Here is a 61,917-nt window from a genome sequence, read left to right on the forward strand (position 1 = left end):
ACAGGTTCGAGCCCTTCGTCATATGAACTAAGCCTGATATTTATGTGGAGAAGGGTAGAGGAGTGGTCCATCATCCCCGAGTTTCAAAGGCAGTGCGGTTGGTCCCCTATGGATTTCTCAGTCATAAAAAAAAGTATTCCATTTGATAACCAAATTCATCAGCAATAAGAATAGAAGTAACTAAAAGCGTGAGAGAATATTTAAGGCATTTAAGAAACTGATCAGGTTCAAGTTGACTGACTACAGGCTACAACTATAATCACTCACAATATGATTATTCACTAGTCACATAGCTCTTTATAATACTCCCTCCATTCCAATTTGTTTAGCACTATTTCGTTATCAGTCCGTTCCAAAACAATAAATTTTAAACTTCCTATTGTACCTGTAATGAGGAGGGACGAAGCCAGAAATTTCGCGGATGGTGTTCAAAATTTAATATACACATATAAAAAATAATTTTTGACCTACATACACGATATAAGTTTCTATATACATAGTATACTTTTTTGATGAAGGGTGTTCGGTTGGCCATCCTTCAATGCATGTGGCTACACCACAGACCACACAAATGATATGACATGCTTAAAATCACAAGTTTCAAAAATCTTATAACCATACAAATGTTATGATATGTTCAAAACAACAATAAACCAGTGAAATCCCGCGATTGGGGTCTGGGGAGCATAAGATGTACGCAACCTTACTCCTGTTCTGGAAGGGCGGAGAGGATGTTTCCGATAGACCCTCGGCTAAAAAAAGAATAATATGACATGTTTAAAACTACAAGTTTTAAAAGCCTTCATTTTTTAAAACTTTGTGTCGAGTCAAACTAGGCCAAACAAATTGGAACAGAGGGAGCAACTCAAATCGAAAAAGAGAAAGAAAAGCACAAACTTTTCACTATGTTTAATTGAAACAGCCATCTAAAGCACAAGATTATATAGTAAAAGAAGAAGCAAAATAGGCTTGCCTTCTGCCATAGTTGTCAGCAACAAGGCCCCAAAAGTAAGCACCGATAAGCATTCCAGAAAATACAACAGTAGTAATAAGACTTTCTTGGGTAGAAGAAAGTTCCCACTGAGATTTAAGAGCTGGCCCAATAAAAGAAAGAATCATAACTTCAACAGCATCAACCATAGATCCAAGACCAGCATAAACCAACACCAAATATTGGAATTTGCCAAAACCCAATGATGTAAGTGCTTCATCCAGTGTGTATACAAGTTCATCTTCCTCCTCTTGTTGCTGTTGCTGTGCCATCGCCAAATTTGAGCCGATGAGTCAAAGGGATAAAGCAAATTGAAGGTGAAATGTTTGTTCTTTTATAAATCCATTTTATTTGGCAAAATACATAGATCCTAACTACTTAAGGAGGAAATGACAGCCAAATCAACGGTTCCTAGATTCCCGGTACTCCTCTTCGGTCAAACCCGTTGCCAAAAACTTACTCACATCACTTGTTTATACCTAAATGTATTAATTTACTATAATTAAGTAATTTTATTAGGTGAAAATATATAATTTTTTAATCATAATTAAGTGGGAGGAATTATTTGAGAATATTTGCCATGCACTTATTAGGAGGTGTGAGAGGTTGGTCACGGCGAGTTTGAGAAAGGTCGCAGGACATGGCTCTACTTCAGCTTACTAAGGACACGACCCTTGATGTTGGGGTGAAGGTCTAAGATTAGGGTAGAAGGTTAGTAGGTAGTTTCGTAGTTGCTCACCGATAGTCTTAGAGCCCGTTTGGATTGGTTTATTTTAAGTGTTTTTAAGCCAAAATAGCTTATAAGTCATTTGTAGTATTTGGATAAAGTAAAAAATGCTTTTAAGCACTTGTTTTAAAGCTAAAATGACAAAAATAAGCCAAACGCCAAAAGTAAAACTCTAGTTATTTTCTACTCTACTAGCTCTACAGGAAGTTCTCACTTTACAGGGAGGCACAAAAGTAGAAGTTAAACGTGAATTGAGAGCAAAATAGTAAGGCATTTTGCAAGCAGTTCGTGTGTGATTCAAGTGGGCAAACCTGAAGCTACATGAACCAGATAGAAGAACCAGTTCCAAGTGTCTGTCTTTTATTCTAGTTCAATTGTAGTAGGTGTTTTCATATCGTACCTTTCAGCTTTATCTAGAAGCAATTGTAATAGGTACTTTGAGTATTCAAGTTAGAGAATAACTTGAAGTTGTCGCAACAGTTAGAGGTTGGTTGTCACAACAGGATTAGAGGTAATCCTTAGGTTTACAGAGAGTTTTTTGTAAATGTTGTTTTGGCTCATTGATTTAGTAAAGTGTTGGGGAAAATCCTACTGAGTAGTAGGTCGTAGTTTTTTCACCTTTTGAGCTGGGTGTTTTCCACGTAAAAATACTTGTGTTCTTTACTTTCCGCATTTATTATTTCTGAAATAGTAGGTTAAGTAACACATAGAAGAACCAGGTCCTTCTATAATCTGTGAACGCGAAAATTGGACACCACACAAATTACCCTCCTCTTGTGTGGCATTGAAGTATAAAATATTATTTAATATATTAATGGTAATAAAAGAAAATATTAGAATAATATTAACGCTAATTTCAAAAAATTATCACGTTAAAATTTAGAATTTGAATTCCTGAATGTTGTATAAAATAATGTTATTAATAGGAACTATGTCAAATAAATGAAATGAGAGCCTTACATAAATTGAAATGAATTGACATCAAGTTAAGCGTTTCCTTTTTTTTTCGTATAGCTATAAATATTTAAACTAAATTAACATTTTAAAGTCAGTGTATAATTACAATCATGTAAAATGAACCGATTCCTGATTCATACTCGAGACAAATAAATGGTGACAAAAAGAAAGGATTGGGTGGAACGTGAGAGAGAGAGAGAGAGAGGAGATAAGAAACAAATGACATGTGTTGAAAACCACAAAAAGAATGAGGAAAAATGGAAAAGTATAATAATCTAAGTGAGGTCAAATCCGGAGTGCTGAATATTAATGGAATCTATGACACAAATAATGACAACGATTGATGCTATGAAATGTTTTATGGTTTTGCAAAAAATATGTGCAAATAAAAGAAAATTAAAACTTTATACTAGTATATATTTGGGGCAAGTTGTAAAATAATAAATGACAAAATACGAAAAAGAGATTGTTGCATATGTTGAAGGTTGTAAAAGAACAAAAGACATGTTTAAATCAAGAAATGATTTAAAAGGGAGGAGGGGGAGGAGGAGGAGGAGGGGGAGGAGGCCATGGTGGGGATGGAGCCAAAGGGGGAAATTATCGGATGATGTCAGAAGTCGTTTTGATATAAAATTTTATTTTGTTATTATTCTTAATTTTGAAGTAACTTTTTCCTTCCCTTGGTACTCTTCCCCGTCACTTAGAAAAAGAGAGCACTGATTCAAGTACAAGATACTATCAAACGGAAAAGGGATGCTTGGGATCCATGATAGCCCTATTATTTTTTGAAGATTGTATCTCTCTATAAATGAAAAAGGGGTGCTTCGCATCTAAAAATAACATATGCTTCGCATCTAAAAATAGCACATCTAATGCACCAGCAACTCGACCAATCTGACACAAGTGATTGAGAATGATACCAAACTTATTTATATTTCTTTTCCTCTCCAATGTGGAGAGAAAACTTCAATACAAGTAACATGAAATAAGTCCAAACTTTAGACAACAAGATTATCAATTAGCTCTGTTCGATCAAAAAGTGTTAGACTTTTTTATTGAACTAATTAAATAAGAAGATTTTTTAGGCAAATCCTAGCCAAAGATAATCTATCCTAGATCCGAGATAGGAGAAAAGAATGAGCCGGCATAACTGAACATAAAACTTAACTATAACAATGATTGAATCCCGTCGCATAAGAAAAGGATGATGATTTTAGTGATATTAAATGCTAACGAAGAATACATAGATAAAAAAGGGTCACCGTTCTTGAATAAGGTTGACCCTCATACATGTGATATAATGCAACTAATGATAGATACTGAGGAACTAAGCTTCCTTTCTCCTTTCTCCTTGACCAGGAGCCAGAGATGAATTATCTCTGCTTTTGTCTAAATATATGTCTACCTGTCTCTATGAGTTTTTGCCCCCCCCCCCCCCCCATAGTTACTCTCTCCTACGATATTTATACAAAAATACTTTGTTTACCCAACGGTCCTTAATCGGAGTACTTAAATTCTTGGAATCTCCTGCAGAATATTCCTCTAGAAATGTCTAAGGGTTGGACTAGCCGTTCAGGCTGAATGGAGTGCTCGACCTCGACCGCAGCCAAATCACTCGTTAGTGTATTGCTTCTCGTACGTGACCTCGGCTTGGTTAGCTCTTGGGCGTCCTCCCTTAAGTAAGGTTCTTCTGTTGAGATTTCGACCTATATAGTTAGTCCCTCCGCCCATCGAGGTTGCCTTTGGGAGAGCTCGGTGGGTGGACTACGCCAGTTACATTTTTTGAGAAATCTGAGAACATTGGTCGAAGAGTGATTCTCCTTTGTTGGCGAGGTGACGCTTCAAAAGCCGCACCTGACCGTACGTCAGTTTGAAATGACACTTTCTTCACGCGTCATTATGGCGCACATTCCCCATAAGTTACATCGTTTCCCTCGCTTCTTCCGTTTCAAAGTTAACGAGGCAGCGTTTGGGCTATCTTGATTGGGGTGTCTGTGCTCTTATAAATAGGGATAGGCACTCCAATTTTGAATTGTTGTGTTCTTAGAGCCCTTGAAGCCCAAGTTCTTTTCTTCTACGAACTTTTAGCTTCTGTGTTTTCTTCCTCTCCTTAGTGTCCTTTGCTACTATTACCTCTTTCATCTTTGTACTTCTTCTTTGCACAATCAGAAAAATGGCCAACGCTCCCTCTGATCTTGTGATGTTGGTTGCGGATGCACCTCACCATGAGGAAGGGGTGGCCATGGTGGAAGATGAAAACTTTCCCACCGTGGACGAGATAATCCCACGCTCCGGGAAAGCTAGATCTGACTTCAAAAGCCTGCCTGAGAATGAACCTGAACCTGTTATCTCCACGATGGATGCGGCGGCGATCACTGCGTTTAGAACTAAGTGGCGAATCCCGGCCCATGTTGAAATAGTTCCCACTAGTAGTGATGTAGTCCAAACACACCACCCGGGGTACTGCGCATCCTACGTGTACCCGTTTATCGTTGGCTACACGCTTCCTCTTCCCTCCTTGGCAGAGGATTTTTGCCGCTTCTACAATGTGTGCCCGGCTCAGCTCTCTCCGTACATATACAAACTCTTCCTCATGCTTATCAAATATGTGGAGTTGTCCAGCCATGGTATTTCTCTACGCCATGTGTTTCACCTCTTCGCCCCAAGCTTTCACATGGGCACGATGATTCATATGCGCCATCGGGGGACCAAAGGGTTGGTAGTGAAGATGGACGATAAAACTAATCATCGTTTTTGGGAAAATTTCTTCTACGTGAAGACGGTGCATGTGGTATCGAACCCCAGCGGATTCCCCGAGGAGTAGAATTTTGCTCGTAAGTGTTTCCCTTTTAAAGTGACCGTTGTTTCCTTTGGGGGTAATTTGATCGTTCTTTTTCTTTCTTTGCAGTCTAATGGGATCCTCCTTCGCCAGTTGTTGACATTCGCGACTGGGTGAGTTGGGTTTTGCCCCATACTATGGGGATTCGTGAGTGGTCGCATTTCAATGAGAGGTTCGGGCGTAGACCTGTGGCCGGTGAGTCATCTTCGGCTTCGATTGCTGACTTTTACACCGTTATTTCTATCCTCTTATCTCTCTTCTTTGTTTACAGGTCGGAGGGTGGCAAGGAGGGTGAGGGCTCCTACGCCCGCTTTCCGCCAGTTGGGTACCTCGGCTGAGCCCGTTCTTGTTGTGGCTGCAAGTGAACCCGCTCAAACCGCTGCTGTCTTGCAGACTTCGACTTCGTGCGGGCTTGGCCGCCCGGCTGCCTCCCCCTTGGGGGGTTCCGGCTCCCGCAGTTCATTTGATGGACGAGTCGTTGGAGGGCGAAGACGATGAGGCCCTTTTGAAGAGATGGAGGATAGTGGCTGAGACTGAGGGACCTTTGAAGGGTGAACTCGCGTTGGCGGTGTCCGAACCGAAAGGGGGTACTGGTTTGGGCATTGAGACCGTGCCTCCTGCGATCGTGGAGTTGGCTTCTTTGGAAAGGGGACAGAGCTCGGAGGCCGCTGCAATCGTTCCGAGTGGCCCGTCGACTTCACAACAAGCCCGTTCCTCCTCTTCAGCCAGCGAGAGGGCAAAGGGCGTGGTTATAGATGAATACAAGTTCGGTTCAGATATTGACCCCGAGGACATAAGAATGTTTAAAGAGGGGTTCACTCGGGTGGAAGCGGGAACGGACAGTTCCTCCCGCGTGATCGAGATTTCCCCAAACTTAGACTTGTTGGAGGACACAGTAAGTCCGGTGCCACAATTTGTCGTTCTTTGTTCCGCTACCGAAAATAGGGCCCTTCAGGAGATCAGTGATGTTAGCCTGTCACGGGGCGTAGCCGGAATGGCTTTGAGGGTGAGTTCTTTATTGCTTTCTTTGTTTCACGTCTTCTACTCTCGCTGACTTCTCTTCATCCTCTTTTCATTCTTCAGATTTTCATTTTGGTGATTGAGAGTCTCCGACGTGTGGAGAAGCAGGCTGCCGTTTTCCAGAAGGTGCTTTCAAAATACTGCTGATACCATGACAAGTTCTGCGAGATGCATGCATGACTTAGGGAGGGCGGCGATCCTCAATCCCTTAGGGAGGAGTTAGAGAGGAAGGACGAGGACCTGATGCGGTCCATGGGCAGATGCAGCGAACTTGAGGGGCTGCTTAGGGCTAAAGAAGAAGAGCTCGAGGTATGCAAGGGCGTTTCGGTTGAGTGTGCTGATGTTCAGGCGAAGGTGGTTGCCCTGCGAGTGGAGCTTGAGCAGAGTGATTCTAGGGTCGCCGGTCTAAGTGTTGAGCTGGCAGAGAAGGCGACCGAATTGGAAGGGATGGCGACCGAGTTGGAGAGAGCCAAAGGAGGCCGGATAGCAGCCTTGGCGAAGGCTACGGCATTGGAGGATTCTATCCGCGTTCTCGGGTCTGAGCGCGCAACTGAGATGAAGACGGCTACTCTGAGGGAGGCGCGGCTTTATGAGAGAATTGGAGAGCTTGAGGGAGAGGTCTCGACCCTGGGTGATCAAATCGCTGCTCTCGAGGCTGAGAGGGCTCAATTATTGGCTTCGACTCCTTCTGAGTCCACCTCTTCTGACGTTCCTCGCCATTTGTACGAGATGTGGATCCATGTTGAGGCTCGGCGGGATATATATAAGGGCGTGTTGGCAGCGGGGAATGTTTCAAAAGCCGCTTTTGAAGAAGTTCGTATGAAAGCGCGTGAGGCGCGGCTTGCCTACGGCTATGACCCCGCGACACCGGAGGCCGATGGGGAAGATGAGGCTGAGGACGGGCTTGCCTTTGATGATGACCGTTCTGATGGAGAGGGTGATGGTGGAGGTGACGTCGCCAAACCCAGCGGAGAAAGAGATGATGGCGTGGATGGGGGTGATGTTGAGTGAAACCTTTATACTTTTAACTTGTCCTTTTGTACTTAGTTTTTTTTTTTTTGTACTTAGTTGGTTGGGTGGGGGTCCCCTTTTGGCCCTTTGTAAGGCACCATCTTCTTCTTTTTTTCTTTGAATAAAACAGTCGGTTCGTCTTTGATTGTATGTCTTTGGCTCTTCCTTTTCTTTTCAGATTTCTTGGATTTTCTCGCAATAAGTCCTTGACTTTTGGTAATTGATTTGAGCGGGATCAAATTTGACCTGCTAATTCAGACGAGGTCGAACTTGACTTGTTAACTCGAGCGAGATCGCATTTGGCATGTTAATTTGAACGAGGTCCAATTTTAACTCGTCCATTCGAGCGAAGCCGAGTTTTGACTCGCTAGTTCGAGCGTGGTCGAGTTTCAACCTGTAAATTCGGGCGAGGTTGAATTTTGACTTGCCAGTTTGAGCGAGGTCAAGTTTCGACCTGTAAATTCGGGTGAGGTCGAATTTTGACTTGCCAGTATGGGCGAAATCAATTTTGACTTGTAAATTCGAGCGAAGTCGAATTTTGATTTGCCAATTTGGGCGAAGTCCATTTTGACTTGTAAATTCGAGCAAAGTCGAATTTTGATTTGCCAATTTGAGCGAAATCAATTTTGACTTGTAAATTCGAGCGAAGTCGAATTTTTATTTGCCAATTTGAGCGAAATCAATTTTGACTTGTAAATTCGAGCGAGGTCGAATTTGACCTGCTAAGGAATTCGAGTAAGGTCGGCTGTTTTTCCTGAGTTGGCGTGACGTGTAAACTTGGTGGAGTTACGTAAGAATTCCGTATGTTATTTTTCTTAATCATTTATTGGAGAAGGTTACACGTTACTGTACGATCTGTAGATACGTTCAAGGAGTCCCAGTATATCTAGTTCCTTCATCGCTCCGCCTGGAGAGGTAGTTGATAAACTGGGTGATGAATGTCACACTCAAGCCGGGATCACGTAAGGGCGAGATCAGATTTTAACTAGTTGTGTCGTCGCATAGTTGCTTTGGCGAGCGCGTGGATGGGTTTCACGCACTTGTGTTCTTTCTGAGTATTGGAGAGATTCGTACGTTCACCGAGCTGGTGATTCGGTCTCAGTCTGTTCAGAATTTTCCCTTTATGGCGTTAAGTACCAATTTGTTGGAGAGGTGGCTTCAGTCATCCGTTGCCTGCAGGATGATGTGGCGTTAAGAGTGTTGTTTTGATGGCGTTTGTTCTCTTGTTCGCGTAGTTGGGAGAGTGTTCTTATTCCTATACCACTCAAAGAAAAATAGCAAGTTAGACCCAAACTAAATTGTTTGTTACCTCGGCCTGATGGGTTGACGAGTGGAGAGGGGCGCTGTAATACGATTCGTTTTGACCCGTACTTGAATGCTGGCTTCAGATTTGATCTCGGCCCCGTGTTTGGCTTCGCCGTTAGTCGAATCTGGGCGTCTTGTGGAATGACAACTTATTTTGCCCGTTGGGATCTCGAGTTCGAGTCCCGGTCCAATCCAGTCCCGGGTGCACAAAAATAAGGGGAACATAAGTCATACCGCAAACACACGGGAAGGGTAAGCTTGCTATTTCAAATAATTACACAATAGGCTATCATTCCTTCCTAAGAGAGAAAGGGAAGTGTGCATAAAGTGTAGATTGGTATCTGACGTTAATATAGCAATAAGATGGTGGACGTTCTTAGTGCGTAGTGGCCATGCTCCTATTTTGACAACTCACGCTTACGACATACCAGGCTCACTCCTTCAGCAAGACGTGGCTTTCACGTAGATATCAAAATATCACTTTGATTTCGTACAAAGATTCGACCTCGGTTTGTTCGGCTATTTCAAGAGCTTGCCTACAAATATTTCGAGTTGGTGTTCGACTGAGAAGGCGAGGCTACGTCAAACGGGAAGTGAGACTCTAGCTGACCTTAGATCTAGAGGAAACTAAAACTTTTGGCTAGAAAGTCCTCACAGACGGCGCCAAATTATTCGACCAAAAAGTGTTAGACTTTTTTATTGAACTAATTAAATAAGAAGATTTTAGGCAAATCCTAGCCAAAGATAATCTATCCTAAATCCGAGATAGGAGATAAGAATGAGCCGGCATAACTGAACATAAAATTTAACTATAACAATGATTGAATCCCATCGCATAAGAAAAGGATGATGATTTTAATGATATTAAATGATAACGAAGAATACATAGATAAAAAAAGGGTCACCGTTCTCGAATAAGGTTGACCCTCATACATTTAGTATAATGCAACTAATGATAGATACTGAGGATCTAAGCTTCCTTTGTCCTTTCTCCTTGACCAGGAGCTAGAGATGAATTATCTCTGCTTCTCTCTCAATATATATCTACCTGTCTCTATGAGTTTTTGCCACCCCCCCCCCCCCCCCATAGTTACTCTCTCGTACGATATTTATACAAAAATACTTTCTTTACCCAACGACCTTAACCAGAGTACTTAAGTTCTTGAAATATCCTATGGAATATTCCTCTAGAAATGTATAAGGGTTGGACTAGCCGTTCAGGATGAATGGAGTGCTCGACCTCGACCGCAACCGAATCACTCGTTAGTGTATTGCTTCTCGTACGTGACCTCAGCATGGTTAGCTCTTGGTCGTCCTCCCTTAAGTAAGGTTCTTCTGTTCAAATTTCGACCTATACAAGCTCCCTACCCTTTGTCTCTAGTGGGAAGAGCAGAACGCTGGCTGCTGATAAAACAAGAACTGCTTCAAAAAATATGATTGCAACCCTTTGATGACACCCTCTTACCAATTGCACTAAAACTATAGGGGAAAGCATGGCCCCTATTCTTCCTACAGAATGTGCAACTCCAATACCGGTTAACCTCAACTTGAAACCTTTTAGACTCTAAGGTTTGTCTCCAAACCTCAAACCTTGCGTTAACCCCGCCTCACGTCTCGCCTATCAACACTATATCATCTGCAAACAACATGCACCATGATACCTCCCCTTGGATGTGCCGCATCAGCACGTCCATCACCAGTGCAAATAAGAAGGGGCTAAGAGCTGATCCCTGGTGCAGCCCCATCATAACTGGAAAATGTTCTGAGTCTCCTCCCATATAGTCCTCACTCGAGTCTTAGCACCAACGTACATATCCTTAATCATCCTAGTGTAGCCGCTAACGTCCAAGCACCTCCACAAAACCTCCCTGGTGACTTTATCGTACGCTTTTTCAAGGTCAATGAACACCATATGCAAGTCCTTCTTACTCTCTCTATACTGCTCCACTAGCCTCACCAGATGGATAGCTTCCGTCGTCGAACGGATATAGCTGCATAATAAAGCATATTAAATTGACAAACTGAAGTCTGTAGTCTGTGTACATTAAATCCTGAAGTCAACTTTAATTCTTATATATGCATGGCGGACTGAAACGTGAATGACTTTTCATGTCTAGAAGTTGCATGATGATAAGAAATGATGGTTACCTCGCGACATAGACACCCACGATTATTAAGCTTCCTGAGATGAAAGTACGAGCACCAAATAGCAAGGTAGAAGTCATAGCAGGCAGTTGAGGTGCAAGAAGTGGTAAAAGGAATAGGAAGTATAACGCATACATTAGTGTCATTGTGAATTTCCGACCAGCTTTCTCCACCATTATAGCTGATAATAGAATCCCAGGGATCTCTGAGAGATCAAATAGGATAACTTAGACTTTACAACCTGTAATTATGGTAGAAGTAAAGGAAAAGCTTTACCTGCAAGACTATTGATGAGTAACCACCTCCAACCCAATCTTGGCATGATTATCTGCAACATAAACAATGAGAATGCCACAAGTTTTTCAATGTTCCGTTAAGCATATTTTGATAGTGGCACCAGAAGCGGAGCCAGGATTTCTATTTTATGGGTTTAGAATTCTAGAACGATGACTTCAAGTGCTAATAACTGGGTTTTAGACTTAATATTTGTACATATTTAATAAATTTCTTAATATAAATACACTGTTTGAGCAAAAGCTACTGGACGACTGAACCTATAGCCGAGCTTCTAGCTCCGCCCTGAGTGGCACACGACCTTTGATTGTACCTATTTTTCCCACAAATTACCAACTTCAGAGAGCAGAAATAAAACTAATTGACACAACCAAAGGACATCTAGGAAATTAAATTAGTAAAGATTAAAAGATTCCTAGTGCTGCTAATCCAAGCAAACCAATTAAGGTAAGTGTGGATATAAGACATGGTTGCATTACAGGACAAATAAGCAACAGAAAGCACAAGAAAATTTCCCACTCTGACCTTAGCACTGGTCCTGTAAATGACAGAATCATAGTCTCAGCTCCTTCTGCAATAAAAGCAAGACCAGCATAACAAAACACCATATACTGGTATTTGCCAAATCCAACTACTATGAGCGTTTCGTCCAATGTGTACACAAGGCCATCCTCTTCTTCTTGCCGTGCCATCAGTGGCGGATCCAGAATTTTAAAGTCATGGGTGCTCGCCGATTAAAATTTCAAAAGAAGAGGAAAAAAGAGTTTTGTTGTGGGTGCTCACTCAATATTTATCTAAATATTTGCATAATTACCTATGTAAATTACTAAATATGATCAAAGTAATGGGTGCTTAAGCACCCATAAGTGTGTATGTAGATCCGCCAATGCGTGCCATCTCCGTCCAACAAAAGCGGACTTAATTCGTCTGCTATTTTCTTTTTCAAAATGCAACAATACGACTTCTGTTACTACTTGTTGTTGTCTTCTGTTTTGGTTTTTTGATTGCATTACCTAGTGCTAGTTTTGTATTTTCGCGTCGAATGTTAGATGGTTTGCTTGTTATTGTTAAAAATAGTAATAAACGTGTTTCCATTTGTCCACATTTGTTTAGATTTGTTTACATTAATTTAATGTTTTCATACATATAGTTAGAAAAGAGTGAGGTGTGGACATGTGTGAATTTGTGTGAACTAGTGTAGGCATGCATGGACTAGTGTGTACATGTGTAGACTTAATTAATATGTACACATGAAGATTAGGCTAGATACATGTAGGAGTTCTACTATAAATACCCATGTATTCTAGCCATTTGGAGCAAGTGAAGTTAAATAGAAATCATCCTTTCCTCCACCTCTCTAATAGTGAGTTTTGAGTGTTTGTTTAGTTGTCTTGCTCTCCCAAAATTTTCTAACATTTGGTATCAGAGCCGGTGTGTTGAGAGACAACCAAACTTGGAGAAAAGATGACAAACACTAATGGAACACCATTCCAAGTTCCTATGCTCACAAAAGAGAACTACGGGAATTGGTGTATTCGAATGAAGGTCTTGCTTGGTGCCTATGATGTTTGGGAACCGGTAGAGTCTGGAGTTGATGAAGAGGAAGATGCCGCAGCCACAAATAAAAGATCAAAAGGCACTAACTCTCATCCATCAAGGTTTGGATGACAAAATGTTCGAGAAGGTTGCAAATGCGACAACCTCCAAGCAAGCATGGGACATTCTTCAAACTTCCTTTAAAGGTTTAGACAAAGTAAAAAAGGTTCGTCTCCAGACCTTAAGAGGAGAGTTTGAATCATTGCATATGAAAGAAAATGAATCTGTTTCAGATTACATGTTTTGGCTATTGTCAATCGATGAAAAGATATGGTGAAGAGTTGAAGGATGATAGGGTCGTTGTAAAAGTACTACGATCCCTAGATTCAAAATTTGATTATATTGTTGTTGCTATTGAAGAGTCCAAAGACTTGGACACCATGACCATAGATGAACTTTCGAGTTCTTTGCAAGCCCATGAAGAAAAATTGAAGAAACCGAAAGAAGAATCGGTTGAAAAGGCGTTGCAACCAAAACTTTCCTTCAAGGAGAAAGATGAAAGGCGTGGTTCGCAGCAAAGAGGTCGTGGTAGAGGAGGAAGAGGTGGTAGTCAACCACCAAATAGAGACAATAAAAGCCAAGACTATAGTTAAAGATGAGGTCGTGAAAGAGGCAAAGGATGGAGAAAAAATCAAGGAAGGTATGACAAGTCGAACGTTGAATGTTATACTTGTCATAAATTTGGATATTTTTCCTGGGAATGTAAAGATAATTCGGAGGAGAAAAACAACTTTGTGGAGAGCAAAAAATGAAGATGAAGATGCCACTCTACTTCTTGCATGCAAAGGAGAAGAAAGTGTGGAAAAGAACAAATGGTACCTTGACTCCGGTACAAGTAGTCATATTTGTGGAAAGAAAAATTTATTTGTGGAGCTTAAGGAGTTGAATGGTGGCCCAATCACTTTTGGAGACTCTTCGCGAGTTCAAATCAAAGGAAAAGGTACGATTTTACTTCTCTTAAAAGATGGAAGTCATCAATTAATCTCCAATATTTTTTATGTGCTGGAGATGAAAAGTAATATTTTAAGTTTGGGAGAACTTTTGGAGAAAAATTATGACATTCATTTGAAAGACAAAAAGTTGTATATGAGAGATGAAAAGGGAAGATTGTTAGCCAAAGTACCTATGGCTAATAATAATATGTTCATCTTATATCTTCAAAATGATGTTCCGAGGTGCTTGCTTTCATGTGCCAAAGATTCATCTTGGCTTTGGCATATGAGATTCGGTCACTTGAATTTTGATAGCCTAAGGTTGATGAAGAAGGAAAGCATGGTGAATGGATTGCCAACAATTGATCATCCTAACCAACTTTTTGAAGGATGTCTCTTTTGAAAAAAGCAAGCAAGGAAAAGCTCTCCTATTGAGTCTTTAACAAGAGCAAGATGCCCTCTCGAGTTAATTCACATGGATGTGTGCGGACCTATCAAGCCATCTTCACTTGGTAAAAGTAATTATTTTTTACTTTATTGATGATTTTTCTCGAAAAACTTAGGTTTATTTTTTGAAGGCAAAATCCGAGGTGTTTGAAACCTCCAAAAAGTTTAAGAGCATGTGAAGAAGCAAAGTGGCTATCAAATTAAGTCACTTAGGTCCGATAATGGTGGAGAATTCACTTTAAATGAATTCAAGATTTTATGTGAGAAAAATGGAATTCGTCATTACTTGACAGTTCCGAGATTACCACAGCAAAATGGCGTCGTGGAGAGAAAGAATCGAATTGTTCTCAACATGGCGAGGAGTATGTTGAAGAGCAAAAATATGCCAAAAGAGTTATGGGCTGAAGCTGTTGCTTGTGCGGTGTACTTATCAAATCGGTGTCACACCAAAAGTGTTCGTGGAAAAACACCACAAGAGGCATGGAGCGGTTTCAAGCCAAAAGTTGCTCATTTGCGAGTTTTTGGGAGCATCGCATATGCACATGTGTCAGATGAGAAGAGGTCTAAGCTTGATGACAAAAGTGAGAGGTATGTCTTCATTGGCTATGATCAAAGTTCTAAAGGTTATAAATTGTATAACCCCAAAAATGGCAAGGTCACCATAAGTAGAGATGTTGAGTTTGATGAAGATAATGCTTGGGAGTGGAAATCTAAAGAGCAAGAATACTCTTTTAGTCCATGCTTTGAAGATGATGAAGAAGAAGATAGGGAGCAGGCTATCACACCACCTTCAACACCTCCGCCACAAGATCAAGAAGTTGGGGAATCAAGCTCAAGTTCAAGTGAAGCACCTCACAAGAGTAGAAGTCTCTGTGACTTGTATGAAAAAACGGAAGTGGTAAGAAATGACTTGTATGATTTTACTCATTTTTGTTTGCTGGTGGACAGTGAGCCTCTAAGCTTTGAAGATGCTTGCCAAAATTCCAAATGGAGGGATGCAATGGATGAAGAAATCAAAGCTATAAAAAAGAATGATACATGGGAGTTGGTCACACTTCCAAAAGGCAAAAGCACCATTGGAGTCAAATGGGTGTACAAGCTAAAGAAGAATTCCAAGGGAGAAATAGAAAGGTACAAAGCAAGATTGGTAGCTAAAGGATACAAGCAAAAGGCCGATATTGACTATGATGAAGTATTTGCGTCGGTTGCTCGTTTGGAAACAATTCGCTTTGTCATTGCTTTGGCGGCACAAAATCAATGGAAAATCCATCAAATGGATGTGAAGTCGGCTTTCTTGAATGGCCTATTGGAGGAAGAGATCTATATTGATCAACCTTCGGGATATAAGGTTAAAGGACAAGAAGATAAAGTCTTGAAATTAAAGAAGGCTTTATATGGGTTGTAGCAAGCCCCGCGAGCTTGGAATAGTAGAATTGACAAATATTTCCAAGCAAATGATTTTTCTAAGTGTCTGCATGAACTGCCCTTTATGTAAAGATTGCTAAAACTGGTGACATCTTACTTGTTTGCTTGTATGTAGATGACTTGATATTTACAGGAAATAATCCAAAGATGTTTGAAGAATTCAAGAAAGCAATGGCTAGAGAATTTGAGATGGCAGACATTGGCCTAATGTCCTACTATCTTGGAATTCAAGTAGCACAGAGGAAAGATGTCATTTTTATTTCTCAAGGAGAGTATGCAAAGGAAATTCTCAAGAAATTTGAGATGAGAATTGCAATCCCGTAAGCACCCCCGTTGAATGTGGAGTTAAAATATCCAAGCATAGAGATGGAGATAGAGTCAATCCCACATTTTTCAAGAGTCTTATTGGAAGCTTAAAATATTTGTCATGCACAAGGCCAGATATTCTTTTTGGAGTTGGACTCTTGAGTCGCTTTATGGAAACTCCTACTATCTCGCACTTAAAGGTAGCCAAAAGAATACTTCGGTACATCAAAGGTACGCTTGATTATGGAATTCTTTATTCATCTTCTAAAGAATCCAAGTCCGTGGGATATTGTGATAGTGACTGGGCTGGTGATATTTATTATCAGAAGAGTACCAATGGGTTTGTTTTCTTTCTTGGAAATTCCGCATTTACATGAAATTCTAAGAAGCAACCAATTGTGACTTTGTCAACTTGTGAAGCGGAGTACGTAGCAGCTTGTTCGTGTGTTTGCCATGCGATTTGGCTAAGGAGTTTGTTGGGAGAACTTCACCAACCAAAGAAGGATGCTACAAAGATTTTTGTTGACAACAAATCGGCTATAGATTTAGCCAAGAACCCGGTATTTCATGAAAGAAGCAAGCATATCGATACGAGATATCATTTTATTAGAGATTGCATATCTAATAAAGTTGTGGAGCTTGAGCATGTGAAGTCTGGAGATCAAATTGCGGATATTTTCACCAAGCCCTTGAAGATTGACGTTTTTCAAAAGTTAAGGATGGCGCTTGGAGTAATGAAACAAGTTTAAGGGGGATGTTAAAAATAGTAATAAACTTGTTTCCATTTGTCCACATTTGTTTAGATTTATTTACATTAATTTAATATTTTCATACATATAGTTAGAAAAGAGTGAGGTGTGGACATGTGTGAATTTGTGTGAACTAGTGTAGGCATGTATGGACTAGTGTGTACATGTGTTTACTTAATTAATATGTACACATGAAGATTAGGCTAGATACATGTAGGAGTTCTACTATAAATACCCATGTATGCTAGCCATTTGGAGCAAGTGAAGTTGAATAGAAATCATCCTTTCCTCCACCTCTCTAATAGTGAGTTTTGAGTGTTTGTTTAGTTGTCTTGCTCTCCCAAAATTTTCTAACAGTTATTGCCCCTCCCCTTTTCCGTTCCTGAGCCGAGGGTCTATCAGAAACAATCTCTCTAACTTCTTAAAGACAGGGTAAGGTCTGCATATACTATACCCTTCCTAGATCTCACTGTGGGACTACACTGGTAATGTTGTTGTTGTAAAATGCGACAATACGGATATCATTGTATTTGTATATTCCTTACATGAAAGTTAAAAGTTGCTGAATCATATGGTTTTGCGCTCTACTATAAAATAAGCTAAAAATTGTCTGATGCTCTATAAATATGCATTTAACTAATCCACTTATGAGAAACCACATGTTTAATACTATGTAAATTGAAAAGAACTCATGCACCTGCCTCAACCCTCATATAGTTCCAAATGTGTGCGTCCAATAAGGGCAGCCCGGTGCACGAAGCATCCCGCGTCTACGCAGGGTCCGGGAAAGGGCCGCACCTCAACGGGGTGTAATGTAGGCCGCCTACCGTGATGCAAGCATCAGTGGTTGATTCCATGACTCGAATAAAAAAAAAATTTATTTTGAATCAATGTCTCACGACCTTTTTAGAGAATATAAGTGAAAAGGACCAAATATGATTTTTATCTTTTATTTACACTTTGTTTCTCCTTCTCCCTGGAAAACTCACACACTAGTTTTAGATTTTCAAATCAGCAGTATAGTGTTCGTCTTATCTCAAAAAACTTGTTCTACTTTTCCTTTTTAAATTGTCTGAAATTGTTATTCAAATTTACATACCACAAAGTTAAAATATGATGCTAAATGTTTTCAACATATACTTAATCAGTATTCATATCTTTAAGTCTTGTCTTAATAATTGTATCAATTAAAGCGAACGATCATTTATTTATTGCACAAAAAATTTGGAGCTATATGAGTTTAGTGGTAAGTGGTAGGTGCAAATGTGCTTTCTTCACCCATTAAAAAGTATCTGTGCCATTATGCAACATGAATCATTCATCCAACACAAGACAAATTTTCAGCTTATTTTATGTAGCAGAAAACTATATGATTGCAGCAACTTTTAACTTTCATATATGGAATACTATATACTATAATGGAAGTTCACACGTCGCTTTGTTATTATTCTTTCCTTTTACTTAGATTTCGATTACTTCCTGATATTACTTCTGCTTCGGTGTATTATTAGATTGCTATTGTTTCTGCATATTTCCCTTCTTGTTTCCTGCATCTCTTGTTCTAAATTGTTGTACTTATACTTGCCTGAGCCGAGGGTCTATCCCAAACAGTCTCTATACCTGCACAAGGTAAGAGTAAGGTCCTTATATTTTTGTTGTGGTTGTTTGCATGTCGCTTTGTTAGTAAATATTGCTAGTAACAGAATATATGGATTCAATTTTAATATTTTTTTGACTCACTCTCAAGTAAGTAGCTTATTCGAACGTTGTGAATTCGTTCCCGCCTTTGCAATATCAGCGCATCTTGTGCCACAGAATCGGTTGTGCTCTCTATCAGAAGATTGACTTGTGTGGAAGGTTGACTCTGAACTACGTCATTACTAGACGGAAATGGCACGGCAAGAGGAGCAGGATATTGGGCTTGTATATACACTGGATGAAGCACTCACATCACTTGGTTTTGGGAAATTCCAATATTTGGTTTTGGTTTATGCTGGTCTTGGTTCTATGGCTGAAGCATTTGAAATTATGATTCTGTCATTTATAGGACCAGTGCTAAGGTCAGAGTGGGAACTTTCTCCTACTCAAGAAAGTCTTATAACAACTGTTGTTTTTGCTGGTATGCTCATTGGATGTTATTATTGGGGCTTTATCACTGATAATTATGGAAGAAGGTACACCTATTTTCCCCTTTTTCTCCTTATTTATCACTTAATGCTTCTTTTCTCAGTATATCGAAAATAGATTCTCTACCTTCTCAAGATAGAGGTAAAGTTGCGTACACTATCCTCCCGAAACCCTATTTATGGGATTATACTGGGTTTGTTGTTATTGGTCTCATTATCTGTCGTGATGAATAAACTCAAACAAGCATAATAGTGGAGAAGTTTATACTTGGTTTAGTTTATTTCTTTGGAATCTGGGAAATTTTCCAACAAAATAATCAGCTGTGGGATGGTTGAGTCTAGCAATTGCTCAGCTGAGCTAACATAAGTTCATGTTTTAGGGTGTATTTGGTATGAAGGAAAGAAAATATTTTTCGCAAAGATAATTGATTTTCTTATTTATTTTCTTATGTTTGGTAAGTAAGCAGAAAGTAATTCAAAAAATATTTATATATAATTTAGACAAGCACTATGGGTGTCGGTGGGGTGGGGTGGGCTGGGGGTGGAGGTGAGGGCGGTAGGAGTGGGACAGGGGTAAGGAGGTGGGGTATGGCCATATGGGTGAGTCGGGGTTCCACGTGGGGGTGGGAGTGAGGTGAGGAGACAATCAGCTTGGAATGTGTCCTCATTTTTAAGCTAGAGAAAAATATTTTGACCAACCAAACATGAAAAAATTGAAAACACACCCTTAGTGATAATTTAAGGGTATTAATCAACAAATTAAGGATGTAGAGGAGAAGATAACAAAGTCATTATCTTTGGTTTAATTTGTCACACATCACTTCATTTTGAATGACTATCTATTTTCATTTTCCATTACCAGGAATGGTCTTCTGAGTGTTGCAATAGTGACTGCTGCACCTGCAGCACTGACTACTTTTTGTCCAAATTATATTTGGTTTCTTGCTCTACGTATGATGGTTGGATTTGGCGTAGGCGGAGGTTATGTATACGGATCTTGGCTTCTAGAATTTATTCCTCCACAAAACAGAGGCATGTGGATGATTATTTATTACGCGTTTTGGACAATTGGAACAATACTTGAGGCTTTATTAGCAATGGTACATCCGCAGCTTGTGCTCCCCTTAATCTGTACTCACATAATAGATAGTGCTAACACTTCGTTAGATAAATACTTACCTGCACCTGGTGTTTACACCAGATGAAGCAATTCAAGGCATTTCGTTGATGTAACGCTTGAAAAAACTTAAGGCATTCTCTATTGGTTTCTGTTGCAGGTGATTATGCCAACATTAGGTTGGAGATGGTTACTGGCTTTATCATCTATACCATCATTTGCAGCACTTTTCTTGTATGTATTTACAGTAGAATCTCCAAGATATCTATGTGCCAAAGGTAGAATAAACGACGCGTATGATATTTTGAGGAAAATAGCTGAGGTCAATAAGACAGAACTTCCCCCTGGAATCCTTGTTACTGATCAAGTGACTGACCTGAATGAGGAATTGCTTTCCCCTGGAGAAAACAAAACCTCAAGTTTTAAATCAGGCTTCTCATCGCTACTGATGCTTCTATCCCCTTCGCTACGAAGAAATACCCTCCTCATATGGGTAGTTTTTATTGGAAATGCTTTCTCATACTATGGCATTATATTGCTAACCTCACAGTTTAGCAGTGGACAAAGTAGACATTCATCAGTTGCTTTGTATGTGAACAATGATCAGAGCCTCTATAGAGATGTGCTCACCACTAGTCTTGCAGGTAAAAACAATGTTGTTTTTCCTTCATTTCATCTAAGTTGCTTAGACATGGCAGTTTAGGTGCCGCACCCGTGTCGACACGACTCTAGTATGGGTATGGGATCCGTACCGGATTTGGTCAAACAGTTTTGGGTACTTTGACCACGAAGGACGGAAAAATTCGAGACGAGATACAATTTGATTCCCGATTTCAGAACCAAAACTAGGGTAAATTTGAAGAAAATAGCATGCTTTATCTAGGAAATCAATCCTTTACCTATCTACAACTTGAAAATGAAAAAGAAATCCACACTTTACAAGATATACGCAAGTATTCCACAATTTTCTCATATTTTGGATTTTTTTTTATTTTTTTTTTTTTGAATTACTTTTAGCCGGATTCCCGGAGTCGAATTCGTATTAGGATCCATATTCCCGAATCTTAGAATTTAATCTGACCTCTAGATCCGCACCCGTGTCCGAGCAACTTAGCATTTCATGCATACAACTAATCTTTCAGTTATTTGCTTCTTTTTTTGTCTTTTTTTCTTTTTGTACTTTCAGAGATTCCTGGCCTTCTTATATCAGCTATAATGGTGGAGAAAGGTGGTCGAAAATTTACTATGGCACTTATGTATATCTTAGTCATCCTCTTCCTTTTACCACTTCTTATGCCTCGGCTTCATGAGGCTTTAACTACTACTTTACTATTCGGGGCACGTATGTTAATCACAGCAAACTTCGACATCTCAAATGTATATTGTCGAGAGGTAACCCTCGCCCCTTAGCTTAATGCAATTCTGCACACTTTTTACTGTGTATATATTAAGATGTCGACTGAAGGGGAGTCTTGGAGCAACAGTAAAGTTGTCTCCGTGTGACCTATAGGTCACGAGTTTGAACCGTGGAAGTAGCTACTAATGCTTGCATTAGGGTAGGCTGTCTACATCACACCCGCTAGGGGTGTGGCGCTTCCCCGGACTCTGCGTCAATACAGGATGCTTTGTGCACCGGGTTGCCTAACTATAAGAATGTAAGCTTTTGAAACGTCTGTTTAGAGAAATCAGTTTGACAATAGAATATGCTTTATTATGCAGATATATCCAACGAGTGTAAGGTCAACTGGTATTGGAACAGCAAGTTCTGTGGGAAGAATAGGAGCCATGATTTCTCCAATCATTGCAGTGCAATTAGTAAGGGATTCTCATCAAGTGGCTGCAATCATATTTTTTGAAGCAGTTCTTGTTTTATCAGCAACATGTGTTATGCTCTTCCCAATAGAGACCAAGGGAAGGAAACTGATTGATACTCTTGTTGTCTAAAGTTTGGACTCGATCTATCTTATTTGAATTGAAGTTTGCTCTACATTGGAGAAGGAAGCAGAGAAAATAGGTTACTTGTGTAAATATTTTACTTCATGAAACTCCTCTTGGTCTGATCATGAAATAAAAGTTCTTATTTTTGGGTATAACCATGTGATATCCGATACTCATTGGCTCGACTAATTCAGAACTCGGGTGGCTTTTCCCGTATGACCTTTAGAAAAACTACGACCAATCAGGAAAAAAAAAACTGAAGAGTAAAGTTCCTGTAATGCATAAATACATGTCAACTCATATAAACTACTGCTTATCACCATCTTATAAGATTTGAACAGTTTCAGTATAACATTATAGTAGCAGAACCGCTAAGGTGCAAGTTCAATCCAAGCTTATTAAGCTTAGTTACTTTACTAAGAACCCCTAAAGCTAATCAGGTTATGTAGTTTCTATTAATTTGGTGTTTAGTGTGGCTTTTTAGGTGCAATTTATGCTATTTTTGGGTCTGGTGCCATTTATTGTGTTGCAATTTATTGTGCAACTGATAAACGATCAACCAAAGATCACTTAGGCGATTTCTAGCTAACACATAGACGATCTATGATTTCACCACGATCTCTCACTCATAAAAAAATAATCCTAGTAATAACTGTAAACAATCAACAAGAGATCACATAGGCACACCTATTCCTCCCTCGTCACCCTCACACCCCAAATAAGAATATTTTACGTAGAGTTCCTGATATCAAGACTCGCAAGTCACAACCATCGATTGGAGTCTCACAATCCCCCTTTATCCAAAATAAAAAATAAAAAAATCACGTGTTTGCAAATGAAAAAAGATCAGGCTCACACATGAGAGACTGTAGTAAAGTTATAATTAAAGTGATTACACAAATTTTATAAATTTAAATAATAACAAACCAAAAACAAAGTGGGATTACACAAATTCAACAATTTTGGCATTCAGGTGAGACGGTTCAGTTGTTATTAGTCTTTTCTCAAGTCTTAAACATTTTGTTGCTCAAGAATTATTCATCCAACATTTCTCAAAAAAAAAGAAAATTCATCCAATGTAAAAAAAATAAAAATAAAATAAAAAAACATTGCCTTCCCGAGATGGCTATACAGACTAAAACATTGCCTTCCCGAGATGGCTATACAGACTCAATTACAGAATTCTGCAGTCTCTTCGATCCAAAGTCATATGACAGCTTCTCAAAATTTCTGCTCTTTCTACTCAAATAGAAGTTTGAGATCAACAACCAAAATCTGTATATTCCATGTTTTAGGCATATGACAAAAATCAAAGGAATCTCATACTGCTATGGTATTTAGTACTTCGCTTGACATATTATAAGAGCTGCCACAGTTTAGCACCCGCAATGACTTTTGCATGCGGCCTTCATAAGACTGGTGCCAAAGGAACAATCATTTACCAAATCCTAATATCTCTGCTTTTCGAAATACACGGCATCTTCTCTTTATAACTTTCCATAAGCAAACTACAATGCAACACAGGCTACAGACAAAAGAATATCCACATATAAACTTAAAATGGAAAGCTGTAGCTTCAAGAATAGGACAACTGACTTGAAATTAGAATTACGCACCTAATGCATCGTCTACGTAACTTGAAGCAGTCACATCTTACAAGAAGCTATTCTGAAATCTCCCCTACTTTTTCTCGTTAGCCTTCTTCTTGAGTGACCCACTCAGTGCTGCTTTTGTTTTTGTCCACTCTTTCATTGAAGCAGCACTCCTCATGAAAGAACAAGTATCACTGAAGCTAGTATCTCCTACAAATGCTTGTTTTGGTGCAGATAGGTGTTTCTTTTCAGGAGTTGGAGCCAAGGCTTCATTCATTACTTCTCCTTTCTGCTGATAATTGTCCAGCTGCGGAATCTCTTTACTGAGATGAACATTCTTCTGCTCCTCTACTATGGTACCCCCACTGCTAGTTCCAGGGACACTGAGAGCATCAGCTTTGGTCCCTTCCTCAGATGTAGAAGTATCTTGGAAATCGCTTTTACCCGTGCTGCTACATTTTTGAACCTTTACAGTCTCTCCCATCACTGCCAACTCTGGTTTTGGATAACTTAGACCAGGCAAAACCTGTGAAATGCTAAATGAACTGGTGGTATCACGAACTAACTGTGTCCACGATAATTTTTGTCGCCATGCAGCACCTCTGGCATAAAGATCCACAGGGCCATCAACATTGTCAGTTGAATCTTCAGCAACTTTACCCAGCTCTTCATGCTGATCGGATACTTTCTCATCTTTCTCGCCAACACATTCAGAGCCAGACTGCATCTCATTACCAGGAATAGCACTTGGCAGAACATCTGATACACTGAACATAGCACCACTACTTACACTAACGAGATCTTTTTTGTCACGCTGATCTGATACTTTCTCATCTTTTTTGTCAGAGAAGGACACACTAACACCTTCAGAGCCAGACTGCATCTCTTTACCAGGAATAGCACTTGGCAGAGTACCTGATACACTGAATGTAGAACCACTAATCGCGCTAATGTGATCTTTTTTGTCATGCTGATCTGATACTTTCTCATCTTTTTTGTCAGAGAAGGACACGCTAACACCTTCAGAGCCAGACCGCATCTCTTTACCAGGAATAGCACTTGGCAGAATATCCGATACACTGAACGTAGCACCACTACTTGCACTAACGAGATCTTTCCATGGAGACTTCTTCGGCAATGTGGCTCTACTATTTTCTGAAGGTGCTTTTCTCTTTGCTTCAGGTTTAGATGGCAAAGTATGTCCCTCGCCATCTTCATCTTCTGCAGGTGCTTTTCTCTTTGAAGACATCTTCCTTCCTTGCCTTTGTTTATCTGTAGCAAGTCGTGATTCCTTGGATAGCGAATTCTGGGGTCAAACATGCACGCACAAAAGGAACAAGAAAACTGAGATACTAATACCTTGTTTAGAAAGTGTAGGGAAAGCAAATGTAGAACATAACAGAATATGAACCTGAATAGCTGCGATTGCTTCCTGGGTTGGATCTTTGAACATAGTGGTTTTATCATTTGCACCAGCCACTACATTTATAATAAGGTTATCATCATCTTCGTCCATTTCTTGGTCGACAAAATTATCATTAGCTGTCATTGCTTCCTGTGTTGGATCTTTTAACACAGTGGTTCTATCATTTGCACCAGCCACCACATTGAGAATGAGGTTATCATCATCTTCCATTTCTTGGTTGACTAGATTCTTATCATTCTTCAAATGATCAACTGTAACTTTTGAGCCTCGAACTACCTTAGATGATTTAAAACCCCTAGGAGCCTGCTCAGAGTAGTTCTCTCGCTCAAAAATTTTGTTCAACACTGAGTTCATAATGTTCAATTCTTTCTCATCGATTCCAACATTCTTTGAGTCATAATCAACAAATGATTTTTGCTTTGTTGTATCAGGAGGACCAGAGTGCTCTTCGCAATCACAAAAATGGATAGGTAATGAAGGAATGTCCACTCGCTGAAAACTGTATTTGTGCTTGCCAGTTCCTCTAAAAGGCACTGATTTTAACTGTACAAAGAGATTCCAGAAGCATGATTTTTGACATAAAAGAGGCATAGCCTTACTAAATGAGAGAGCATTCAAATGTAAAGCATGAATATCCAAGTCATCTTTCCCACCATATGTAATTCAAGAATAATTGCATCCAGGGAAGCATGTCATAACCAAGCACAGGGAAATAAGGATTTACCTTTCCTAACTTAGGGAAGTAAATCCGAAGCTGCATTTCATCCATCTTGGACCCTTTCTTCTGATATTTAAGGGAGTTTTTCATTTCGGCTGCAGCAGTGGCAAGATGGGCATCTTCTTCTGTATTGGGAAGATGGGCAGAAGTAGTGGCAAGTGCAGCATCTTCTTCCCATTCACGTTTCAAACGTAGGAAAAAATGCTCCTTTGCCTTCTCTATTCTAAGTCTCCCACCTTTCCACATGCATCCATTATACTGCAGATCAAATTGGATTAATGCCAATAAGCATCGAGGTAATACGATTATGTAGAGAGTTGATTATTGCTGCAAGTTCAACGTGATTATATGAATTACACATCCGAAGTCCCTTATACAATAGACAACAGTAAGCACTAAAAAATCGCAGACCCCACTTGTGGGATTACACTGGGCTTGTTATTATTGTTGCTATCTTGCATTGCACCTATTTATCTAAGAATTGAAGTTATATACATGGACATTGTAACTAACTTTTTACACTAGCAGTGTAATTTAACCTATTATAGCAAGTTATTTGCCCCTTATTCTAGGCTACCAATCAATATAGACTACCGTGCAGTTATCTTTGAAATGACCTCTGTAAAATATTTTTCATAGAACTTAAACTCTTTATCTAATGAAAGCAAGCAATTTAACATATACCTTAGAGCACAGCAAAAAGTTAGCTGAGTTACTACGAAAAAAACAGCTAAAATAAAGAGTAAAATCGAGAGATATTTATACCGTGCTGAAAAGCTTGGCTAAGGATTTATCGGAAGAAGGAAGTAAATCCAAGTAAGCAAAGCTGCGGCCTTTGGTTCGAACGATGTCCATAGATTCCACTTTTCCGAGTTGTGGTGTTGAGAATGTCTTCTTCAAATCCTCCGCCGTCACACTTTCGCCTAAACCTCCTACATATATCCTTGTAGTTGATGTATCGCCGCTTTCGGCCTTCGCCATCTCTGCCGGTACCGCCATGTCCAACGCAACAAGCCTTGGTCGAAAACCTAGTGCGTCTTTGTTGACGAAAAAGAAAGAGTAAATTACACTTTCCACACTAGAGTTTGTCAGCTGAATCATACCCACCCCCACCCCCACCCCACCCCCTCCTACCCCCACCATTTGAAGTTTTGAACTCCTTCATTTTCTTCGTTTTTTTAATTATTAAAGAAGAAAAAATAATCTAACCAACTAAACTATGCTATACAAATGTTTAATTAATTTATTTCATGAAATTGGAATTAGACATTCTTTAATTATATTGATTATTTTTATTTTTCCTTGATCTAAATTCTATTTAATTAACTTTCAATGCATTTCAAAAGACGCATAAAATTGCTAATTTTATACTAAGATATATCATTTGTCATTAGAGGTGTGTTTGTTACCAAGTAAAATAATTTTTTTTTAACATGCTTAATTGGTTTAAATACTTAATTCTATGACAGGACCCATGAAGCAGACGTAGAGGTAAAGCTTGATGCTCAAGTTATCCCCAAGAGAGCGAGTTTCAAGTATCTCGGGTCTATTATCCAAGGTAACGGGGAGACTGACGAAGATATCGCACACCGCATCGGAGCGGGATGGATGAAGTGGAGGCTCGCTTCCGGTGTTTTATGTGATAAGAACGTGCCGCCAAGACTTAAGGGCAAGTTTTATAAAGTGGTGGTTCGACCAGCTATGTTGTATGGGGCTGAGTGATGGCCAGTCAAGAACTCCCACGTGCAGAAGATGAAAGTAGCAGAGATGAGGATGTTGAGATGGATGTGTGGGTGTACCAGGAGAGATAAGATTAAGAATGAAGTTATCCGACACAGAGTGAGAGTAGCCTCCGTGGAGGACAAGATGCAGGAGTCGAGGCTGAGATGGTTCAGACATGTTAAGAGAAGAAGCATTAATGCCCATGTTAGGAGGTATGAGAGGTTGGCCATGGCGAGTTTGAGAAGAGGTCGAGGTAGGCCTAAGAAGTACTGGGGAGAGGTGATTAGACAGGACATGGCGCTGCTTCAGCTTACTGAGGACATGACCCTTGATAGGAGGCTGTGGAGGTCGAGAATTAAGGTAGAAGGTTAGTGGGTAGTTTTTAGTTGATCACCGATAGTCTTAATAGCACGCATGTCCCTTCATATTCTTAGATTTTATTACGTTATGTGGTTTTGTTCGCTTCAGGTATTGTATTCCTTGTTGCTAGTATTTGGTACTACTTATCCTTTATCTCTCCCTTTTTCTTTTCTCTTCCCTCTTTCTTCCTTTCTTGCTATCCACTTCTTCTCGTTACCCTTCTTAAGCAGAGGGTTTATTGGAAACAACCTCTCTACCTGTTAGGTAGGGATAAGATTTGCGTACAGACTATTCTCCCCAGACCCCACCTGTTGAGAACATACTGGGTTTGTTTATGTTTATGTAATTGGTTTAAATACTTAGAAAAATATTTTCATAATTTAAAAAAAATAATAACTTTCCTACCAAGAGCAGGAAATCTTTCAACCTTCGCAATTTCCTTTAAAGTTTCTAGTATTAATCGCATCGGAAAGGGACGAGGACTGCAAGAATAAAAAAAAATCGGATTAAGGCCAAGCTTCTCCGAGCCAAAAGTATTTTTTTTAAATAAACGGAGAAGGGCCTAAAATGCCCCTTTACTATATGAAATAGGACAAGCTAGCCCTCCGTTAAAAGTTGGTCTCTATTCTGCCCTTGCCGTTAACAAATGGACTCGTATATGCCCTCCATCACTAACGGGAGACTCATAAAGCCACGTGGAATATATGTGAGGGCAAGTTAGACCTAGTTCGAATTGTACAGGGGCATATATGAGTCAGTTATAATAGTCATTTCTCAAACACTTCACAACTCCAAATCAATTTACTTAGACACCTATTTGACAACACCAAACTAATTATCACAGCAAATAAACTAAGTCATAGACACAAACATTCAAATGAACGACAATGACTTCATTAAATCCTAGTAGCTCAAAGGGGTCGAATCATAACAAAAGACAGCAAGAGATAATGTCGGAATGTTCTAGTAGCTCAAAGGGGTCGAATAGGAGGTGTCATTACGGACTTACTGCCAATTATTTCATGGCATGGACACCTTTAAATGCTGGGAGAAGGTTTTTCAAGTGCCTGAAGCATGAGGTAAGAATTTTTTTTGATAGGTTCTTTTAATTATTCCGATTTGCTTGTAAATTTGTTTTATTTATTTTTGGTTTTTAGGATGACAAATATTCCTATTGGGAATGGCAAGATGAAGAGCTTCCTCCTAGAGTTTCAAATCTCATATGCAGTTTAAAGAAGGAAAAAGAAAATTTGATCTTGACAATGTTATGATGCTCACCGATCATGGAGGAATAGAAGCCTTGGAATTGGAAAGAAATGTCCTAATGAAGAAAGTGACCGATTTAGAGTACTCAGTTGTGCTTGATGCTAAATTTCGGAAGAAGATGTAGATTTTCATGTGTGTGATATTGGGATGTCTTGTTATGTTCTTTGAATTAGTGGGAAATGATATGTAATATTAGTGTTATTGTGGCTTATTAACTGTTGTCTTTTATTATGTAATGAAGCTTTATGTTTTTGTACAAGGATTTAATGAAGTCATTGTCGTTTATTTGAATATTTGTGTCTATGACTTAGTTTATTTGCTGTGATAATTAGTTTGGTGTAGACATGTGATTTTTGACCCTCCCCAAGATTTTTCATATTTTAGCACGTAAATATTTAATTTAGGCCTAATATAGCTATTTCAACTAATTTTTACTCTTTTACTTTATTGTATTACAAGAAAAATAAAAATTACAAAAATTATTCCATTAATGTTTTGTAGTCATTTTTAATCTTGAAAAATACCAAAAAATAGTTTATTTTAACGGTCAGTCTTATTTTAAACAGTTATTTTATTTAAGTAGTACTACTTAATAAATAAGGTCGTATTTTAGTCCCGTTCGCAGGAAAAGAATAAAACTTGGGCTCGAGCAACCCATTTTTAGGCCTAATTTTGGACCTAACCCATAACTGCCAAGCCCATAATTCCTAGACGCATACCCCTAACCTAATCCCTACCCCACCCCGTATAATACTATCTAATCCCTAAATAAAAACTACACCCTAAAAATTAGAATCCGTTTCCAAAAAAAAAAAGGCCCCCTCCCTGATCTAGTCTTCTTCTCAAAAGAAAAGAAGCCATTTTCCATGGCTGTCGGTTGAATAAGAAAGAACAGAGAACGACCATCACTCCCAAAACCTCACTCTCAGTTCTTCTTCTTCTTCTCTTAAAAAAAAAAAAACTCTCTTTCCATTCAAAATTTTTCATTTTTTTACATTACAAAAACGGACAAAAAAAAAAAAAAAAGAGACAAGAGGCAAAAAATCTTATCTCCTAAAACTTGAGAGCTCATTCTCTCATTCAAGGAAAGTTGCAGCGAAAGAATGAGAGTGGATTTCCTTTCCTTTGCAGTTCAATTTGTCTTCTGCTTCTATTCACTTTGCATCAACGGAAGTGAGGTTGCCGTTTGAAGTCCGTTCAAGGTGCGGTCCGTGATTCTATTCGAGTTCGACCAGATTTTGCTCGTAACGGCGCTATTCTCTTGGTTGTAATTAGCTGGAAATTTTCTTCAATTAAAAGATTATTTAAGGTCCACTTCTATTCTTTCTCTTGTCAGCTTATTTTCCTTAAATTGATATATGGTTGTTGAATAAAGTTATTCTTCTTACTGTGTCGAATTGTTTAATTAGGGGAAGAATGCACGTCACTCTGTAGATATTGTTTTGGATTTCATTAATCATGCTTAAATTAATGCTTATTAGTTAATTCATTTCAAAGGCTATTGTACTGTTACAAAGGTACTGAAATTGGGCCATGGGCATAATCCACTTTGTTGCTAATAATCAGTTTGTTGCTTCAAGTGTTACAATTAGGTAACATTCACAAAACCAACTTTGTTGGCAATTAAGTTGCTATTTATCAGATTGTTGCTTCAAGAGAAGTTGGTCCAGTGGCGTCATTAGTGTGGCCTTAGCAAAATTGTCGTTGCTTTGTTCTTTGATAATTATATTTTGCCATAAGTAATTACAAAGTTAATTCTCCCATAACAATCTTCCATAACTTTAGTCTTGCAATAATCCCAAATTAGTTTTAGGAAAATCCTGAACGTCGTAGTCTGCTTTAGTTAAGTAAAAGCTTGTAAAATAATTTGAGGCGTGCCATGCCAAATAAAACCCCTAAGCCCATGGCCCTCACAAAATTAGTTAGCTTTTTATAGAAAAGTTGAGGGGTGCCATTAGTTGAATTTTCCATGGCCCTCGCAAACTTGAAAGTGCGTAGTTGCTTTAGGCGCGCTATTTTAAAAATTAATTTCCTTAACTCGGGTGTGCATTTCATGTGACCCAAATCCAAATCTCAACAACGTTAGATAAAACGTGTTGTGGACCGCGGGTGCATTTCATGTGACGTGGTTCAAGACGTGTTTTAGATAACGTTGAATCTTTCTAAATTAATTAAAAGCGGTTAATAAGTTAAAATTGTACCATATGCTAAAACATGTATTAAAATCAGATAATAGGCCAATTGTAATAGTTTAAGCGACCGTGCTAGAACCACGGAATCCGGGGATGCCTAACACCTTCCCCGGGTTAACAGAACTCCTTATTCAGAATTTCTGGTTCGCATACTTCAAAAGTAAAGTCGAATTTTCCTCGATTTGGGATTTAAAATAAACCGGTGACTTGGGACACCAGAAAACAAACCATCCCCTGTGGCGACTCTGAATAAAATTGAATAAATAATCCCATTTCGAATAATGTCACTTAAAGTGGAAAAACTCCCTTATATATACCTTCGGGTGTGTAAAAAAAGGAGGTGTGACATCTGGTGTTGTCAAATAGGTGTCTAAGTAAACTGATATGGAGTTGTGAAGTGTTTGAGAAATGACTATTATAACTGACTCATATATGCCCCTGTACAATTCGAACTAGGTCTAATTTGCCCTCACATATATTCCACGTGGCTTTATGAGTCTCCCGTTAGTGATGGAGGGCATATACGAGCCCATTTGTTGACGGCAAGGGCAGAATAGAGACCAACTTTTAACGGAGGGCTAGCCTGGCCTATTTCATATAGTAAAAGCGCATTTAGGCCTTTTCCGTTTAATAAAAAAAGTATACTTTTTTTTCAAAGTTGAATACTTTGTAGTGTTTGGCCAAACTTTTAGAGGGGAAAAATACTTTTGAGTTGAAGCAGAAGCAGTTTTAGAGAAGAAAAAAAAAGTAACTTTCTTCTAAAAGTACTTTTCAGAAAAGTACACTTAAACAGTTTTTAAAAGCTTGGCCAAACATTAATTGCTGCTCAAAAGTACTTTTTAAGTAAATTAACCAAACACAAATTACTTCTCACCAAAATATTTTTGAAAAAAATATTTCTCAAAATAAGCTAATTTTTGTAGCTTGGCTAAACTGACTATAAGAGGTCATATTAGAAATAGGAATTATTGGGGGTAAAATTTAAAAAGTCAAAAAAGGGTAAAACAAAATAAAAAGGAAAAACCAAGTTCGGCCCTTTCAGCTTCAAATTACCTGCCGCTTGCGGTTCTTTCTCTGACGGAGTTAAATGGTACGCATGTTTCTCTTTCTCTGTCGCCTGCTTTTTTCTACTATATATTTTCTTTTCTGTCTGATCTCTGATTTATGCTAAAACCCTCGTCACTTTTTGCAGCGATTAAAACACAACCTTAAGATTATTCTCTCTGTTTGTTTCCATTTCTCAAATAAAGCCGATATCACAGTTCTGTGTGAGTTTTACTAGTTAATATATGCTTTATTTGCCTCCCACTTGTTACTAGCTTGAAGTTGTGATTGGTATATTAATTTGCAGAGGATGCATAGAATCAATTTTGTGACTAATTATAGCAACCTTTCTTGTGTCGTGCATTAACATAAAGTGGTAGTGGTGATATGAAATTATGGAACTAAGCTTTGTGGCAATATACAAGTAAATTGGGTAAATTTGATTGAACTGCTGGAAATCTGTCTTTCTAATTTAGTCTTTGGTGTTATGTTCAGAATGTGTCATATATAATGGGATTAAACAATGTCAAAGTAGTTCGGAAGGACGAACTACGTTGTGGGGTTATTCCGGCAATCTCTTTACTTAAGGTAGAAAGGAAAAAGACAGCCCGATGCACTAAGATCCCGTTATGCATAGGATCGGGGGTGGGGCAGGACCATATTGGGTCGTATGTACGCAGCCTTACCTTGCATTTCTGCAATAAGATGTTGTTTCCGTGGCTTGATGTGACCCCCAACTTTACTGTGTATTGCTTTGGCGGTCCTTCTCAAAATTTTAACCATGATAATTATGTGTTTTGTTTCTATTTGTACCATTCGTTTGTTTTCGATGGGGTTGTTTTGCATCTTCTTCTCTGGAATTAACTCGATGTTTCTAATTTTCAGATGATAACTCATTTTCAAAAATTTCCAGATGATAAGGTCTAGGATGTGATGAGGTGGAACAAAGATGTGAGTCGTTGCTTACTCTTTTTGGTCAGGCGCTACTCTAGATCGGTGGGCCATTCTGCACTAGCAAATCGTGGTCAACCTGTGATTCGAGTGTCAAACAGTATAACACATTTGGGCCGTCCAAAGGAGGGTGCAAAGCCTAGTCAGCTATTGTCTTTGCCCCCATTTCCTAGCCATCCTTTGCCGGGAAAGAAAGCGGCCACCAGTCCTGACCAACCATCTCGTCATGTTACTGCCATTAGCTGGATCAAATACTATTTTGATGAAATACCAGGCTCGGTCATCCAATCCCATTTTAATAAGGGCCTCGTAAGTATTCTTGTATCTTTCCTTTTCCTATGTGAGTTTACTGTTTTTTTTCTATTTCTTTAGTAAATTACATTCCTCTTTCGGGGATTCATTGTACAACTAGTACATAGACTATATCTATGGCTAAATACTAAACCGTGGAGATCAGGGTTCAAACCCCAAACAGAGACAAGAAGCACTAGCTGATTTTTTACCATCTGTCTAACTTATGGTGGGTGGAGTTACCTGGTATCTGTGCTAGTGGGAGGTAGAAGGTATCCGATGGAATAGGCGAGGTGTGCACAAGCTAGCTTGAACACCACCGTTATCAATAATATTAGCACAATGCTTGTGACAAAGTGCTGTAGAGAAACATAAATATGCAAGCCACAGAGGACAGTTTTATGGATAACCAATGAGAAATTCATTTGAACATGGATAAATGACATATTATATTATTATTCATCATCCAATAGTATGTTGACTTGTAATTTTGTTGTTCTTAGTCTTTATATGTGTTCATGGCTGGTTCAGACTTCAGACATAATATTGAAATTATGTCTCACGACAACTTCAAGAAGAGATATTTTGTTTCATAAGGTAGATAAAATCTGTTCGCTATAAAAAAGCAGATAAAATCTGTTAAATGTGCATTTGTTTCTGCTCCTCCTCTTCTCCTGGGTTTAGAATATGACCTTTATCTTACCCTTTTGAAGGGCTAATGGCTATAGTGTCTTTATTTTCTTGCAGTGAATATGAATATCACGACAGTTATCTTATCTTTCTTGATTTACAGGTTCAGTTAGAGTTTAATGAGTCATCTACAAGCAAGGAAGGACAAACAAGATTGCCGAGAAAGGTAGTGATGCTTATATGATTCTAGCAGTATAGGCTTCATTTTGGATATTGAAAGATGCAAACATCAAGACCTGAGGGGCTCCTTCTATTTGTTTTTGGACCCCGTGTTACATTCCCAATGCATTCCCCTATTTTACAATTTCACAGTGAATTTACAGATTAAGCATTCTGAGGTCATGGAAGTTGGTGCAAGAGTTTATGTGCCCATATCTGTTGCTGAAACAAAAATCTCAAAACGATATGATGTTATACCTAGTGGCACTTTGTACCCCAATGCTGATGAGATAGCGTACTTGCAAAGGCTTGTATTTTACAAGGTATGTGTTTGTTTATCTGTTTGCTTTTCTGCAAATTTTACATTAGTTTTCCACTATTTGTGGTGGCTAGAGATGATACAACCACTGTGGTTATTTTTGCTGCTTTTTATGTTCATTTCACGAAATGATTTGGTGGAACTATGCACCAAAGGTTATGCTTGTTTCCTGTAATTAATTAATTGTTCAAACTGTAGGACCCTGCCATAATTGTGCTAAACAAGCCCCCTAAACTGCCTGTGAAGGTTAGACTCTAATGTGTTCTTTGTTGGGCAATCGTGACAACAACATTTTTCAGCCTTTTTTCTTCATTTCTAATTATTAGAGCGACTTCAGGGAAACCTTCCCGTGCATAATAGCATGGATGCCTTGGCAGCTGCAGCATTGTCCTATGAATATGACGAGGGTCCTAGGCTGGTAAGTCAGCATTTCTGAAGTGCTATTAATCAAAACTTTGAAGATCTATTTACTTCTAATTTTCCTGAAGATATCTGGTGTCTTCTAGTAGTCAAAAAAGGGGAGTTATTTTTTTGTTGGCAAAGAAGCAATTGTTGGGGTGGAGATTTTCGTTGTGGATGTTAATTTGGAATTAAGTTCAGCTTTGATGATGATTGCATATATTGTCAAGGTACATCGTCTTGATAGAGAGAGCAGTGGCCTTCATTTAATGGGAAGAACAGAAGAAAGTATCTCCCACCTTCATTTGTTGTTCAGCAACGCAAAAAGGTCCAAGTCACTGTCTAAGGTACTTAGTCTGCAACTGCATTTTCCATTTGTCTTTACTTCCTTTCCTTCTTCAAGGGAGAAAGGATTGGTATTTTGTTGTGTGGGTGAGAATTCTCTTTTGACCTCATTGGTTGAGTAGGAATTTTTCTGTGATGCATAAAGCTCTGATTGGCATTCAGGCATGGAATGATGCATGTGGATCAACGTATCAGAGGTATTGGGCGTTGGTAATAGGTTCCCCCAAGGAGAAGGAAGGCATAATCTCTGCACCACTTACAAAGGTTTTTCAGTTCCCTTGCTTACATTTGCAGGCTTCGGTCAAGTAGATTGGAGTATTCATTGTGCTTGTTTTCATTGACTGCAGGTGCTTCTTGATGATGGTAGAACTGAGAGAGTCATGTTGGCTCAACATTCAGGATTAGAAGCTTCTGAGGAGGCTATTACAGAATATCGGCTGCTTGGTCCAATGATCAATGGATGCTCATGGATTGAGTTGCGCCCTCATACAAGTAGAAAACATCAGGTTCCTTGGACCTTTTTCTTTTACTAGTTAATCCCTGTAAAATAACGGTTCATCTTTTAGATTGTCAAGAGATGCATATAGGTATTGTAGTTGTGATCCCAGTGAAAAGCAGTGGTTCTTCTAAGGTGTGGTGCTCTAAGAGATGCATAAAAACTTCCCCAAAGTTAGGACCATTAGTAGGTTTAAGTAGACTATCTTGCTTGATGAACACAAAATTAGAACAAGGGGAACTGATGAAGTCATGAAGATGCTTCCATAAAGCAGTATTATGATCGAGTATTATTCCTAGTAAGGGGAAGGGGGGGGGGGGGGGGCTCTTATCACTATTATCAACATCTCAACTAGTGAGGATGCAGTACAATTGAAGTGCGAGTATAAAGCTGCTTGACTACTGGAGATCTTTGTGTACCCATGATGAATTTCATGGGTATATCAAACTGTAACTGAGAAAACCATATTTTCTATTCTGGTAGTTAGTTGTTGTAAGGTGAGGGGAATAGGAAAAATGATCGTGTTTCCTGGTACTTTGCAGCTTCGAGTCCATTGTGCTGAAGCCCTTGGAACTCCAATTGTGGGTGACTACAAGTACGGTTGGTTTGTCCATCGGAAATGGAAGCAGATGCCAAGAGTAGATGTTGAGCCGACAACAGGGAAACCCTACAGATTAAAGAGGCCGGAAGGTTTGGATGTTCAGAAAGGAAGTGTCTTATCTAAGGTTCCTTTATTACATCTGCATTGTAGAGAGCTTGTGCTCCCAAACATTGCCAAGTTTATTGAGCTTCACAGTCGAAAAACAAGAACTCGCTGTTTAAATGCAGATAATAGCTCAAAACCAGATCTCCTTCGGTTTGTAGCACCAATGCCATCTCATATGAAAATTAGTTGGAAGCTTATGTCCTCTTACTTGATATGAGAAATGACAAGTCTCCCTTGGTTTTTTCCTCATGCTTTGCTCTCTCAATTGTCTATGATCTATCATACATAAAGCATTTTTAGTTTCTCATCCAAGTAACTCCTAAAACATTTTTTTGGGTCTCATCTTGTGAATACATTTCCTGAACAGAACGGCAGGTTTTTATTCATACCGGAAACAACCTCTCTACCTACATAAGGCAGGGTAAGGTTGCCTATACACTACTCTCCCGAGATCCCATTTGTGGGATAATACTGGGTTTGCTGTTGCTGTTAAAGCGACATGAGCATTGATGTCCTGATGATGTACACCTCTGCTATTGGTCTTGTAACTTTCACCAAATATGGCTTTTTGATCGCTTAATAGAAAAAAGGAAAAAGGAAAAGGTTGTGAAGTAATTCTGTTTTCAAAATTGGTAATGATTCCAAACTAGTTGTACCACTATTTACCTTTACATTTGGATGGAAGTTATGGCACTAGCAATGAATCTTTTTCGAATAAGCACTTTTGGTTGTTGCTAGCAACTAGCAAGAAGGTTTTTATAAGAAAATATAAGCAAAAAGTTAAGTCCTTTATAGATAGCTCCATCTACGAACATAGATTAACCAATCTAAATGAAATCAGAGACCAACTAAAAAAGCAAATTAGCTAAAAACATGAAGTATTTGAAAAAGAAAAAAGAGATATGAAGTAGGAGTACATTGGAAGAAAAATGGTTTAAATACTCTATTCATACCTTTATTGAATAATAAAAAGGAGTATGGAAGAAAAATCAATTTAGGTGGATTCACAATTAAATTAGAAAAAAATGTAAACTCAAAGAAAAACCAGTTAACAGTTAGAAAAGATATTGTAAACTCAAAGAAAACCAACCAACCATCCATTTACTTATGATATTAAATTCCAAATAGGGAAAAAGACGTAACCATTAATGACCCACCGTTAATTAAACGGAGAAATGAATAGCCTTAAGCAGTAAAATTATAGTACTATTAAAAGTAACACCGTTGTGTCAACGTCAGACACCTCAGAAGTAGTGTCTTTGCTTACTATATTTCAGAAAATGCCAGCAGCCTTGGGACGAAAACGTCATGAATGCACTTATCTTTATTTCCTTTTTCGTAGTATTTGTTTTCTTCTGATTATTCACATTTTACTATTCTTTAACAACATAGACATACAAATGCAGCTAGTTTAGATGCTGATAATAGTGAAAGCAATTAGTATTTGATTAAGCTTTTTAAAAGTGTTTTAAAGTATATATTTTCTTTCAAAATGGCATAAAAGGGCGTGACCTAGTGATCAATGAAGTGAGTGAGAACCATGAGGTCTCTAAGTTCAAATCCCAGCGCAAACAAAAAATACTAGGTCATTTCTTCTCATATATCAAATCTTGGTGAATAAAGTTACCTGGTACCTATTGCTGGTGGGAGGTGACACGTATCCGTGGAATTAATCGAGGTGCATGCAAGCTGGCCCGGACATCACGATCACAAAAAAAAGGTATTTTTGGAGAGAACTACTTTTTTCTGCTTCTTCAAAAACTGCTTCTGCTTTTATTGAAAAATATTTTCTCTTTTAAAAACTTGGCCAAATACTTACTTGCAGATGCTTGGCCAAACAGACTACTATTATTATTTTACCTAAGTTGCCCAAAAAAAAAAAAAGGTTTTGCACGGACGCACACTCTCTTTAGACATGATAAGATAGAAAGATTCAGCTAAAGGAAAGAAGAGAAGATAGTGTGATTCTTAGAGTCCGGAACCTAAATGTTATATTTTAGACTCAAAATACATAGACAGAAAAAAAATTTAGTAACCAAAGTGAAAAGGAGACAATAGAAAACGTGGATCCAAACCACATTTTATATAAAAACACAGTTTTAAAACACGTTTTACCTTAACGTCCCAAATGGATATTAAGGTAAAAACGTGATCCAAAAATATAACATTTAAGTTCCGAACTTGTTATTCCTAGCTATTGACTAGGACAGAAGAATCTAGATCCTTAAACTCTTCATTATGTCTGTGATGACTCACTTTGTCTACTTTCTGTTTCTTCTAGATAAGTCTCTTTCTCTTCTTACTTAACCTTTGTGTATAATAAAAAGAAAGACTTTCTTTTGTGTTTAGCTTGAAATTTCTAGTACATTATTGGTCAGTTGCTCTTTCTGCTTTCTCAGTTCCAACTCTATAATTTCAAAGTAATCACTTCACTTTTCTGTTTGGAAGTGGAATTTCAGGCTAGCTAAATATAGTCTGTGAATTTACTCTTCTTTGCTCTGATTTTCTAGTACTACCATTTTTATGTGTCATAATTTCCTTTGAAGCTCTACAACATATGTTCTTCCTCATGTATTCCTGTGTTAAAAGAGGATTTCATGACCAAAAAATCTTGTCTTTTTCCTTTTCTGTATCTCAGTTTTTGTATAATATCTAGCTCTATTTTGCTATAGTTCGATTCTGGACTCTTTCTTGTTCATAATTATAGTATTGATTTAGTTTCTGCTGACTCTCAATCTTGTAGCTAGAGCTCACTTGGCTATAGAAAAGAACTTTCTTTATTTTTAACGCGATTTCAGCTTACTGAGGACATGGCCCTTGATAGGAGGGTATGAAGGTCGAAGATTAGGGCGGAAGGGTAACAGGTCGTAGTTTGTTTTTTTGAACCGTTTCGGGTTTATTTAGGGCAAGTCTGCTAGTACCTTGTTGTTGTGTCTTAGAGTGCTAGTATTAGGGTGGGTTTTAGTACTATCTTCCTCTTCGGTTTTAGTACCTTGCCTTTGTTACTGCTTCGCTATTGCTATTGTTATTGCTTTCTACCATCTGTTTTTTCCTATTCATACATTGTTGGTTTCATTTTCCTGGCTTGTTGTTGATATTTACCTGGTTCTATTCTTTCTCTCAAGCTGAGGGTCTTTCATAAACAACCTCTCTACTTCCCTAGGTTAGGGTAAGGTCTGCGTACACATTACCCTCCCCATACCCCACTTGTGACATTTGGGGTATTATGTCTTTTGCTTATTGGCAAAATGGGATCTTTTGCTTTTTCTAAGTCATTTGGGGTATTATGTCTTGTAACTTTGTTAATGGTTTCCATATTGCATTTAGTTAGTGGGATTGGTGCCAATTGGGGAACTCAATCAACACACAATTTGCCTCCTGAGATAGTAGTCAAAATGCTAAAGGACAATGGGTTCCAAAAAGTTAAGCTTTTTGATGCTGATTATGACACACTTAAAGCTTTGGGCAACTCTGGCATTGAAGTTATGGTTGGTATTCCTAATGACATGCTTACAACCTTAGGCAGCTTGAAAGCTGCTGAGAAATGGGTTTCCAAGAATGTTTCTGTCCACCTTTCTCACAACAATGTGAACATCAGGTAAACCTCTCTCACTTGCTCTTGTTTCTTTTACTTTTACTGAATTTACTTTTGGTTAGTTCTATCTATGAGAGCTCAACTTCCTCTATTTTCCATAAGTAGTTGCTGAGATGTATATCTTTTTTATTTCTGGTTCAAACACAGTACAAAATCTTTATTTTAATGTTTTTGAGAAGTTTGTCTGTGTTTGACACATTATTTCCAGCATTATGTGTGTTTCACATTAGTGTATGAACAAGTTCCCATAGACAATGAGCTTGGCTAGATATTAGTTGGGGCAGAGACGGAGCCAGGATTTAAAGTTTTTGGATTCTGAATTTGTCATCAAACTCATAACTAGTCTTAGTTACTGGATTCGCATTCCCCTTGCTTCGGTTTTCTTATTGCTTTGTTGTTTTGTTGTTGTTAATGTTCTTGTCTTTAGTATTTTCAACATGGCCTCTTCATTACTGTTCTCTTGTTCAAACATGCTATGAATTGTTTTTCTTGAGCCGAGGGTCTTTCGGAAACAACCTTTCTACCTCCAACAAGGTAGGGGTAAGGTCTACGTATACTTTACTCTCCCCGGACCCCACAATTTGGGAGGGTATGTTGTTGTTGTTTTAGTTACCGGATTCGCATATTAAATATCTATATATATTTAATTGATTTCCTAATACAAATATAGTGTATAAGCGAAAGCTACTAGGTTTGCCTGAGCCCGTAGATGATACACTAGCTCTGCCCCTGAGTTGGGGAAGTATATTTCAGCTTATTGGCGAGTGACTAAGCATTAAGGACCTACCTTTTTAATGCATAGGCCAAACTCTAAATTCTCATAAACTAGGTTGATAATTGATTTAGCTTAACAAGGTTGCTAGATTTTATGGGTTTGAGAATTGAGACAATCCCATTCTGTCTGACTATGTTGCTTGGATACGTGTTTGGGCACCCGACATGAGTGTGGATCAAAGAAGTCGGATTTGCCATCTATGTACAGTTGTGAGCATGTTCTGTTTGTAAATTCAAGTATAAGAAACTCCTGGAGGACAGTGAGGTTATTGTATCATGTGCATTAAGCTCTACTAGAGAGTGAATGCCAATCAACTATGGCTGCCGGGGTTCAAGAGACGGTATTCCACTGAACTCATAGTAACAAGATTAATTATATCCTGTTCTTTTTTTCTTCTCTGTTTCTTGTTCTGTTTTGTTCTGTGTATTGCCTGCAAGACCATGAACTCCGCTTGAATTAAATGACCTTCTCTAAGTATATGTTGTATAATAAGCGTAGACCTTAATGTGTACATACGCTGCTTTTGACTTTGTAGGTACGTTGCAGTTGGAAATGAGCCTTTCTTGGAAACATATAATGGAAGTTATCTAAGAACAACATTTCCTGCTCTACAAAATGTCCAAACTGCACTCGTAAAGGCTGGCCATGGTAATCAAGTGAAGGTCACCGTCCCCCTCAATGCCGATGTTTATGAGAGTGCTAGTAGCTTGCCATCAGGCGGTGATTTTCGAGCAGATATCCATAACTTTGTGATCCAAATAGTCAAGTTCTTAAGCGATAATGGTTGCCCTTTTACTATCAATATCTACCCATTCATAAGCCTCTATATGGATTCCAACTTTCCAGTTGAATATGCATTCTTTGATGGAAATGCAACACCTCTAAACGATGGCGGGATAATCTACACCAACATGTTTGATGCAAATCATGACACTCTAGTGTGGGCTTTAAAGAAGAATGGGTTCGGGAACTTACCTATTATAGTCGGAGAAATTGGTTGGCCCACAGATGGGGACCGCAATGCTAACCTACAATTAGCGCAGCGTTTCAACCAAGGGTTCATGGCTCATATATCAGAAGGAAAAGGCACCCCTATGAGGCCTGGTCCTGTTGATGCCTATCTGTTTAGTTTAATTGATGAGGATGCAAAAAGCATCCAGCCTGGGAATTTCGAACGTCACTGGGGAATATTCGCCTATGATGGGCGACCAAAATACTCACTAAACCTTGGCACCACAAATTCAGGATCTTTAGTTCCAGCTAGTAATGTGAAGTATTTGGAAAGGAAATGGTGTGTGCTCAAGCCTGACGCTAAGCTTGATGACCCCCAGATTGCGCCTAGTGTGAGTTATGCTTGCGCGCGTGCTGATTGCACAAGCCTTGGTTATGGGACATCGTGTGGAGGCCTGGATGCGCGAGGAAACGTTTCATATGCATTCAACAGCTACTATCAGATAAACAATCAGCTCGACGTTGCCTGCAAGTTCTCAGGGCTTGGGACAATCACAAAGTCGGATCCATCTACGCCAAGTTGCAAGTTTGGGATCACGATCGAACCATACTATGGAGGTGCAGAACAAAAATTTGTCTATACAAGGTTGTTATTGTCTCTGATTCTCTTGCTATGGACAATTTTGTGACGTTCTACACTTCTTTTTTCTAGTTATCTAATTTGTTTATAAAAATAGTTGTTACCCTGCAATGTACCATACGTTAGTGATTTGTCTTCTTTAGAAGCTCTTTGCATGAGGAACATAATGTTTGCTTCTTTAGGAGCTCATTTCATATTGGATTTAACTTATATACACTAATCGCATAAAAAATATTTATATTATTGGTGTATTTTTGTAATGTTAAAATCTCTACACGAATAAGACATGTCTTCCCTTCACAATCTTGCTTTTGTTAAATGCTTTCGAAGTTTGTATTATTCGTTAATTCCTTAATGGATATGGACCAATATCAAATATATATGAGAATTTTTTAGTGATGTGACAATTATTTTCCCTAATAAATTAAATAACCTTACATCGATTTATAAATCTCAAGCTTATTTTAACCTTAATAGGAGTAATTAAAATAATACATAAATCACTCCTTAATAACTTCAATATAGAAGATATAAAATTCAAGCAATTTTGTTGCGTTCTACCGCCGTTAGGCCAAAATGAAAGGTTCTACACGAGCTCCCGTTCTGCAGCGTGGTGACATGATTGCTACGGGAGTGTAGATAGGGGTTAAATCTGCAGGGTTCATGCAAATACATAGGTCCGTTCCATTCTCTTTGGCTGGTTTAGAAGGCGTTTCCCGATATGTCTATACAACTTTTCCAAATCAGATATTGTCTTTTTAAAATTAAAAAAATTAAACAAATTATAGAACATATTGGTTAAAAATCAGTTTTGATTGTCAGTTTGGTTCAGTTTTTCATTTTTCTTGAACAACCTTAGACTAAATTCTTATCTTCACCATCTGGACAGTACATAACCTGTCTGTTCTTGACTACCATAAATATGATACATAGGGGTGTTCATAACAACCCGAAAAATCGAACCAAATCAAAAATCAAGTCAAATCGACCAAAAAAATTGATACTCTTTTGGTTTGGTTTGATTTTGGTTTTAATAAAAAAAACCCGAAAAAACTGAACCAACCGACTATAGAAGTAGCTATTTAAAATATATTATTACACCTATATATATCTATATTTTTATACAAAGTTTCTAAAATTTTATGGTACATATTAATCGTTTGTACTTTTAATCTAGTTCTTTGTTACTATGATAATCTAGTTCTTTGCCTTTACATTTCAGTTGTAGTTTTGTTTTGCTAAGTACGGGAATCTATTTCATGTTAAAAATAATTTATTTTTAATTGAGTCCTTAAATTATTCATCACTATTTGATTCAATTATCATTAAGATATCTTGGTAAATAATAGATTTTTCAAAGATCAATTGGTTTGATAGTGTTACATTAGTCACCGAAATATCTTTAAGAAAAAATTGATAAAAATCGAAAAACAGACAAAAATCAACATAAATCGAATTGATAAAATTGGTTTGTTGGTTTTAATATTTGAAAAATTGACTTGCTTTGGTTTTTTTTTTTAGGGGAAAACATGAATACCCCTAGTTGTTGATAACTAGACAATTAAATCATGCTAAAGATGGTCTGAAACTTGCCCAGAGAAGCTGGACCGGAAATGGCCGAGAGAAGTAATCAGTTTGGACAAATAGTAAAATGGGAAAACTAATCGGACGGTCACTATCAACTTTAGCATCATCATCATCATCCTTTTCAGATATTCACAACACGATCAAACAATTGGTTTTGAAGGGAAAATATGATCAAGCCCTTGAGCTTTACAGTGCAAAAGTTCACTGCTTTTCCGACTCCCATGCAAATACCACCTTCCTTCTTCCTTCAATCATTAAGGCTTGTGCTCATTCGAAAACCCATCAATTCTTGGGCCTTCAGCTTCATTGCTACGTCCTTATAAATGGGTATTATTCAGAATCCACAGTATCCAATTCTCTTATATCAATGTATGCAAAATTCTCCGATACAAAAGCTGCATACCAACTGTTTGATACAATGCCGAAGAGAGATACCATCTCCTGGAATTCCATGATAAATTGCTATTATCAAAATGGGTATTTATTTCAGTCATTCGAGTTGTTTAAGGAGATGTATGCTCAGGGTTTTGCGCCAAAGCCTGAGTTGATCGCTTGCATTTTATCTGCATGTGTTGAGACCAAGAATTTGAGACTAGGAAGAGCTATCCATGCTCTTACAATAGTTGATGAAAGAATAGAAAATTCAATTTTCTTTCTAACTGCATTGGTAGACTTCTATTCGAAATGTCATGAGCCGGATTCGGCTTACCATGTTTTTCAGAGAATGGAAGTGAGAAACGAGGTATCATGGACTGCAATGCTATCTGGATACATAGCTGAGGAGTTGTACATCGAAGCACTTGAATTATTTTGCGAAATGCAGGTGGAAAATGTTAAACCAAATAGAGTTACATTGACTAGTATATTACCAGCTTGTGCTGAGTTGGGTGCAGAAAAGTATGGAAAAGAGGTTCATGGTTATGCATTTCGCCATGGGTTCGACTCGGATTCTCAATTTTCATCTGCTATTGTACACATGTATTCTCAATGTGGGGAAGCATTGTGGGGTATAAAGAAGATATTCGATCGTTCAACTAAAAAAGATGTGGTATTGTGGACTGCTATCATAACGAACTATTCTCGAAGTAAATCTACTTTTCAAGAAGCTATAAAGCTTTTCAGTGAGATGCAGCTGAGTGGAATTCGACCGAATGATGTTACTTTATTGGCAGTAATCTCTGCTTGTACTAATCTGTTATCAGTATGCCATGGGAGGGGACTGCATGGTTATGTTTTTAGAAGTGGTCTTAGCTCACAGTTGTTCATTGGTAACTCCCTCATAAATATGTACTCAAAATGTGGTTTTCTTAAGGACTCCGCTCAAGTTTTCCAAGAGATGGCTATAAGAGATTCTGCATCATGGAGTGCGCTAATCAGTGCTTATGGGACTCATGGTTTTGGAGATAAAGCTGTGGAACTTTTTCATGAGATGAAAGAGAGTGGGATAAAGATTGATTCCATTGCATTGCTTGCAGTTTTATCAGCTTGTAATCACTGTGGTCTTTTTGAGGATGGAAAGAAGCTCTTTGATGAAGCGTCAAAGGATAAGAGCTTCTCAATGACTGTGGAGCTCTATGCTTGCTACATCGATCTCCTCGGAAGGGCAGGTAAGCTAGAAGATGCTAGTGAAGTCATTAGCAGAATGCCTATGAAACCTAGCAACAGAATTTGGAGTTCCCTGATTGCTTCTTGTAAATTACATGGAAGACTGGAAGTTGCTGAACATTTGGCTCATAGACTCACCAACTCTGAACCCGGAAATGCTGCTAATTTTGCTTTATTAAGCTTGGTATATGCTGAATCAGAAAATTGGCCTGGAGTGGAAGATGTAAGGCGAGAAATGAAAGAAAGAAAGCTGAGAAAAACTACGGGTTCAGCAAAATTGAGCTAGATGACTAGATATTTTAATCCTTCTGTGCACCCAACGGCATTCGATGGAAGGGAAGAATAGTGACTAGATATTTTAATCCTTTGTGCCATGACATTCAATGGAAGGGAAGAATAGTGAGAAATGGCTAAATTCTAGTACTAGGCCCATGACACACATCTCAGAATTGCGTCTATACAAAGAGTACAGGTAAAGAGTGATTGTTAAAATTAGAAAGTTTATTGTTGGGTACATTAATCTCATTTTTCAAAAACTAATCATGATTCTAGATTAAACTAACCATGTCTGCAGTCCTATGAAAGGATTGAGTTTTTCGAGTTCAATGAGAAAATAGGAGAAAAGGATATGATCTGATGCTCTGCTTAACATTTAGATTTGTGAGTCTTGAACAACTGAAAAGACCTGGGGCATTAAGAAATAGAGTTTTTAATCAAAATTCTCCTTATCTTTGGGGGTAGATCTTTGTCCTTACTAAATGATGTTGATAGCTTATAATCCTTTTAAGTTTGGTAAATTGAGTACATCTGGTCCATTTAGCATAATACACAAAGGGAAGCTGAAAATTTAACAGGTCCCTCGGATCATGCAATGCACTTGACTCTGAAGAAGAATCTGACAGCAAGAAGCCATTCTATTATAGGTCAATCCTTATACCAAATCTAGAGTGAGTTTGTCAAAAACACTTCAGATGACTCCCCTACTGGTTCCACAAGAGAAGTGCAGGAATGGACAGATATGAGGGTCAGGTGGCTAAAGGGGAAAATAGATGATACAATAGAAAAGGCCAAGCCCAAGCCAAAATCAGCTCGGAGGAGACTTCCGCTACCACCTATGGTCATGAGGATCTGGATAGTTAGAAGAAGCCATGTTCCTTCATCATTATTGATTAATTACATTGTCTGAGCAACGATAAAGTTGTCTTCGTGTGACCTGTAAGTCACAAGTTCGACCCGTGGAAGCAACCACTAATGCTTGTATTATGGTAGACTGTCTACATCATATACCCTTTGGGGTACGACCCTTTCGTGGACCCAACGTGGGATGCCTTGTGACTGCTCCTTTATAGCTTATTACTGGTTTGGTTCTCACCGTAGTATAAATACAGCTTATCACATCACTGTGTTGTAAGTTCACTAGTTATGTGAAATTTACTTCTTTATTTAACATATATAAAGCTCTTACATTATTTACATGCCATAGCTATAATTGTCCGAGCTCGTTCTGAACTCAAGCTTTTCTTTTATGCTGCATCTTAAAGAACCGTTATTAATTGTAGTTAATTTGAAAACTACACAAACTAAGGTCTATCTTTTCTTTGATGGGTAATGGAAGAAAATAAGGTGGGAAGTCGAAGAGTAGGAAATCATTAATAATAACTGAAAAGCTTTTCTTAAAGCTACGTCCCAAACAGAAAAATCATTTGAAATCTAACTTCTGGAGTGTTTTCTTCTTTGCATTGCATGATGTAAGAGCTGTTGAAGTTTCTGTTTATGCATATGTTAAGCAGACAATATGTGCTCAATTTTAGTTAACTTAGAAGGATTATGTGCCAGAGTACATGAAAGGGGCAAAATAGACCACTTCAAAAATAAGGGACAATTTTGGTTAAAGAACTCTTAAAATTCTGCCTTTGCACAAAAATCAAGCTTGGTCCAATGGGATTAAGGATGTGATATAATTATTGAATGCTATAGAATGATCCTTCCCCCTTTTTATTTGTGTGTGTTTGGGGGGGGGGGGGGGGGGGGCGTTAGGATTACAAAACCTATTCTCCCATAAAGAATATAAGCAAGGTGGTGATTTTATTCCATAGAATTGCTACACAAGAGAGAATTGTATCCTTTCAGTACAGCAATACAATCAATACATCAATCGACATCCTGAATCCATATGCAGAAGAACAGCTAAAGATCCACCTTCGCTAATGTGTGCGGCTCTTTGGATTACATTCCAAAGTTAGAGCTGTAAAATTGAGTCGAACTCTCACCTGATGAACAAGGCAATCACGTAAGTATAATGATTTTGAAGATGGCCACATTTGCTCATATGTTAATAATATAGCACATCATAATTTTCAAAAATACTCCTCAAATAACTCGATGACATTGCAATATGGCTCATTTGTCAATAATAATCTCAAAAATACTCAAAGAACTCAGTCTTCTAGTCCTTTTAATCCTCCCCGCCAAAGTTACATGGCTTTTCTGGATAAGCAGTGTTAGGACTTGGAGAGATAAAAGGAACAAAGAGAACAGTGTTGGGAAAGATAACACGGAGGGTGCAGTACAGTAAAAAAGAAGTTATAAGAAATATGCCCGATTGCAGGGAAGAAATTATGCCTAGGCTTCATGATACACCAATATCCTTCACACATAATTCAACTTTGAAGATAACAGTTTTGGTAGGGAAAAGGGTCAAAAGTACCCCTCTACAATGCGAAAAGGATTATTTATGCCCTCCGTTATACTTTCGGTCCACAATTATCCCTGACGTTACAAAACTAGTTCAAAAGTACCCCTCCTCCGTTAGGGCCCTCCACCATGGCCAAGACCATCCTATGTGGCCTGACATCTCACTGAGGTGGACGTCATGTGGCACGCCACCTCACCGCCCCAACCCCATTTTACCCTCTCCCCTCACTTCTTCTTCCACCACCACCTTCCCCTTCACCTAACCAACACGCTACCATAAACATGGTAAAGCAAACTCATGATTTTGGTGCCATACTGTTTAGAGGCTTGTGTCACTAGTAACTCATCCTTTCCTAAAAGAGGGAGACCAAGATGTGCTGGGTCCTACACTTTAAGCTATTAGAAAAACCCAAGGCAACCAAATTATGGATTGAGAAATTCGATATCCAATATCGGGTCCCCTGTACGCGTTCATTATGCTGGATACTCTTAAGTCTCTGACAACTGATTTTCATGCTATTTGCTTACCCAGTCTAAGTATAAACGAAGTAAACATATTGCGTCTAAAAACATGGATCACCCTTACAGGAACAAAATTGATAAATGTGCTACCTGCATAATCATCTCAAGCACTTTCAGGAATATCTCTTTGTAGGGGGCATCCCGATAGAGTTCTATGCTGAAAAGGCTATAAGCTGTTAGTATTCTTTTAAATTCAGCTCTTTTCGGTGACCTAATTCACTCTTTTTTTTCCGCATCTGCTGTCGAATCTCAAGAGCATCAGCCCACCGACCCACTACTTTGTACACATTTGTTAGAATAGCATAACTCATTGTACACATTTGTTAGAATAGCATAACTCAAATGATAATAAGGTTGTAGTTCCATTAATTTCTTTGCAATATGCTCTGCAACAGTAGATTTGTAGTGATTGGGTGAAGGGGAAGGTGGTGGTGGAAGAAGAAGTGAGGGGAGAGGGTAAAATGGAGTTAGGGCGGTGAGGTGGCATGCCACATGGCATCCACCTCAGTGAGATGTCAGGCCACATAGGATGGTATTGGCCATGGTGGAGGGCCCTAACGGAGGAGGGGTACTTTTGAACTAGTTTTGTAACGTCAGGGATAATTGTGGACCAAAGTATAACGGAAGCCATAAATAATCTTTTTCGCATTGTAGAGGGGTATTTTTGACCCTTTTCCTGTTTTGTTTTGGTATTAGCTGCAGCATCCAGAGGTTATATGTTGACAACATCGAAAAAAAAATCCCAGTTTGGACAATGAAATCTAGATGTTCAATTTATTGAATCCAAAGCAGATAGATTCTGAAGTTAGCTTTGATTGGCAACAGTAGGATCAAGTAAAGTACAAATTACCTACCAGTTATGCAAACAAAACTGAAACAAAAAAATCTGGCAGAAAATTGGTAGCATGATAAAATGCTGATTAGATCGCTGCTTGCAACTCCGCTCCACATTTTGAATCTGAGAACTTGCAGAATACAGTGTAATGTTGTCACTCGGGGGCAGGTAAAGTGTGTGCAGTTCCCATTATCTAGCTTAATTTCAGGGCATTAAGCTATTCGGAAACGAAAACTTCCCTCATATGCTCAGAAAGTTCCAATCTAAGGTACTTTCACAATGTATTTAGTCTGGTCCCATGTTTGCATCAACTCTTCATTTGATCTGACGACAAATCTAAAGGTGTATGACATTATTTTATATGAGTACAGATATTTTGTGTTCAAAATACACTTGCAAAAAATGAAGAAATGCTAATCGGAAGCACAAAAAGAAATACTTTATGCTTGCACCAAATTTGTGAACATAGAAAACTTTAGAAGATAAGCAAAAAAACTGCAAATACCTAAAATTCGTGCCCAAACTTTCTGCTCTAATTAGCATTGGCAGACACTCCCGTCTTACTGTCAGTCTCAGAGCTGGATTTCAGTGGAGGTACATAAATTCTAGCCCTTTTCAAAATTTCAGAAACAACCCAGTGCTTACGCTTGCTCAATGGTCTCGAATGATCTAACTTTACCTGAATTTACAAATTTCAATAAATAACTCAACATCTTATTCAAAGTTAAGAACAAATCAAGCTAGAAACTTTCCTGAGAGAAATAAACAAAAAATGTATAATTACATACGCGGTCGCCGATGTTGCATTCGTCGTTCTGGTCATGAGCCATGAATTTAGAGGTGCGCTTCACATAGCGATTGTAAAGCTTGTTGTGGAAGAGTCTATCTACAGCTACCACTACTGATTTCTGCATTTTGTTTGACACTACTGTTCCCACCACCGGCTTCATCCTTTCTCCGCCTCGCTATCTCTGCCTTAAACCCTACCGACTACAGTGCAGAACCGGAATTAGCCCCATTTTTGCCTTTTTAGTTCTTTAGCAGGACTGAATTTCTGTTTTTGCTTCATTAACCTCGTAACTTAAGGATAAATGTCAATGTAGTCCCAACTCTTTTGAAAATTCATTGGGCGATACACACATTTTTCCTTCTCATACTTTATAATCTACGTTTTACCTCCTTAATTTATTGTGGATTGCAATAACTCCCTTGTATTATAAAAAATGAATCTTTTCCTTGAATGTGTTGAGAACTTAAAATGTGACATCTTTTTTTCATAATAGTATGTGTCATTTAGCAAATGTATGGAATTTAAGTAGAGATTTAATTTGTCTATTACTTAAGTACTAGCAGAAAATATATGACATTGATGGTTGAATATTACATATTGAAAATATCATATAAAAATTTGTATTTGATTAAGTGGATAAATTTGTTCTTTTTACCACTTTAAAATTGTATACAACAGCAACAACATAGTCAAGTAAGTCCTTACCTTGTGCAGATAAAGGGTTTATCTTCGTAGATCATTGACTCAAAAACAATTAAAATTGTGTGAAATAAATATTATTGTTGAAACAAAACATAGTACTTTATAATATCCGGAAAAAGAAAAAAAAGAGTGATAAATTGGAATAATGTGGAATAGTAGGATGGAAGTGTAAAGGTGTCTAATGTCAGGCCAGAAACGGCCTAATTGTTTGTGGGGAATAAAGTAAAGATGCTAAATAGTTGGAAAGAAAGCAAAGTTTATCCAAGAAACAGACCAAAATCCGTTTATCCCCATTTTTCTCCCGCTAGGCTCGCTTCACTCCAATTGGCCCCATCACTTCCTTATAATACTGACAATTCCACCTTCAAATTATCTTCACTACCAGATAAACACTAGCAGTGCAGTACTAGTTCCTCTTATTCTCTTAACTATTTCCCACTTCATTTTTTACTTTTTGTTTCATCTTCAATTTTGACATTTCTTGAATGGTCTCTTGTACATTGTGGTTGCTTTTGTCACTGAATGCTTGAATGGTCTGTTGCAAAAGTAATATGCAGATTCTTGACTTGACTTACATCTTTTCTGCCCTATGAGTCTGAAAAATGTGGCTTATTATACATGTTCTTAATGAGCACTTCAATGGTCTTATGTCAAAATTTATTACTTTTCAAGGAAAGTACTAGCTCTCTTAACTCAGTATTTCTGCATAAAAATTCAATTGCTGTTAGTTGGAGGAGGAGGAAATCTTTTGGGGTTACTCCAAATGCAAAGAAAAAGCAGTCAAAGAAGAAAAGCTGGTGGAGAAAATTCTTTCTTGAAGATGATGGAAATTGGTTGGGATTAAAGGATGAGGATTTGCTTGATGGACTTGAATCTGAAGGCTTAGGTAGTGATGATAATGATGAATTATCTGAGAATGAAAAGTTTGAAGCTTGGAAAAGACGAGCCGAGGCGATAATGGAGTTAAGGGAAGCACAAGAAGATATAAAGAATGAGGAGAATAAGAGGTGGGAGGATTGGCTTGTGGATGGAAGTACAGTTGATTTAGGTAATGGTTCATCTTGGGTTTCAGATTCCAATGACACCATAGGAAAATCTGAAGATAATAAAATGCAGGAAGATCCTAGTGAATTGATACCTGGGAGGGGTTTAGTTAAGTCCGTGAGGGATATGATAATCGGTAGGGAAGACGATGATATGCTATATGAAGATCGGATTTTTCAGTATGCTTCATTTAACTCTGTGAGTGCATTTGTTTTAGTTCTATGCTATTTACTTCAATTTACCTAGTTCTTGTTGTTATTCTCATTCTAATTAGTGTCCATTGGCCTGAGATTAGCTTAAATGTGGTAACATGGTTAGTGAGGATTCATATAGCCGGCCCCAACTTGTTTGGGACTGAGGTATAGTAGTAGTAGTTGTTGTTGTTTTCAGGTTAGTCTCCATAATCCTTTAGTGTCTATAATCTTTCTGGCTGCTCTATAGTTCAACTTATTGTCAACTTATAGGCAAATTAGTTTAGGTGAAAATTTTGCAAAAACCTATTATTATGTAGAATAATTAGGTCCAATAATTACATATGCGAAAGCTCCTTGCAGTTCACTAGCTTGTACACTGAACATATGGTAATAGAGTATTTTCGATATCTCAAGAAGGGTTGATGTAATAGCTAATGCTACCAAAATGGAGTATCAAGATTAAGGAGCTTCTGCAAGTCAATTTATTTTCCTTTTCTTTGTTATGCTTGATTAGAAGGGGAGCCTTGAAGCAGTGTAAAGTTGTCTCTGTGTGACCTATAGGTCATGGCTTCTAGCTGAAATGGTTGTGTTCAGGTAGACTGCTTACATCACACCCCTTGGGGTGCGGCCCTTCCTCGGACTTTCTGTGAACGCGGGATGCTTTGTGCACCAGGCTGCCATTTTTTTGTTATGCTTAACTAATTCTAAAGTTTATGAATCTAGAAACATCCAACACATCTGATATTATCATGTTCTTAGCACTGAGAATTCCCAAACTTCACATCTGCAATGTACTCTTTAAGCTTCTTATTAGGAGTTATTGTTCTCTTCCTGGTGCAGGCTAAGTTTTTGGCAGTGCTGATAATTGTCCCATGGGCTTTGGATTTTGTAGTTCATGATTATGTTCTTATGCCGTTTCTTGACAGGTAACTTCTGTTTGGCTTTGTTTTCATTCCTTTTGGTTACATATCTGAAGTGATTGATGTTTGATCTTTTGTACCTAACTAAACATGTTTTACTACCAAATGGTTTCCTATATTTCTTTTGCTAAGACCTGATAATGATGGTACCACTGTAGGTAACTAAACCATTCTCTGTTACATAAATGATTGATTAATGGCCAACCAAGAGTTACCATTTCCCAAAGGATCTACTGTGAAATTTAAAAGCACCATAACATGTCATTTAGATTGTTCAAACTCTAGAAGTCCAATAACAACAGAATCATGTGTCCACATGCTGGATGAAAATGTTGCTTCATCGGTTTCTTTCAATATCTTTTAGTTCCGATAGCCAGGGGTGACTCAAGCACATACCCTAAAGCCAAGTTTTAATATGAGGCCTAAATTTTTAAAAGAAAGTTATAAGATATATTTTTATTTGAAGTCTATTCTTCTAACTTTGTGAGATATAAAGTTGTTAATAATTTTTTTTTATAATCGATTTTCTCTAATAATTCTTGCTCGATTGATAATATAGCCAATTTATTTTAATCTTTCTTGAGATATGATCTTGTCCAAGTCACACCTCTATTTGAGGTTATGAAACGGTCGATGCAATAGTAATACCCAACAAGGAGTCGGGGTCGATTTTCCGCGGGATCTATGAATGGGACTTAGGAATATATAGTTTAGTGAATGAGCTTGAATTATCTCAAATTGCACTTCCACAAAATTGGGTTGTTTTTAAGTCTATGTTAAACTAAGATTATCAACTAAGAATTAAAACTAGGAAATTGTTTTTGTTGTTTTTCAAATGATATAAAAGGCCTAGGCTATGACCTTCACCTAGGTGTTTGCCTAACGGGTTGTAAACTTTAAAGCTTGTTTTGTTGGTCGGGGTGTATTATAGCTATCAACACTCAAGTACCCACCTAATACCTCTTGGTAAGAGAGTGATTTTGCCCAATTCGGCTTTCTCAAGTCCAAATGGGTATTGAACAAAACGGTTGATAAAAAGCTCAGGTCGGGTTTTACTATCTCTAGGTTCAACCCTTTAATTGGGACTATCAATCTCTTGATTTACCCCCGATTTCTTGTTAGCCAAGTTTTCCTAGACTAAGTCTCTCTTTCTCAAGTAGAGACCAAGTCAAATAGGCATGAACTAATATTTGCAATCATTAATTCTACAATTAAAAGCAAGAACAAGGCTAAATAATAAACACCCAACCATAAACAAGCAATAAATCAAACACCCATTAAGTTTACACTCTAGGGTTGGGTCACAACCCTAGTGAAAATCTAGCTACTCATGCTTAAAACAAAAGAAATAGAAGAAGAAGAAATGATAATTAAACCCATATTGATGATTAAAATAATGAAATCTATGTTCACAAAGCTCAAAATGGCAAAAACTACTAAAGAGGATAAAGAAAAACGTCTACTGTGGTTGCTGATATTCAAAACTTGACCTAAAAAAGTGAAACTCTTCTATTTATACAAAGCTGGAATTTTCGGACAAAAATGCCCTTTCGGAGGTTCTGTGGCCGCACAATTCCATGTGCGGTCCGCACTTTGCTTCAGCTTAACAGGATTTGAATCTTGCGGCCGCACAATTCTGAACCGCGGTCGCATCTCTCTTTTTCTGCGGTCCGCACATTTCTGAGTGCGGCTGCACATAGCTCTTCTGCGGACCGCACAAATGCAACTGCGGCCGCGTAGCTGATCTCCTGCGACCGCACAATAATTGTGCGGTCCGCACTTCCTTTGAACTTGATATGCAAACTCTCTGAACTTTTGCTCTTGCTTAGCTTCTGCGGCCGCACATGTCATGTGCGGACCGCACTTTGCACTTGTTTCTGATAAGTTTCTCTTCACAATCTGCGGCAACAAATGATATTCTGCAGTCCGCACTTTGAGCATCTGTGCCTGTTTTTGTCCTTGAGTTCAGATCACTCCTTCTTGAGTTGGATTTCATCTTAGTGGCTTATTTTCCAATACTCCTGCAATGAAGCATATTTAATCAATTTTCGAGAACACAATTAAACGCTTTTGGACTAAAACGAAAGCTAAAAGGCGCTAATAAGTAGTCGAAATCCCCACTTATCAAGATATTGTTGATCTTAGATAAGATTTTACAAAGCAATAGAAGTATAGAACTATTGGAAGCTTAAAAGTATTGCTGAACACTTGAACTAGTAAAATCTTGGAGAAAGAAGGTGAGTAATGAAATCTTGGAGAATAAAGTGAGTAAGAATATATCAAAGAGAAACATAAAAAATATGTAGGGTTTTCTGAAATATGAAGAGTCTTTTAATGAAGGAGTAAAAAATGGAAAACTAAAGATAATGAAAACTATTCATCTACACATTTTTAAGTAAGTCAAATTATTATTTTATTTATACATCTAAAAAGTTTCTTTCCTTTATGGAGTATTAAAAACTATAGTTTTGTATTAAAAATACTACTAAATATTATTTTTTAAATACCTATGAACCTATTATTTTTTTAAAAATGAGGCCCCCCTAAATTTGGGGGCCTAAGGCACAAGCCTTACTCCACACAAGGTTGGAGCCAGCCCTGCCGATAACCGTAGTGTCTGGGCCAGCTTACGCGCACGTCGACTAATTCCACAGGATACTTACTACTGCCCACCAGCAACAGGTACCAGGTAACTCTGTCCACCAAGGCTTGGACGGATGGAAAGAAATCATCTGGTAGCCTCCGCTGGGATTTGAACCTGAGACCTCATGTTCTGAACCCACTTCAACTTACCACTAGGCCACTTCCTTGGGTGCTAAATCTAACATATCTTTATATTCACGCCATTATAAATGTTTCAGAGAATATGGTAAAGCTCTGTTCTTCATGGTGCTAAGTTAACTCCTGATCTTTCTGACTGCATAGAGATGCCTTCACCGGCAGCATTTGACTGGCCATGTGGCGTAAGTTAGCTTTTATATTGGATTTACGTAACAAGATTTCATAATTGGTCTTTTTCTGCGTGTCCCCAGCTGGAATGTATTACATTATCAAAATGAAAACTGTGCAGGTTTATTCTTCTATAAAAAGAAAACTGTGCTGGTTTACTCTGGGTAGGATTAACTCATTTGTTAGAAAACTGATGCTCTTTTATGAGCTTTTGTCGTAAGCTTTGCTGACTTCATCTTTATCCCAAAAAAGTAGGTTTGCTTGGCTTCATTTATTACTTGTTCTAATGGTTCGAAGCCTACTCAAAAGTCATTTTCGTAATCAAGAACTACTTCAAGAAGTTTTCTCTTACTTGTTAGTGCGACAAATTCTTCATAGACGGTAGACTGGTGGCATAGCTGTTCAAGCGTATTTCTTGAGATTGTGAAGATACATCCCTGCACTACCTTGGCTGACTTCTAAATCTTAGAGAACATTTTACTTTTTGGATGAGTATAGATAATACAACAATGCAGTTCTATGGAAATATTATACTTCTTGCTTGCTTATTTCTTATTCAGCTAGATATTACTTGAGAAGGTACTTTTCCTGCTGATGGTTGCTAGTATGAACGGAACTCCCATATAAGCTTTGTGTTGACTGTCTTATTTGTCATGGTCAGATATGTTAAGACTGTACCTTTAGCAGCACAGATGCTTGATGTCAGAAGAAACCAAAAGCTTGAAATGGTTAAGGAACTGAAGACTGAGCAAGCGCGCTACCGCTTTGAGGTTGAGATTGGTAAATCTCCACCTTTGTCTGAAAAAGAGCTGTATCTGGAGCTACGACACAAAGCGTAAGTTTTACCGTAGCTGATGCCTGTTCTAATTATGTTAATCTGAGTGCTCCAAGAAATTTAGCTCATACCTTTCTTTGACCTACTTATCCACCTGATGTTAAAAGACTTGGTAGGAAGGCAACAACTGATTTTTCAAGGAGAGTTTTTGCACACACATTGGATAATCTTGCCTTGAACAACCAAATTCCTAGTGTAAAAAAGAAAACAAAGGGCCTTCTGTAGACAGCTACCACTTTGTGTGTTCTCTTCTTTGAGCTGATAAATATATTAATAGACTACATTTGTATTTTAGATTTGACTTCGTATTTTACAATATATTTATTCTTATTGTACATAAGAAATTACAGCTTGTATGATTCATCTAAATACATGCAAATGCAATAACTCAATCTATTGGCTTGAGAGGGCTTTTATATTATCCTTCCCTGAAATCATCTTATAACATGTCTCACTTATCCTGATATGGCTTTTATTTGATTTCTGATACTGTTAGCCTCTGGGCCACTGCATGTGCAGGTTAGAGTTGCGGGACGAGTGGAGGTTAGAAAATCGAAAGGCATTTGCTAATATATGGTCGGACTTTGTCTTTGGGGTCTCATTATTCATTCTTTTGTACTTCAATGAGAGTAAAGTAAGTTCTCTTCCAAATGTTTGAATAATATATGTCTTTCAACAAAATTTACCTCTTTGCCAATATACTTGTATCGTCTATGTTATTGGGCGAAAGCCGTTAAAGTGAAATGATCAGCTTGCTTGGACTTGGTGTTATTGAGATAAATCAAGGAAATCTTTTTAACGCCATTTTCCCCTCATAACGCTCTTGAATCTTGATTGTTTGCATGTTGTGACCTGTACTTTTACTACTACTCTATCCACTACCACCACATAAGATGTCGCCAGCCTTTATCACTCACCCACCACTGTGAGCCACCACCACCAACCACCCCTACAGCCAGTCATACCACCTCCTCCTTCAACCTCTACCGCACAACCATCATTGCCAACCACCTCCACCACCAGCCTTCATCATACAACTACCAGCAACCACCACCACTAGTGACACTGCACAACCATCACTTTTGGCCATTGTCACATAACCACCACTTCACAACCACCATTGACATCAACTCCACCAACAACTACCACCAGTCACTACCTCACAACTATCACTACTTGCCACCACCAACAACAACTGCAACACCGCTAGCTTTTAGAGTGTACTTCATCAAACAAATAGTTTTTACAACACGGGGTAATTTAAGATTTTCTCTTTTATTATGTGGATATAATATGTAATTTTGTTTTATTTGAGTTCATATTTATTAGTTTTAAAGTACAGATAAATTATACAATTTGAAATGCCGAGAAAACAAAGAGTCTTAATTCTTCAGATTTAAAGACAATACATGTATTCAGATTTGACATCTTAATTAATTAAAAAACAAATGGGGCCTCAGTCATTGTTTTCCTTTCACAAATAGGGTTTCTAAAGTGTACTTCCTCAATTTTTGTAGTGTTTCTAAGTTCAAAACTTTTTTGTCAATATCTGCAGGTGAAGCTACTCAAATTCACTGGTTACAAGATATTAAATAATGTCTCGGACACCGGCAAGGCGTTTCTGATTATTCTGGTTACTGATATCTTTTTGGGGTAAAGTTTGATTCTATTTCATGCTTTTGATCATATTGAATGTTCTAAAGGAACTTATCCGTAAATATAGCACCTATCCATGTTAGCTAATTTATATAATAGCAGCAACTTCATCTCAGAAATAAATAAATAAAAATAAATAAAAGGCAACTTCAGTTCATTACTGTTCAATTCTCAGAAGCAAAGGGTTTAAGTAACCTAACACCTTTTTGGGATTTCCTCGAGGATGGAATTTAAAATTTCTGTTGCACTTCCAACTAAAACGATGTACAAGGACTAGATGTAAAATTATTACTCTCATCCCCTAAAAGTTTAATGGTACCAATCCTAGTTTCACTCCCTTTTATTCCTATGCATTTCTATTGTTTGCGCTGCTAGTTTTTTCTTTGGAAATTGTCAGCATTTCCCACTTCTTAAACATAAATAGAAGCCACCCTTCCAGAGCTCCATCATGTTGGATAATGTGGTGAATGTGTTTCAGGTATCATTCTGAATCTGGTTGGCAGACTTTGCTCGAGGTCCTTGTGGAGCATTATGGCATTGAAGTTGATCCAGCAGTGATAACCTTATTTGTCTGCCTAGTTCCAGTTATAATTGATGCCTGTGTGAAGCTTTGGGTATGTGCTACTTTTTCAATAATTTGGCACGCTTCTTTAACTATAATCTGGAAAGTGAACAAAGTATATACTGTAAACTCCTTCCTGACCCTCATGGATTGTCTTATAGGTTAAATTAAGCCTATTGGTTGAGTAAAGTCAATGTTACTCGCCGATGCATATGTTCTCTTTGATTTACAAGAGTGCGTCCAAGCTTTATGTGTTGTAAACAGGGGCAGAGCTAGCGTATACGCTATCAGATGAGCCCAACAGCTTTTGCTTGGACCCTGTATTTGTATTAGAAAAGTCATTAAATATGTATAACGTTTAAATACGAACCCAGTTACTAAGACGAGCTTTGAGTTCGATGGCAAGTTCAGAACCCATAAACTTCAAATCCTGACTCCGCTCTGGCCTCTGGCTGTTAAGTCTTCCTTGACCCTCATGCATTCAAAAGAAATGAAATTTTAGCATAAGTCAGCTTCTTTTGCTAATATTTCTTAGAATATCATTGTTGCTGTTTGTAGAATTCCATTTATCATGTGTACTTTATCTATGGTATTGGAAGCAATGCAACCCATATTACTATTTCTCTAACGGAAGACTTTGTTTTTGCTTTCCAGATGTTTAAGTTCTTGCCGAGATTATCACCTAGAGTGTCCAATATTTTCCGGGAAATGACGAGGCATTAGAGAGACTTTCCCCATCTCTGGTTTTCGTTACAGCAGCGTCGACAGGTAGAACATACAATCAGTCCATGATTATTCTACATTTCAAATACTTTTCTCCATTCTTTCCACGTTTCCATATAGAGGCTCCATACCGTGATATTGGAGTAAAGTGTAAAAGCACATTTTGTATTTTTTTCCCATAATGTGAATAGCTTGCCATAGAAGTGGCGTCATTCCTTGATTAAAGGATCAAAATTGTTGGGAATATTTGTTACCCCCATCATTTGTTTGTTAACAATAATCACATTCTGAACAAAACAAATTGTCAGAGGCTTGAAAATGCCTCTTTATATATATATCTATGTATCGCCTCATCTGGAAACTCTTTATATGATCTAAACTTGATATGTATAAACACCCTTTCAGTTATAATTGTGGTTTCTTATTCACATGAGAGTGTCTAGCATGCACAACCATGTAAACAGAGGCTTACCAATGTCGGAGAAACCATAGACCAAATGCACAAGCAAGATCCTTACCCTTCAAGTTGAGAAGGAGCTACCACACTCTGGAGCATTGATTATGAACTTATCAAGTTGGAAACTAAGTATTGAAACTTGCAATCACTTCCAATTTCATATTCTATCCTTGTAAAATTAGCAAAGGAATCAACTGGACTCGAACTAACTATTCGAAGGAGCAAGTCAAATAGTTACTACATCAACATGATTGTTGCCTAAAATTGCAACTATAAAAACATAAAAAGTTACAGAATCTCTCTCTACATGCTCTCAGCTCATGTTAGTTAACATGTGAACTCGTCTCATCCATGACGAGAGGCAGAGGAAGAGGGCGTGGCAGGCCCAAAAAAGCTCCAATTACCGCTGTAGGAAGTTCTGCAAGCTCACGAATTCAAGCAAAGGTCGCTAACATCAAGCAAACTACACAAACACCAGATGCATATCTAGAATCTGACACTAGGGCTCAATGGAGGGACATTAGAGGTGCTTCTAGCTCTGGAAGCTAGACCTAACAACACCTCCATCAGCTCCAAATCCTCCCCAATCAAAGAACGCACCAAAGGAACAACCAGAGAATGAAATAGTAATGAATGGAACAATAACTGCTTCTGAGGAACATAGAGTATTAAGGAATCATGCACCAGCTTCAATAGAGTTACCTCCTAAACCATGGTCTAGTCTCTTCCAGAAGAATCGATCTGCAGCAAATGGTATGCCTCTATCCTATATTCCTCCACAGATCATAAATGGTCAAATAGTTGTGCAATTGGACAAGGACGAGGTTGAATCTGAGACAGAGAAGTGGAAATGTGCTCTAAGGGGTCGTTTGGTTGCCGGTTAGAGTTATGCAGGTATTAGTTATACATGTATTAGTTATGCAGGGATTAGTTATGCAGGGATAAGTAATGCAGGGATTAGTTATGCAGGTATTAGTTATGCAGAGATTATTTTTTTGAATGTTTGGTTTGTTGTATTAGAAATTGATATACATTATATAAATTTTAAAGTAAAATGCTTGTTTACAACTATACCCCTGACCTTCTTTTGCATTGTTTTTTCTCTCTTTCCATTTATGTAGGAAACAATTTAGTTAGGAACTTTGGGTGTTACTTTCACTTCTTCGTCATACTACTGAACTATGTGAAGTTTAGACATATTTGATTTTCACTTCTTAGTTTTGGTATTTCCATTTTCTAGTGGCTTCTCCAGTTTGCTTTTGCTAGTTTGTTCTTTAAAA

General features: G+C 38.2%; 8 protein-coding genes across 12 annotated transcripts in view; 5 read left to right on the top strand and 3 right to left on the bottom strand.

The window, feature by feature from the left end:
* LOC109228546 (organic cation/carnitine transporter 7) overlaps positions 1–1,437 on the bottom strand; it is a 4,247-nt gene extending 2,810 nt beyond the window's left edge. Inside the window, exon 1 of the mRNA XM_019393669.1 lies at positions 974–1,437. Within this exon, the coding sequence (XP_019249214.1) occupies positions 974–1,263 (290 nt within the window). The 5' untranslated portion in view covers positions 1,264–1,437. The remainder of the gene's footprint in view (positions 1–973) is intronic.
* Positions 18,039–22,077, top strand: LOC109228547 (organic cation/carnitine transporter 7-like). Of its 3 annotated transcripts, none has more exons than XM_019393671.1 (6): positions 18,039–18,373; positions 18,492–18,918; positions 19,733–19,970; positions 20,148–20,631; positions 21,174–21,379; positions 21,707–22,077. In XM_019393671.1, exons 2-6 carry the CDS (start codon positions 18,635–18,637, stop codon positions 21,929–21,931), a joined length of 1,437 nt encoding a protein of 478 aa, XP_019249216.1. In that variant the 5' UTR covers positions 18,039–18,373; positions 18,492–18,634; the 3' UTR covers positions 21,932–22,077. The 3 variants fall into 3 exon arrangements, with proteins under 3 accessions (XP_019249216.1, XP_019249217.1, XP_019249215.1); XM_019393672.1 differs by having other exon boundaries at positions 18,543–18,918; XM_019393670.1 differs by having other exon boundaries at positions 18,039–18,918.
* Positions 22,869–26,746, bottom strand: LOC109228548. 2 transcript variants are annotated; one of them, XR_002068396.1, is made up of 5 exons: positions 26,427–26,746; positions 25,668–25,919; positions 24,929–25,486; positions 23,542–24,823; positions 22,869–23,450 (listed from the first exon to the last, which is right to left on the bottom strand). XR_002068396.1 is itself a non-coding variant. In XM_019393673.1 (4 exons), the coding sequence occupies exons 1-4, from the start codon at positions 26,658–26,660 to the stop codon at positions 23,606–23,608; spliced, it is 2,262 nt and encodes a 753-aa protein (XP_019249218.1). In that variant the 5' UTR covers positions 26,661–26,746; the 3' UTR covers positions 22,869–23,605. The 2 variants fall into 2 exon arrangements, 1 of the variants encoding a protein (XP_019249218.1); XM_019393673.1 differs by having other exon boundaries at positions 22,869–24,823.
* LOC109228550 (RNA pseudouridine synthase 3, mitochondrial) lies at positions 29,804–36,928 on the top strand. Of its 2 annotated transcripts, none has more exons than XM_019393676.1 (10): positions 29,804–30,318; positions 33,131–33,505; positions 34,281–34,343; positions 34,501–34,659; positions 34,854–34,901; positions 34,993–35,073; positions 35,285–35,401; positions 35,562–35,663; positions 35,747–35,905; positions 36,438–36,928. In XM_019393676.1, the coding sequence occupies exons 2-10, from the start codon at positions 33,179–33,181 to the stop codon at positions 36,816–36,818; spliced, it is 1,437 nt and encodes a 478-aa protein (XP_019249221.1). In that variant the 5' UTR covers positions 29,804–30,318; positions 33,131–33,178; the 3' UTR covers positions 36,819–36,928. The 2 variants fall into 2 exon arrangements, with proteins under 2 accessions (XP_019249221.1, XP_019249222.1); XM_019393677.1 differs by having other exon boundaries at positions 33,159–33,505.
* LOC109228549 (glucan endo-1,3-beta-glucosidase 6) lies at positions 38,831–42,774 on the top strand. Its single transcript, XM_019393674.1, has 2 exons — positions 38,831–40,199; positions 41,507–42,774. The coding sequence occupies exons 1-2, from the start codon at positions 39,850–39,852 to the stop codon at positions 42,609–42,611; spliced, it is 1,455 nt and encodes a 484-aa protein (XP_019249219.1). The 5' UTR covers positions 38,831–39,849; the 3' UTR covers positions 42,612–42,774.
* LOC109228551 (pentatricopeptide repeat-containing protein At4g31070, mitochondrial) lies at positions 44,113–47,206 on the top strand. The gene is made up of 2 exons (XM_019393678.1): positions 44,113–46,226; positions 46,678–47,206. The coding sequence occupies exon 1, from the start codon at positions 44,214–44,216 to the stop codon at positions 46,038–46,040; it is 1,827 nt and encodes a 608-aa protein (XP_019249223.1). The 5' UTR covers positions 44,113–44,213; the 3' UTR covers positions 46,041–46,226; positions 46,678–47,206.
* Positions 47,820–50,830, bottom strand: LOC109228552 (30S ribosomal protein S17-like). Its single transcript, XM_019393679.1, has 3 exons — positions 50,594–50,830; positions 50,311–50,484; positions 47,820–48,024 (listed from the first exon to the last, which is right to left on the bottom strand). The coding sequence occupies exons 1-2, from the start codon at positions 50,753–50,755 to the stop codon at positions 50,338–50,340; spliced, it is 309 nt and encodes a 102-aa protein (XP_019249224.1). The 5' UTR covers positions 50,756–50,830; the 3' UTR covers positions 47,820–48,024; positions 50,311–50,337.
* On the top strand, positions 51,542–60,559 carry LOC109228553 (chloroplast envelope membrane protein). Its single transcript, XM_019393680.1, has 7 exons — positions 51,542–52,539; positions 53,376–53,461; positions 57,066–57,239; positions 57,759–57,873; positions 58,795–58,892; positions 59,374–59,509; positions 60,112–60,559. The coding sequence occupies exons 1-7, from the start codon at positions 51,916–51,918 to the stop codon at positions 60,178–60,180; spliced, it is 1,302 nt and encodes a 433-aa protein (XP_019249225.1). The 5' UTR covers positions 51,542–51,915; the 3' UTR covers positions 60,181–60,559.

The sequence above is a fragment of the Nicotiana attenuata genome, chromosome 7 (genome assembly GCF_001879085.1).
Source record: "Nicotiana attenuata strain UT chromosome 7, NIATTr2, whole genome shotgun sequence".
Lineage (NCBI taxonomy): Eukaryota > Viridiplantae > Streptophyta > Magnoliopsida > Solanales > Solanaceae > Nicotiana > Nicotiana attenuata.

What these genes read in the sequence shown, in the direction of transcription:
- LOC109228553 (XM_019393680.1), top strand. Translation starts at nt 51,916, where the DNA reads ATGTTCTTAATGAGCACTTCAATGGTCTTATGTCAAAATTTATTACTT. An exon ending in CTGGAGCTACGACACAAAGC is followed by an intron (nt 57,240 to 57,758) that starts GTAAGTTTTACC and finishes CTGCATGTGCAG; the next exon opens with GTTAGAGTTGCGGGACGAGT. An exon ending in TGTACTTCAATGAGAGTAAA is followed by an intron (nt 57,874 to 58,794) that starts GTAAGTTCTCTT and finishes CAATATCTGCAG; the next exon opens with GTGAAGCTACTCAAATTCAC.
- LOC109228550 (XM_019393676.1), top strand. Translation starts at nt 33,179, where the DNA reads ATGAGGTGGAACAAAGATGTGAGTCGTTGCTTACTCTTTTTGGTCAGG. An exon ending in AAAGGCTTGTATTTTACAAG is followed by an intron (nt 34,660 to 34,853) that starts GTATGTGTTTGT and finishes TTCAAACTGTAG; the next exon opens with GACCCTGCCATAATTGTGCT. An exon ending in TCTCTGCACCACTTACAAAG is followed by an intron (nt 35,664 to 35,746) that starts GTTTTTCAGTTC and finishes CATTGACTGCAG; the next exon opens with GTGCTTCTTGATGATGGTAG.
- LOC109228549 (XM_019393674.1), top strand. Translation starts at nt 39,850, where the DNA reads ATGGGATCTTTTGCTTTTTCTAAGTCATTTGGGGTATTATGTCTTGTA. An exon ending in CACAACAATGTGAACATCAG is followed by an intron (nt 40,200 to 41,506) that starts GTAAACCTCTCT and finishes TTGACTTTGTAG; the next exon opens with GTACGTTGCAGTTGGAAATG.
- LOC109228552 (XM_019393679.1), bottom strand. Translation starts at nt 50,755, where the DNA reads ATGAAGCCGGTGGTGGGAACAGTAGTGTCAAACAAAATGCAGAAATCA. An exon ending in AATGCAACATCGGCGACCGC is followed by an intron (nt 50,485 to 50,593) that starts GTATGTAATTAT and finishes TTGTAAATTCAG; the next exon opens with GTAAAGTTAGATCATTCGAG.
- LOC109228547 (XM_019393670.1), top strand. Translation starts at nt 18,635, where the DNA reads ATGGCACGGCAAGAGGAGCAGGATATTGGGCTTGTATATACACTGGAT. An exon ending in ACTGATAATTATGGAAGAAG is followed by an intron (nt 18,919 to 19,732) that starts GTACACCTATTT and finishes TTCCATTACCAG; the next exon opens with GAATGGTCTTCTGAGTGTTG. An exon ending in TTGAGGCTTTATTAGCAATG is followed by an intron (nt 19,971 to 20,147) that starts GTACATCCGCAG and finishes TTTCTGTTGCAG; the next exon opens with GTGATTATGCCAACATTAGG.
- LOC109228548 (XM_019393673.1), bottom strand. Translation starts at nt 26,660, where the DNA reads ATGGCGGTACCGGCAGAGATGGCGAAGGCCGAAAGCGGCGATACATCA. An exon ending in TAGCCAAGCTTTTCAGCACG is followed by an intron (nt 25,920 to 26,426) that starts GTATAAATATCT and finishes TTTGATCTGCAG; the next exon opens with TATAATGGATGCATGTGGAA. An exon ending in ACTTCCCTAAGTTAGGAAAG is followed by an intron (nt 25,487 to 25,667) that starts GTAAATCCTTAT and finishes CTCTTTGTACAG; the next exon opens with TTAAAATCAGTGCCTTTTAG.
- LOC109228551 (XM_019393678.1), top strand. Translation starts at nt 44,214, where the DNA reads ATGGGAAAACTAATCGGACGGTCACTATCAACTTTAGCATCATCATCA.